Here is a 72,089-nt window from a genome sequence, read left to right as displayed (position 1 = left end):
TGTGCTCAGGGGGAGGATGGGCTGCTCTGACATTTCCAGTGCCCAGCGTGGATGGGGACAGACCCAGCATGGTGGCACTGATGAAGTCAAGCTCTGGTACCACTGCCTTCAAAATAAACATCCTGGGGAGTGAAGTCAGTCATGGCATGTGCCCTGTGAGGCAGAGGAGCCAGCTCAGCTGTCCCTGGGCTGGGAATGGGGGGATGGGAAGAGTTCTGTGCCCTGGGCAGGGTCTGTCCCCTGCCCTAGGGGTTTCTCTGGGCTGTGGGACTTGGAGACAGGCTTGTCATCACTCACTTCTTTCAGCAGGAAGCCCTCTGCACTCTGTGAAGTCTGCACAGCTTTCCTGAGCTGGAGATCTGGGGCTGCTGCCCCTTCCCTGGGCGCAGCCCTGGGGAGGTGCCTGGCATCTGGGGGATGCTGGAGCCAGGGTGGGTGCCCATGCAGATCCAGTGGGGGCAGCAGGAGAAGGAAGCAATGTTGGCAGCAAGCCTGTGACCACTGCATGACCTGGCTCTGCTGGGAGGAGTGGATTTATTGACCTTCATTTTAGAGAGGATTCCTCAAGAGAGGGGGAAGAATCTCAAGGTGACCGGAGCAAACAGTGAACTCTGGGTGGGGAGGGGAATGAAATACATCAGCTTTGATTTGTGCTTTCCTTCCAGGCATCTGGTGCAAACTACAGGGGGAAAACAAATGGGCAAAGACTGCATCTGCCTGTCTCCTTCCCTCCCAGCTGCACTGCTCTAGAGAGCTCTTGAGCAACTCCAAAAAGTGCATTAAAGGTGTGCTGTTTGCTGAGCTGGGGAATGCAACCAAGCTCAAAGCAAAGCCCCAGGTTAGCCCCCAGGTTTCCTGGGCTTGTTCTTGGTATTTGAGGAGATCATCTGCTCACCCTCACTACGAGAACATCAGCTTGAGCCAAAGAGATGACACAACTCAGAAATCAAAGTCTGGCTTAATATTGATGTTGTGCTCTTCTCCCTGGCAAAGCAAGCCAAGAAAAACTGGAGTGTGGCACTCACATTCTCTGAAAAAAATCCCTTTGCCCAGGATTCTTCTCCTGGAAAGCTGGGAAACCTCAGAGAAAAGAAGACAACTCTTATCTCATTTGCTTCTCCTGTGTTGTGCTCATGTGGAATGTGTTTGGAGATTGTTTATCCAACAGGTGATCATTCCATTGGATTCTGCTGGGAGTTGTTTTGACTCTTTGGCCAGTTGGGGCCAAGCTGTGTCAGGACTCTGGAAGGTGTCACTAGTTTTCATTATTATCTTTTTAACATTTAGTAAGTATCCTTTCTGTATTCTTTAGTATTGTATAGTATTCTTTAATATAATATGGTATTATAAAGTAATGAATTAACCTTCTGAAAACATGAAGTCAGATTCATCATTCCTTCCTTCCTTCCTTCATCTGAAGACAACACAAATACAATACTGGAGGACCCCCCTGAGTGGGGGGTCCAAATCCAAGCAGTGGTTTGACTGCTGCCCTTCACGTGTCAGGGGAAGCATTTTCAAGCAGGAAGATTTGAGATATTGAGCTGCTCCCTGATTCTGAGGTGATGGTCCAAGTTCACAAAACATATCTTGCATTAAAATGTATGTCTGGATTTGTAGGCATTAAAAAAACCAACCCTGGTCTTATTAAGAACAAACAAGAAAAAGCCATGGCCTCTGGCAGTAAGAAATATCTCAGTCTGAAATCCCACCAGGAAAAGTTGAACAGATTTATTCTTTTGCTTTGCATCTCATTTCAGTCTCATCCCTTCTGCATTTTTTGTGGACTGTTCCAGTTGCTTGGCTGTCCTGGGTGCTCTCTTTTCTTGCCTGCACACACACCTGGGAATCTTGCATGCCAAGAGCCTTTTTTCCCTAATTTGACCCCACAGCCACATAGGTCTGTGGAAATGAGCTGGTGCAGCTGTGCATAAATCATCACCCAGGTTTGCCTGTGATGTGCCAGTGGCTGATCTGACACTGTACCAGCACAGAGCTCCTTTGAGGGTGTTTCCTTCAAGGCCCTGCTGGGAGCAGCTGATGCTGGCACCAAACTGCTCTGGGAGGAACAGTTCCTCCTTGGGGCCATGGGGAGGGGTGGGGGGAATGGGGCTCCCCAGCCCTGCAGGGGCTCTGGCACAATCCCTCCCTTCTGGAGTGCTCCAAGGAGATCCATCCTCTACTGTGAGATCCATCCTGCACTGTGAGACCCATCCTCTCCTCCTGCACAGCAATAACCCAGCAACCTGGGGGAGCTTCTGCTGCCTCTTGATTCTGTATATGTCCAAAAGAGACACTCCAACTCCTCCAACAACCCCTCCTCCTCCTCTGGAATTGCTGAAGTGGCAGCATGGCATTGCATTTCCAGCCCTGGCTAACACCACCCACCTGCTGCTTTGGGTCTGACTGGGGATTTTGTTCCTTGGCTTTGTGGTGAAGTGGGCAAGCCCTTCTCTCTCAGCAGTGGGTGCTGAGGGCAGACTCTGGACCAGGCTGCAGAGTAGAGTTAGCTCCCAAAAGGGGGTGAACAACAGAGAAGAGGGAGGGGATTTGTGCTGCTGGCTTGTGCCTATGGGCTTGCCCTTGTGGAAGCAGAAAGCAGCTCACCATGTTGTCACCTTCATGGTGACAACAGGCACAGCCACTGTGGTGACAACAGCTCACCTTCATGGTGACAACAAGCACAGTCACTGTGGTGACAACAGCTCACCTTCATGGTGAAAACAGCTCACCTTCATGGTGACAAGAGTCACAGTCACCTCTGTGGTGACAACAGCTCACCTTCATGGTGACAAGTCACAGCCACCTTTGTGGTGACAAAAGGCACAGCCACCTTCATGGTGACAGCACCTCTTGTATTTACAGGGTTCCCAGACGAAGGAAGGAAATGATGAATCTGACTCCACGTTCTTCGAAGGCTAATTTATTATTTTATGATATTAGAATATATTAAAGAATACTAAACTATACTAAAGAATACAGAAAGGATACTTACAGAAGGCTAGAAAGATAATGATGAAAACTTGTGGCTCTTTCCAGAGCCTTGACACAGCTTGACCCTGATTGGTCATTAAGTTAAAACAATTCCCATGAAACCAATGAAACAACCACCTGTGGGTAAACAATCTCCAACCACATTCCAAAGCAGCAAAGCACAGGAGAAGCAGATGAGATAATCTTGTTTTCCTTTTCTCTGAGGCTTCTCAGCTTCCCAGGAGAAGAATCCTGGGCAGAGGGATTTTTCCAGAAGATATGACAGTGACAGCAGCTCACCTCCTTGGTGACAAGAGTCACAGTCACCTCCATGGTGGCAGCAGCTCCTCCTGTGCAGGGTGGGGCTGGTGCACAGTCCCTGCTGGATCCTGCATCGCTCATCCAAGGGAGAAGGCAGATGAAAACCTGCAGGGAGATAAATGGCCCCCAGTTTTGGCATGCAGGCTCCTGCTGGAGAGGCAGATAAGGTGATTTGGAAATCACCAGGCACGGGAGGGTTAGCAGGCAATGCTGATCAGCCACATTTGCTTTCCAGACACTGCTTTGCTCCTAATCCTGATGGTTTTTGGATGGCACTGGTGATGGGGAATCTTGTCTTAACTGGAACTTACATGGAATCTTACTTCTTGGAACAGGCTGAAAATCCCCAACCCCCAAATTACGCAAATTCAGTGCAAGATTTGCTTTTATTTTTACATTAAATCATCATTACTTGTAAATGACCTTCCCTGACTTTGGATTGTCATAAGGAGAAAATACATTTTCACCAGGCATGTGGATATGGAGTCAATTTCCACAACAGCAGGAAATCAGCCAGGGCTTGTTTAGCTGCTGGAAACTTGCTTCATCTGGAAACAGGAGAGTGAACATCAGGCCTGAAGTCAGGCACAAACCAGTTCTTGGAATGCTGTACAGCTGCATTTGCTCTGAGATCTGCACTCCCTCTTGCTCCTGGCTGATGAGATGATTTGGGATGATGAATTTCCCTGTGGGACAGCAGCTCTGCTCCTGTCCAGTCTGAGCCAAGAAGGTAATACATTTAGGAACTAATCCATTGAGGTTGCAAATGTGATTCCAGAGGATTTTTGCCAAGTGCTGTCCCATTCTATGATTTCTCTTATCTCCTCCCATTAAAGTTTATATATGGGTACAGTGAATATCTCCCATATATATATATTTGTAAAGTCATTCTAAATATATTCATTTATTTTCATTGCCTAAAGTCTGGTCAGCCAGAAGTACACCCCTCTGAAACAACCCTACTGAGCTGCAGATTAATATTTTAATAATCTGTTTAATGGTTGCAGGAGACTCCACTGGCTTGCCAGGTTTTAACTTGATCTGGTGAAGGATTCAACCAGAGGGAGCTGACCCCAAAAAATCAATGCGCACTGTGAATTTGGAGAAAGGTTAGTGAATTATTTCAGCTGGGGGGGAAAAGTAATCACTTTGTTATTTGGAAGCACTGACTCTTTTTTATTTGAAATGTTGACTTTTATTGAACAGTTTCCCTTTTTTAAACTTTGATCCAACAGCAAATGTTAGTAAATGGGTTTGAACAACCTTTCAAGTCAAACAATTTTGCAGGCTGACTCCAAGCAGAATGCTCTTGTTTGCTTGTCTCAGTGATGACTTGAAAACAAAACTTTCTTGTTTTATTTGTTGGACAAGAGCTGTTTTCCAAAGTTCACCCCCAAACCCTGAAAAAATCATTATTTATGAAGTTTTGGTCACTAGTTGAAAAACAACACCATGTACTTTGGCTAAAGCAAATTTATTGCAAGTGCGATTTAAGAATAGAAATATTCATTTTACAGTTAACCCTAGGTGGTTTATACATTTCAAACTAATATATAGAGATACTTGGTCATGACAAAGTACAATTTCCTTTAAGGTTACCTTGGAGCCTTGAAACTGAACCTATGTATTTTTTTTTCCCTCTATTTTAATATAGTTGATGAATTTGCCAACATCTTTCAATGACCTTTAGAACTTGGATCTTTCTAGAACTGACTTAATTAAAGATGAGATGGAACCAAAGCTAATGTTTTATTGTTCCCTATTAAAATTCTCCTGAATTATTCAGCTGTCAGAGATGGAATGGAATTTATCATTAAGTTATTCACTTAGATAATTAAAGGAACCTGCAGCTTCAGTAGAAATGAAAGGAGAAAAAGGCAGCAGGGTGCTGCATGTGACAAGTTCACTTCCTGGCAGAATTCTTGGGATTATTTAATTGTCCACCCATAGGTTGAGGAGGGTCCATTGAGTTTCTGCTTTTGATTTTTAAATCTGTAATAGAGAATGCAAATTGAAGAACTCCCAACAAAGCCCAGCTCAGCTCTTCATGTGCTGAGCCTGAAGGTTATTAAAAACAGAGGTTACAAGATCCAGTCCTTGGTGCTTCTGTTATTCCAAGTGCACCTGAAACAGCTTCCTGCCCTCAGCATGACACTGAAAATCAATGGCAGGGAAATAAAAGAACATCTGGAAGGAAGAACACTGCCTGATACCTGTGGGTGCCTGCCTTGCTGGGGCATTGTGGACCAGGCTGTTTAATTGCTGTTGCTGTGGCTCACAGCCACTGGGCTGGAAGAAGGTTTCTCCAGGCTGGGTACAATCTGCTCTGGCCATTGAGGGAGCCAAATTGGTTCCATGAAGCCATTTGCTATTCATAATTATTTTCACAACACCTGCTGGATTAATTAAAAAATAAATATCCTGAAATGTGAGGAAAGCCTAACTGTAGAAAATTCTGACTAATGGGGGAAGGAGAAGCTTGCAGTGCCCAGCCTGGACCGAGGGATGTTTTTTTTTGTCCATCAGTGATTTAGCAAATTCTGCAAGAAGAACAATGGAGATGGGGAAAAATTGGGTGTTGAAGGGGATGTGATGGTGAAAGTATTTGTTAAAACCCCAAACCTGCAGCCCTCAGCATTCCCTGCAGTCACTCTTAAACCTCCAGTGTTTTGGCTTTCACAGTTGGCTGCAAATTAGACACCATGTCATAAATCCTGATCTGTTTATCATAGAGCATTTCCAAACTATGTGATCTTCATTTTAATGAACAGCTCTTAGGAAAACAGAAACTTATAAATTCAGTGCTTTCTTTGGGTTCCAGTGAGTGAATGCAGCACTAATTTCAAACTTCAGTGGCTTTTCTATTGCACCTGCAACTCTTAGATATTTATTTTTCTGTCTGGCTGTCTTACTGTTCTGCCAGTGAGTGTTGGCTGTGCCAAGAGGGTATAAAAAGGATATAGAATGCAAAAAAAAGGGTCATGCCACTGGCTGTCACAGCTGCCTGGAAGGAGTCTGCAGTGAGGTGCAGGTCAGTCACAAGTGACAGGACAAGAAATGGCCTCAAGTTGTGACAAGGGACGTTTAGATTGGGTAGCAGGAAAAATTTCTTCACTGAAAGGGTTGTCAAGCTCTGGAACAGGTTGCCCAGGGCATTAAAGCAGTCACCATCCCTGGGGGGATTTAAAAGATGTCTGGATTTGGCTGGGACCACTCTGAAAGGTTTCACAGCCTTGCTGGAACATTTCCTATCTCTTCTTCCAAGACTGTTTTTTCCAAGTGTAAAACCTAGTCTCTGGATTTCTCCAAGGATTTCTGCTATCTCCTCCTAAAAAATGTCCTAGTTCTTAATGCTGTCAAGGTGCAAATAGATATTCTCTTGCATGGTGTTTGCAGTCACAGACTTCATTTCTAGGTGTCTACATGACTGCTTGGTAAAAAAAGATTGATGTAACATCAGAAAGCAAATTGTGTTTCTACCTCCTGTGCTCTCAGAAGAGAGAGAAAACTTATTCAAGGTGCTGAAGTGAATTCATTTCTTGCAGTCCAATGCCAGATTTTGTTGATATTCTCTTTGTTAAAGATTGGGCAAGCCCTGTGGGACAGCAGTGCATTCCTGAACGAGAGGCAGCAAAGCTTTGTGTTCTTCCCTGGAGATCTGAGCAGCAGAAAAATGCAAAGATTGAAACCCCCCCATTCTAGAGGTGACTTCCACCCTCCTGCTCCTCCCCTGGGAACAAAGCTGGGCTCTTGCTCCCTGGGCTCTTGGACAGCAGGGCTGCTGCAGGCTGGGGAGTGCATCACACCCCCCTGAAGGTGCCCTGGAACCCTCTGGCAGCCACCTGAGGCTTCCTCCATGGACAAGGATTTGCATTTCTCAGAGTGATGGACTTGTTTGCAAGAGAGTTTCATCTCAGAAGCATTCTTGGGTTTGCTTTTCAATTAGGCTTTATTTTTATTACAGGAAACTGAGGGTTTACTGGAAAACCATGTGATGGAGAAACTGATCTGCACACTTTAAACCCCCCAGGGAATTTAATCCGAGGCAGGCAGGAAATTTGCTTGCCTTCCTCAAAAATCCCAGCCTTTATCTAAGCTCATTTCATACCCACACATAGTGCATATGATTTTGAGGCTATCTTAATTAATTTTCCATAATTATTATTATTTTTTCTTAAATGTTTTATTTAAGGGTTTTACTGTGTACTAAGGAAACCAAGAGATTTGTGGGAAGAGGTTTGCTGTAGAGTAACATCTGAAATCAGAGTGGAATAAAGTTTTAATAAAGAACAACAAAGGAAATGAATTAATAAAGAGCATGAGTGTTTATGGAGAGCTCAAGGGACAAGGGAATGATGCTGATGGATTTTTTTCTTCCAGCTTGCTCTAGGAAACAGAAATATCTGTACCTGGAGTGCAAGTCATGGGCTGTGCTGGCTAAAGAAGGATTTTGTGTGGTTACTGCTCTAGTGCTCATTCTAAACTCTTCTTCTTGGAAAAGGTGTTTGTGTCTGTCCCTTTGTCCCCCACCTGCCCTCTGTCCCTTTGTCCCCCACCTGCCCTCTGTCCCCCATCTGAGGGTGCAGCAGGTCACAGCCTGGGCTGAAGATGCAGCATCTGCACATCCTGATTTTCCAGCAGCAAAAATATGGCAGGGTGATCTGCCCTTTGTCCTCTGCAGACAGAGAGGTTTACTGCACAGAACTATCCTGGCTATCACCCCTCTCAGCCAGAGCTGTTGTTGATCTCTGCTGTGGTCACCTGAACTCTCAGAGTGTTGATTTCTTCCTTGAGAGTGTTCTTGGATGACACTGCCAGCCTGACAGGTTCACATGAGCACCCGGGGGACAATGGAACAGCTCTGCTGGATAAAGAGAAACCATCTGAAAATCCTCCAGTCCTCTCTGTGTGCTCCAAAAAGGACCAAAATTTCTGGTAACACACAGCAAGAGATGAGTGTGCCTGGCAATTATTCAGATAAATATCTCTGCCCTTTGAAAGGGCAGCATCAGCTCCAGCAATCACTTAGGAAAATGATGTTTTTGATGACTGATAAGGTTTGTCCTCCCCCATTGTGTGTGCCAGAGTGACTTTTGGGTTTGTTTTAATAGGTGCAGACTGGGTTGTGTGACTGTTGAGGGAGTTCTCCAGGTTTGACAGAGAGGGAATTAAGTTAGGGGCTGTGATCCAGAGAGTGGGAATAGTTTGGTGGCAGTGTGATCTATCTGCTGTGCCTGCAAGCTGTGGCTTTGGACTTAAGAAATTTAAGGATATGGATTCAAGCTGTTATATTCTGCACAGTCACGTGGCTTGAGGGAACAGGCTGGAAGCTGGATTTTCTCTTTAATGGGTAGCTCACAGTTTGGCCAAAATGTGACAGTATCAAGCAGAATAAAATTCTGAAAACAAATTTCAAACTAGTGGAAACATTCTTATCAAATTGGCAGCTTTAATTGATTTTTAATGGTGGAAACCTTCGAAATTTCTGGATGAAAAATCTTCTGGAGAGAAAAACAAAAGTTCTCTGAGGGGTGAAAAGGAGTCCATGGTCGCTTTTTTTTTTTTCATGTTAATAAAGTGAATCTGCCATTAAATTCTATTTTTGAAGGTGAATTATGGAAGTTTACATATGGAACATAGGCCAGACCAATCCCTAAGCTTGTGCCACTCATTTACAATATTATAGAGGAAGACATTCATATTTTCCATAGGCTTGCAGTGGGAACTTCATTTTTTTTACTTGCTCCTGCCATGAGGAATAGAGCTTTTAATTAAAATGACAAAGTCAGACTAGTCAGACTCCCATTATCATATTTGAGGAGGGCTTTGGGGAGCTGTAAACATGACCAGGTGATTTAACAGAAAAGTGCCTGACTTGCTAAGCTGTTCCTTTAGGTGTTCCAACATGCCTCTTGGGGTATTTAATATCTCCTTTGCTGCAGGACCAAAGGATGTGCTTTGTTCTGATGTTTGTACAGCCCTTTGTGTCCTGATAATTTGTTCATTATCCTCTCTTAATTCCATCCTCCCTCACCCTCCTCCTTTCAATTTGTGCTCTTCTGTGCTCCCCAAACCTCAGCAAGCCCCAATCTTCCTTGAGCTAAAGTGTTTTTAGGAAGAAATAGGAGCAAGACAAGTTTTTAGAGTCCTGCAGTGAGGATTATGGTTGTTATGGTTACTGGATTAACCATATTGCTGCCACCTCTGAATTCACCCAGATCCTCACTGGAGGATGTGGAGTCCCACCCTGCAAGGTAAACCTTGGCAAACCAGTCCAACCATTTGTCACCATTCAGAAAGAAAAAAGCCCCCCAGTGACTCAGAAATGACTCTTCTCAGGGCATTTATTATTTCTTAATAAACCAAATCCACTTAATAAAGTGCAGAATAGAATCAAATATAAATATACAAATTCCACATAAGGATTCCCTTAGGAAAATTTTTTTTTGTTTTTTTTTTTTTTATAAAGAAACTTGGTGCACTTTTGATCTGCACTCTTGCCAGCATGGTTAAATATGAGGCTTAGAGACAAACATGTTTGAGCAAGAGTGATCCCCAGAGAAACATGCTTTTGGCAAAAGGATTCTTTTAAGTTTCAGCTGGGACTAAAACAAGTTGGCTGCACACGAGCTGCCTGTGAAAAGCTGTGTGGAGAACAGGAGACCTTGAACTGTAAATCTCAAAATGCTTGAAAACAGTGAGGAGTTTAGACAGAGAAATGCAAACATGACTTCTACTGCTGTCTCTTTTCTCTTACTTACCTGGCTTAGGAAAATCCTCCTGCTCTGTCTGTAGGGACTGATCTGGAGAAGGATCAGAGTGCTTTGAGCTCTGGAAAGCAAAACTTGTTAATACAGCCTTGATATGCAAGGCTGGATTGGATTTTTTTACCTGCATTCATGTTTTCTTATCTGGGGTATTTTATTTTCAGGATATTGTTTTCCCTTCTAGTGATTGCTTTGCCTGCAGAGATTTAACTCTGCCCCCTGACATGCATAATTTCAGTGGTTTCACTCTGCACTATCTTGATGTGATTCCACCACCTAAAAATCAGCCTTGCTGGTTCTTGTGAGCCTCTTTAGTACCTGCCTGCAGGTGTTCAATGAGGCCTTTACTGATTATACATGAAGTTATGATTATAAAATTACAAAAATTAGATATATATTTCATAATATTAAAGACATTTATAACTTTATTATTATTAATATTTTAATAGTTAAAATAAGTAAATATTCTAAAGTCTGAATATTTTTAAAATAGTTTATTATTCAGTGAATTTAATAATTTAATAATAATTTTTAAAACCCTATAAATGTATAAGAAACCATTATAAAATTATGATTATAATTATAAAATAATTGTTTTAATTAGTAAATTTATAGTTTTCTTCTTCTTCTTCGTCTTCTTCTTCTTCGTCTTCTTCTCTTCTCTTCTTCTTCGTCTTCTTCTTCGTCTTCTCTTCGTCTTCTTCATCTTCATCTCCTTCCTCTTCTTCCTCTTCTTCTTCTTCTTCTTTTTCGTCTTCCTCTTCTTCCCTCTTCTTCCTCTTCTTCCTCTTCTTCCTCTTCTTCCTCTTCTTCCTCTTCTTCTCTTCTTCCTTCTCTCCTCTTCTTCCTCTTCTCCTCTTCTTTCCTCCTTCTTCCTCTCTCTCTTCTTCTTCTCTTCTGCTCTCTTTCTTCTCTTCATCTTCTTCTTTGTCTTCGTCGTCTCCTTCTCCTTCTCCTTCTCCTTCTCCTTCTCCTTCTCCTTCTCCTTCTCCTTCTCCTTCTCCTTCTCCTTCTCCTTCTCCTTCTCCTTCTCCTCCTCCTCCTCCTTCTCCTTCTCCTCCTCCTCCTCCTCCTCCTCCTCCTCCTCCTCCTCCTCCTCCTCTCCTCCTCCTCCTCCTCCTCCTCCTCCTCCTCCTCCTTCTTTTATTATTATTATTATTTTCTTTTTTTTTTACATCACTGGTGAAGAGCTGTTTCCTGATTTGTTTGGATCAGCTCCTGTTTGCATTGTTGGCTGCACCCGCACCCCTGTGCTAGAAGTTGTTGGTAGGAATCACAGCTTGTGCCATTAGCTGAGGGAAATTTGGGGCTAAAACATTTTAAGAGGTGGCCTGAAGGATTAACTGCTTGTGTCCAGATAATCTTTTGCAGATCAGGTAGCAATCCAAGGTCAACACCTGGTCCTCTGCTTGTGTTGGAAGGGACCTTACAGATCACCTGGTTCCAGCCCTGCCATGGGCAGGGACACCCTGGGCAGGCTGCTCCTCCAGCCTGGCCTTCAGCACTCCCAGGGATGGGACCTCCACAGCCTCTCTGGGTGATGGTGAGGAGCCAGTGGTCCAGCTCTTCAGTTAAAAAACATCATCTTCATTCAAAAGCATCATCCTTCTCCTCTTCAGAGGCACAGGGGCTCTCTGGACATCATTAGAAACCACTGGGCTTTTCCCTGCTGCAGAAGTCATGTGGATGTATCCACTGGTAATTTGGGTTTTTTGTGATTTCCTTTGGGCAGCGGGATTAGGATGATAGAGAAATACCAAATTAGAGAAAAGGGGCATTGGAGAGGAGAGAGACTCTGCTTCTTCACTTCTTATTCTTTTCTCAGAATTGCCCTTCTTGCCCTTGCTCCAGTGCCAAACAGAATCTGAGGGAGGAAAGCACAACCAAGGAGCAAAAGGGTGGATGTTGCAAGGAATTAAATGGCCCTACAGTGGACTACAGAGAGGCAGGTGGGTGTCCAGCATCCTGCAAATCAGTCCCAAACATGCAGCCTCAGAAAGCTTGTTTGTGTTCCAAGAGGGGTGTAAAGAGCAGAAATGACTCTGCAGATGTTAATCAAATAATCTGGTGACATCCTTCTGCTATAAATAATGTTCAATGTCTCTGGGATGTTGTTGTTCTAGAACCACTGCCATTACAGGTGTTTATTTGTGATTGCTACAGTGACTAAAATGTTAAAGTTAGACATGTTTCAATGATTGTTAAGGTTTCTGCAATGTGAGGGTTTTAAATTGTGCAATAAAAGTTCATGTCTGGGGCATCTTTTAATGTATCAGATTAACTTAAAGGATCTGCTGAAGTCCTCGTGATTTCTCTCATTGATTTAATTTCTGAACTCCTGACAGCCTGGATTTTATAACAGATCAGCATGGTGCCTTTAAATTATCTGTGTAAATCTCCTTGGCTATACCCAGTGCTGTGGGAACTTGATTACCTGAGTTTCTGGGATTAACCTGAAAAACAAACAACCTCCAGCTCCTGCATCAGACAGGTGAAGACTCGCAAGTGGGATTTAAAAAATAGAAGAATGTGAATTACTCTGCTTCTTCAAATACAATTTTGAAAGGTTATTATTGAATTTTGGCTAATTTTAAAAATAGCTCCATCCCCAAAGTTGTAATTTACACTAGCAGCTAAGTTAGTGAGTAGAGCAATTAATTACAAAATAAAAGCTGCTAAAAGCTGGTGTCATCAGGGACAGGGCTTTGTGCACCCCAAGGTTGAGTCAGGGAGCCAGAGGAATGCACAATACACAGTTTGACCTCAGCATGGGATCCCTAAGGCTGGAAAATGCAGCATGATACATTTCCCAAGAAAACATGTCAAGCAAATGATTTGGAAACCATTGTACAAGGACTGTAAAGTCAAACTCTTGTAGGTGGTATTAGAAAAGAGGTTTGGTGAGTCAATCTACTTCCTCCACCATCAGAATCTGCCATGATGTGTTGGAAAGAGTTTCTTTCTGTATCAGGAGCTGCTATCTAGATCTATATTATCTATATCATATCTATCTATCTATCTATCTATCTATCTATCTATCTATATCTATATCTATATCCATCTATCTTTATATCTATCTATATCATCCATCTATACATATCTATATATCTAAATAATTTATCTATAGCTAGATCTATATCTGTATCTATCTGTATCTTATAATCATCTATATATATATCTACATCTATATCTATATAATTTCTTAGCCATATCAATCTACATCTACCTCAGTGTATTTCTATGTATTCTTCTCCCACCCTGGGTGGTTTCTAATGCTCCTCTGCAATGCCTGAGCTTGTGCTGCCTTTGTAAATGACCAAATGACCAATGTTAATGTTATTTCCATTCCAAAGGCTGGAATAGCCTGGCTGTGAAATATCCCTCAAGCTGCTGCAGGTGTCAGGTTAGAAATGTGTTCTCCTGTGCAGGGGAAGAATTCTGCCTGCATTAGGAATTAGGAATGATTAGAATTAGGAACTCCAGCATGAACTGAAGGGCAGAATTTCTCATTTTGTTTGGTTCACAGGCCTCTGGGCTGTGGCAGGAGTGACTCCATGGGTGAACATCAATAAATTTGGCTCTCAACCCCCACATGGTGCTGCACCATGCTCATAATTCACTGGGCCTGTGCTGTTTCTTCAATGCAAGGCAAACTCCTGGCACAGGGAAAGGCTAATCCCTTCCCTTCCCAACTGCAGGAGTAAATGTTTGGCTCAAATGTGTAGATTATAATTGATTTTGGAAAGAGTTATTTGCAGTCTTGGTGTTCTGTAGTTCTGTGTTCTGTAGAGTGTGTGCTGATCTGTTTGATGGTGTCAGAGGCTGCTCCCAGTTCAGGCAAACCTGAAGCTGATAAACTCCAACCTCCAGGAGTATTATTTTACAGATTTATGGCATTGACTGGCAGCTTCAATCATTCAGACTGACTGAGCCACCTGATCCACCAGGACAGTTTTAGCATCTCAGGCAGCAGACACAGATTAACAGTCTCAGTGTGCCATATCATATTAACAGTTCCCAGGTGTGCTGGTGAGACAACTGCTAAAAACAAGTGCACATAATGTGAAAATCTAAATTTTATTTGCTTTCTGCTTGTTAAGGTGCTAAAATGTGGTGATGTTTACCCAATCAAAGAGGCACAACCAATTACAGTTCTTGCTCTCAAAATCATGGTCATGCTCTCTTCCATCCCTGAGTTTTCTACCCTGTTTTATCACTTTGGTGTATTTTGTCATAAAGCCACAAGTGAGATCAGTACTGAGGAAAGTTCCCATGAAGAACATCTCTATAACACTTTAACTGTTGGTTTTTCTCCACTCAGCCATGGTTAGTTTGTGACAGTTTTAAATCATTTCAGCAGCACCTCTTTGGCATCTTCATCTCCTTGCAGGTGTCAATTCTCTCCCTTCTGCAAGGAAATGGGGTCTTCTGCTCCAGTGCTCCCTCACCTTCCAAACAAAGCCTCTCTGGGGAGACCCCTGCAATTTATGCACCCATTCTCAGAGGTTGGAACATGGACATTCAACACAGATTTGTGCCACTAGAGGCAACACACCCCTGAGCTTTCTGCAGTATTCAAAACCCAGCCATTCACATCTTAGTCAAAGCAATGACATGAATTTCCTCTTGATTGTTCTGAAAGATTCTTGGCCACAAGTCTCAGGGCTCCAAGGAGTCAAAAATCACACATTATTTATTCATGTGACTTCTCCTCAGATTCCAGGAATCCTTTCTGCCTTTGGCTTATTTTTGCCTCTGCTGTGGATACAGCAAAAAGAACTTATTTTTCATTCCCTAAATTCTGTTTTTTTTTTTTTTTTTCTGGAATCCCTACCAAGTGCCTGTGCTGCTGCACTTTTTTCCCCACAGCTATTTTCACTCTCTCAAGGAGGGATGAGATAACTTCCATAGACAAGAAGTTACAGAAAACAAGTTTTTCCATGAATCGCCCAAAGCTGCTCTCCCAGGCAGGTTTCACTGAGCTGCAGAATTCCTTTGTGCCCAGCTGCACATGGATTCACAGATCCAAGAGGTGTGTGCAGGCTCCTGGGTCACTCAGCAGCACATGCTAATTGTCACAGAGGGATCCTGCAGCTTGGATGGCTTTGCTCAGATATCTGGGTATCTGTCCATGTAATCCAAGTTCCACATTTAAATCCTACAGCACTACAATTAAAAGTGAATTAGCATGTCTTTTATACAAGGTTGCTCGTTAGAATAAGGGCTTGGTTTTCCCTCAAAGTGTCCAGCAGCTCTTCCCAAAGCAGGCTGGCTCCCAGAGCAGAGAGAGCCCTGAGGGGCACAGGGTCAAGAGGCAGCTCCTGCTCTGTTCTGCTGGGGCTCCCAGCAGCCCAATCTCCTGGGCCACAACTCCCCTGCAGCTCCCAAGACTTTTGGTTCCACTGTTTTAACCCAAAATCTACTTTGGTTCCCTTTTTTTTTTTTTTTTTTTTTTTTTATTTTATTTTTTATTCCTTTCATAGCTTTTCCTGGTTCTTCTGGTCTGGTTACAGCACCAGGATCACATTCCTTTAACTGCAGGTTTTTCCAGGTCTGGCTGCTGCTTTTTCTGATAGGAGACTGGAAGTGTAAAGAAGCCAAGGTTCCATTCCCACAAAGCACCAAAGTTACATTTTTTAAAAATTAAGCTATTTCGGTTCTCTCCTGAAATTACTGTTGAAAAGAAATCTACCACCTGCAGAAGATTTTGATGAGACATTATTTTACCTCAGTTGCAGGGAAAAGAGAACACATTTCCAGTTGGCTTTGGGCAGCAAGGCTAACAGAAAATCCTCAGACTCTTCTGAGGCCCAGAGATGATTTTTCTCAGGTATTTTCTTAGTAGCAGAAATAGTAACTTCATTTATTTTTAACTGATACTTTAAATGATGCTGTACTCCAAAGCTCTCATTTCTGTTCCTCTGTGAGTTAGACAACTCTTGGTCCCTTTCTTCTTTTCCCAGCAGCCACCCAGACAGTGAGGATCAGCTTTAAGACCACTTGAACTCAATGGAGAGATTTTGATCCATTTTCAAGGCCTTTGAGGCAGAGCCATAAAGACAACTGCTAGCATTTCAGGAAGACCACAGCTGAATTTGGCAGAATGTAATTAATTACTGAAATTCAATATTGTGTTACACAATACTTGGCTCTTCACAGAAGCAAGCAGGCACATTTCTAATATTTCTATACCCCAATGCAAGGCACATTTAAAAGTCATTGCCACGAACAAGAAGAATTTCTTTCATTATGCTTAAAATTGAGTGGGATTGGTTTCTATCCCCATCAGAGGATAATGAAAACAGCCAGAGCCTAATTATTATAATTCAGAAATATTCACTGTCATATTCCTCTTTCAATGTGCTCTGTCTTGTGGATGTGAGTTGTGTGGAGTGGAGAAGATCAAGAGCAATCTCCTGACTTTGGAGATGGAAAATCCTTGCCTCCACAAGCTGAACAGACCACAAGGCAGTCCCTTATTTGACATAGTGTTTAGCTCATCAAGGCACAAATATTTCCAGAGAAGGTTACCTGTTACCCAAAACTGAGCAGTCAGCAGATTGACAGGATATCTGTTTGGTAATCTTTCCAACAAGGGTGAAAAAGCTGCAACAGCTTCAAGTCCCTGACAAATTGTTGTGTGGTGGATTTAGCAACAGGCTTGGCTGAAGGACAGCACATGAGAGGAGCAGCAAATCTGGCTTGTGGTTTGCAAAATACAGAGCTGTAAAACACTTTGGAGAGCTGCCTCCTTCTGGTTTGCAAAATACAGAGCTGTAAAACACTTTGGAGAGCTGCCTCCCTCTCTGCTAAATCTCAGTGACTCAGTAAATCTTTAGTGACTCAGCCAGCAATGTTTTTGAGGCTTATGTAGAGTATAGCAGTCTTCTCCCAAAAGTTTTCTTTGCTTCCCTTTTACATTTGTATTCTTGCTGTTGTATGAATTTCATTTAAAAAAATGGCTTTACTGTTCCCCATCATGATGCTTGTCTGCTGAACCCAGGATAATAAAACCATTTGTAATTTCTGTTTTAATGAGACAGAAAAGGAGGAAAGGGAGGAAAACTGCTGTGATTTTATATCTCCCTAGACATCTACTTTTATCTTTTAATTTTTTACTTTAGAGCAGACCCAGAAAGATGCCTTTTATTTAATCTGTTGCCAAGTATTGAATGAATCATAGTTTCCCCTTATTGATCTGTTGTAATCTTGTAAAATAAATAGCCATCCTTCCTCCTCAGAGTGAAAAAATTAATAAGTATGAGAGAAGAAAGCAGAATATGAAATCTTATTGCTCGAGCAGCTTCCTGCCTGTCCTGTGGCCTTGCAGGTCCTGGTCCTGCCCAGCTCTAACACCTCAGTTTTCACCTTTGGGCTTGTTTACCTCGTGCCAATCCACAGTGAACCTGGGAGATGAGCTTTGTCAGGATCCAAAACAAATGGAAAGCATGTTGTCCCCAAAGGGTGGGTGACCTCAGGCTGGGAGCAGAGCCTGGCTGTGCCCAGTGTGGGGAAAAGCAATGTCAGTATCCTGAGTGTCTCTGTGCTGTTACCTGTTTGTATTTCTCCTCTGCATCAGACCAACTTCTAACACTCTAGAGGAAGCAAAGTGCTGGTTAGAGCATGGCTGCAGATGAGAAAATTTCTTCTTACCATGTGTCTGACACAGCACAGTAAGCAAGGTGTCTAATTAAAATCCTGCTTGAACTTTGATCTCCTGTTCTTGCTCTCTTACCAGATATGAATGTTGGAAAGGATGTTTTTACCAGTGCTTTGCAACGTAATTAATGTTTTCCTGACCTGCTTTTTATGTCTACCAGTACCACATCTCACCCTCAATCCAGCAGAGAATTGCTGTCTTTCCTAAGGATGCAGAAATCTGGATTCGTTCATTGTTTCACTGTAAAAATCACAAAGAATAATTTCACATTCCTCCTTAATGCAGTGTAATCTTTGCTCAGTCTGACCTTTTTATTATCTTACTCCTTCCTCAACCTGTTTACCAACATTTCAACCTCCTCACTGAAAGTGAAGAATTGTGCAACTGCTGGGGAAAGGCTATGAATATTGACAAGCACTTGAAACAACAGATCTGTTTCAAAGAGGAACTGGAACTGGTTTGCAGGCTCTGAGAATAGTGTGGGCTGGCAGAGCACATCCTACTCTCACTTTAGGCTATCATGTCAAATTCCCTGCTGGTGAAATCTCATCACAAGGTGGTGGCTTGGAAAACATGAGGCAAACTTTTCTCTCATCAAAGAGCAAGGGTTTTGTTTGCTTGATGTTCTTTCCTCCTGAGAGCTATGAAGAAATACAGTGTTAGACTATTGAAATGTGCATTTGTGAAAGAGCTTAAAAGGAATCATGGAGGAATACAGAAAAAGTAAAGGGTTAAGAAAATAACAGGGGTAATCAGCAAGTAAAACAAATCCAGGATGGAAGTGCAAGGATCTCCCTTTCTACTCACATTCCTCATAACAAACTTACTGGGCATTGCCCAGGAATGGGGTGAAATGAATCTGGAGAAATACCACACTCACAAAAATGCTACTGTGACATCAGGGCATGTTCAGCTCCTGCAGAAACAAACACCACTGTGTGCGTGCTCATTTGCTAATGAACAGGCAAAATTAACAAAGAGCACAAGGGTTAATACAAGGTGGAGAAATATAAATAGGAAAGCAGCATGGAAGAGAGAATAAGAGGCTTGGTTCCATGCTGGCTGTGAGTCAGGAGCTGCCCTAAACATGCTGAACTGGAAGCTGAGGAGTCTGAACAGGATACATGAAGATTTAGGTCTGTTTAAAAATTAAATCTAGCAAAAGTAATGTAAGGTCTGTGAGGTGGATGTGTTCTGTGGTGCTGTTACAAGTCACTTCAAATTTCAAGGAAAAATGATGCCAGAGCACATTAATGCACGGGAAAAAAAAAAAAAAGAGCAGGGAGCTCAGCACTTGAAAAGTGCCACTTGACAGGAGTGACATGGTGAACAGTTTAAAAGCCTCTGAGTGGTTCTTGGAACCAGGAGCCCCACGCAACAAAGACACAGAAATTCCGTAAATATTTTATTCCAGAACATCGTGTTCTTCTACTGACATTAATAAATATATGGAAAATACACTTATTAAAGGTTAGGTTATTCTGAGAAAGTGCTCTTTGCAAATGTCATCCAGCCCCGTTGCATTTCCAATTTGGGCAGAAGGTTTTTTACATCGTTTCGGCAACAGTGTAAAAATACAGATGATTCATGTAGAGAGTTATTTAAGAAAAATGCAGATGGCATTTTAGACAGGAAAAGGTATTTTGATTATTTGCAATTCTGGGGAAAACTGAGTTGAAAAATCAGGGTCCAAACAAAGGGGTTGGAGCCTACATTTAAGTTTTGTGGAAAAAAAAGATTTTATCTGATGACAATATGAAAAGCTCAGAACTTCCTAACAAAATTAAACTTTGAAGCAGTTGATTCATAGCCATTAATGAGAACCATTACAGTTTATTGCTTGACTTTTCTCTCCCTCCTTTTGTCTCTTGAATCATTTAAAGAAAACTTCTTTGAACATGGCGCATTGAGATCAATTGATTAAATCTGATTCTCCTTCTGCTCCATTGGTTGCCAGTGGAAACAAGGCACATCTAAAAAGAGCCTCCACTCACTCTTTGCAGTCTGTCTGACAAAGGCCAGCAGTGCTGATATATATTCAAAAGCAAAATTGGCCAGCTGTTGTCATTTTGCTGAGGAACAATTCCTCTGTTACACTTCTTTCTGCCATAATCTTGGAAAACACCAGGTTATTCCAGCCAGATTTGAAATTGCCTGGGGGATTTACTTTGTAATTGTCCCACAGATTAGAAACTCAGGTTGTGGGGTAGACCCAGGTGCTTTGCCAGTCATTTATGGAACTGGATTGCAGTTGAAACAATCAAGGATTTTCACAACTTTTCCTTTGTAATCTTGTCATAGCAGCCAAATATTGACAAGACAAATATTTTCCCAAATCCTCTGTATTCTTTACTTTGTTGTAAAATGATCAGAATAATTCTTTAGACCCTGAATTATTTGTCATTGCAGATGGGGTTCTGCATGAGACAGCCTTGATTCAGGTTGAATTCCTGTGTTCAGCTCCCAGAGTGGAAAATTAACAGTTTTGAGAACTGGAGGAGGAACAGGAGGAAAACCAGTAGCCTGCTCTGGCCTCCTGTGGTGTTCCTCTAATTCCACTGTTGCTTCCCCTTTTTAATTTGTGTAAGGCCTGGACACCCAGAGCCACCAAAGCACAGCCATTATTTCAGGTCTCATAGCTGAGCCTTCCCCCCTGCTGGAGGACAGGACCATGCTATCATTAAATTGTCACCAGGCTTAATCAATTGCAGGTTGGTGAGGCTCCTGTTGAAGCTGTTGAGTTTGAACCACAGCCTCTGGAAGAGGGGCATGGACAGAAATTGTACATGCTCTTAATATTTAGCTGAATCTATTTATTGAAGGGGGCTGGGGGAAGTACCTTAGATTCCTCTTTAAGTCCTAAATTTAAACTGGCAGGGAGTAGCCTGGAAGAATATTTCAGATTTGTGTGGCTTTCATCTTTTAGTCAGAATACAAATTTTTTATGCACTACAGATACTTTGTACTACAGTTTCTGTTTAGGTGAGAGCCAGATTTCTGGCATCATTGTTCTGAAAAATGTCAACAAGCACTTTTTACCTCTCTAGCAGTCTAAAGCCCTCCCCAAGGTCACTCCTTGCCACGTCAGTTGGACTTACTTGGAAGGGAATTTGATTTAGTCTCTTTTATGAAGTAAAACTATCAGTCAATGATTAGAGGACAGCTGGGCTTTTTGCTGCTTGTGTTTGCCACCTGGCATTGGGCACTGCAAAGCCCAAGGTAGCCCAGCTGCTGCTTTAGTGTGGTCTGGGCAGCATTGTCACCTTCTGAGAAGAGCAGCAGTCTGGACAGGATGAATCCATTCAATTTCAGAATTTACTGTGCTCCTTGATTGAAAATACCAATTTGTTTTTCAGGTGACTACATGGCACTATATGGCATTTCTTTCTTCTTACTTGGCATTGCCAGTGGGATTTTCTTGCTCCTTTCAAAGGCTTGCAGTGACCTGTTGGAGATGTGGGTTCATGTTGGGAGGGATCTGCTCACCAGTGAAACACCTGGCAGCTGTCTGAGGACACAGCCCTTGATCTGATGAACTGCAGGCACAGAACTGCAGGCAGGAGATCAAATCCTCAGCCCAGCTCTGCTGGCCTCAGCAGGGCTTTGGCTGTCACTGTAGGACACGAAAGAACACGAGCACAAACACTGCTGCTCTCAAGGTGAAGGAAAAAGGAACATTTATTTTCTGACTCCAACATTTATAGCTTTCCAAAGTGACAGTGCCACCTCTCCAATGACACTGGACAAACCAACAGTCCATCAAATTTCTCCTCCTCCATAAAAGAATGCAAAACAATGAGTTATTTACAGAAAGCATTGTTACAAGAATATAAACATCAGAAGGCTCAGAAAATCTGTAAAAATCAGGGTGACACTTTGTCAGCTGCCCCAGGCAGTGGCTGGCCTGGGGTTTGGTCACCAGGAGCATGGAGCAGTTGCTGCTCAGAGGAGCAGAGTCATTATCCCAGTGGCACCGTGGGTCTGCAGGCATGGCAGCCCCAGGGAATATTAAAGTTAATTCAGGAACATGAACTCAGAGATCAAACTCAGTGTCCCAGCTCCTGGATCAGCATGATTTACTCCTCATGGGCAATAGATCTATATATAGGGATGGGCACAGAGTGCACCTGATGGCCATCATCTTGAGAGGAGGCTGCCAGGAGGGTGAGGAGGTGGAGCTGTGAGGACGAAGGAGCCACTTCCCTGCATCACCCCTTTGCTGGTGTTACAGATGTCCTTTCTTTTATAACACTGAAAAAATGCAGGGAGGAATGGGAACAGGAGAGGATGCTCCACCCTAATCCTGTGCTCCATGAAACCATCTAGGAAAACACTGTTGGAAACCCCTGGCTGAGGGCTCAAATCCCACCAGGAGAACACTTGGGCTTTTATTTGGACTGCTGCATTGAGGAGATCCCAGTCATGACAAAATTTTAAAGGTGATCTTGTTCCACTCTGTGCCATGGGCAGGGACACCTTCCAGTATCCCAAGCTGTTCCAAGCCCTGTCCAGCCTGGTCTGGAACACTTCCAGGGATGAGGCATCCACAGCTTCCCTGGGAAACCTGTCCCAGTGCCTCACTACCCTCTGAGTACAGAATTTCCTCCCAACATCTGATCTAAATGTCTCCTCTTTTAGCTAAAAAATGCTCCCCCTTTTCCTGTGATTACCTGACCATGGGAAAATAATTTTCCTTCTTTTTTGTAACTTCTTCCTGTTTATGTTATTTCAGCTCTGAACAGTAGCATCTCCTACACATTTTACATCTTCCAAGTCTGTTTTGTGAGTAGCAGATTCACAAGACTGGAGGGTTTCTTGAGGTGTGGGGAGGAGAGAAATGACTTGTGAATTTCAATTGAATTTAGGAAACAGATTCTGCCAGAGGGGAAGAGAAGGAGGAGGAATGTTAAAAACCTGCCTTTCATCAGCATTTTGAAAAAGCTTCACTCCACAGTTGTCCACATAGTAATTTTCATGTTGCTGTGGTTTTTTCTCAAAAAGCAATCTTGGCTTTTCATACTGACATGTTATATTTTGATGTTGGATGAAAAGCTGGAGTAACCCCAGATGGGCAAAACACAGGCCAAAACGAAATTTTTGTAGATCCTTTTTTGTTTTACTCCAATCAACCCCCCCTTTTTTTTTTCTTTTTTTGTTTTTTTTCTTATGAAGTTCATCCTAGGCCAGGTTTTTAGGAGATTTTTTTATTTCCTGCCTCAAAACTGACTATGGATCCCTTTGGGAAGGTTCAGGTGCTGCGATTTGAGTAGGTACGTGATAGACAGAAAGCAAAAATTATTTTGTAATACTAATAAAAACACTGCACAAGTTTTATGTACAGAGCTTTTTTTTGGCTAACTGTGGATCCATTTAAGGCCTTCACACAGTTCTAACTCTCCTCTGGGATGGCATTCAAGAAATAAATTCAATGGGTAGGAAAAATCACGTGGTTTTTTTAACAACTGGTGCTGAAACAAAACAAAAACCAAACTGGAGTGCTAAACTGAACTTGACACATAATTTTCATTGCTGTTTCAGGTATGTTGCATTGTTTAAAAAATGGTACTGAAGTGTAGGTCAGATACACAATGTGCTGTCAGCAGCAGCATTTCCATGATCATCCCTCAGTGCGGGAGCAGATCCCTTGTTTAGCTCACGTGGAGCTGGAATTCTTGCCTTCCCTCACCTTAAAACAAAACCTGCATCATTCCTCTGCTGGGTGGCAATTTCTCTTTAGGCTGGGAAAATTACAGATGGAGCAGAAGCAGAGGCACATGGAGGAGAGACAGTCTGGTGGGAGAAGTGTGTCTTAATTCTGTGTACTGCTGCCTGATTTAAACAGCAGGAGGAGTGAGGCATGCCTTTAGCAAGTGCAATGAACACACTCAGTGCTCTTGGATTCCTTCTGTCTAGCTTTTAAACATGTTCCAATTGCAGCCTTTTGTTTAGGAAATGCTCACCTGTGGTTTAAATTAATCTCACTCCTGAGCCTTTGTTGTTCATGCCAATCTGAAATTCGTGTCCCTGTAACTCAGGGATGTAGCATGTGGCTCATGACCATCTCTACCCATGGCTTTAAATAGAAGTAAAATCTCTTTAGCAAGATGCACAATCAAATCCCAGGCAAGGAAGAAGGGCATGTGCATCAGACAGCAATGCAGGGTTTAACTCTTAATGCATGGATTTATCTTCCCCTCACTTCCACAGGAGTGCATTTTCCTTAGGAAAGGGGAACTTTCTCTGCATAATTGGATGCTGTGTATGGCACAAGCAGCCTCAGTCATAACTAAAAGCCTGTAAACCATTAGTGAGGAGCAGAATCTCTTCTAGGAAGCTAACCAGCCCTTAAATCTTATTTAGGAAGACTTTGAGCAACAAAAAACCCATCTTCTCAGAAAATTTCTCCAATGCCTAATAACTTTCATACCTGATTTTTTGCCTTTTATTTAGCTTCAATTTATCCAGCTCCAGCTTTGGCCATCAGCTCTCATTATGCCTTTTGCTGATTAATAGTCCCTCCATTACCAGATGTTCCCATCATGTCTGCATGAATTAGAGCATCCTCACCTTTTAACCTCCTCTTGCATGCACTCACATTGAGGTCCCTTGAGGCTTTCCTGATAACAGTGGATTCTAGGAAAAGCAGCTGCAGAGTATTTTGTTTTCTGGATATTTTTTGGAGGGTATGGAGAAACTGGGAGAGAGCCCCACAGATATCCAGCACCCAGCCATGCTGTAAATGTCAGGGGTGGGGCAGGCACAGCCAACAGCCTGCTGCAACAGGGTTTTCCTGGCTGTTTGAGGGAGATGGGTTCTCTGGGAAGGCTAGAGTGCCTTGGGAGCTGACTGTGCACCTCAAGAGATGGGATGGTTTAGGTCTGGGCAGTGGGGCCACACAGAGGTGTGGACAGAGCTGGAAAAACATTGGTGTCAAGAACTGCAGCTGATCCATCAACAAGACCCATGGGAGCTGTGACTAAACTGAGCTGTGGCTCTGCTGCTGCTGAGGCTGGATCATTTGCCCCCAAACATTCCTCTGCCTCAGCATGAGATTGCTCTGCTTGGGTCCCAGAGGCTCCTGTTGGACCTCTGGCAGCTGGGAGCCACCAGAGCCCTGTCTGGCTGCTCTTGCCTGCACACAGCCTTGCTTGGGGACAGAGACACAATTCTCTCTCTCTCAGCTTCCTCCAAGTGCTGCTTATTCATCCACAAAGTTAAAGCTGCTCCACAAGACAGTTTTGTGTTTGACAAGTGGTTATTTGGGGTCTGTGGCCATTTCTGCCCCCATGTCTGCCAAGGCTGTAGGAACCTGGCATGTGTGCAGGTTCCTACAGCCTTTTTTTGTCTCTCTGGGGTACAATTCATTGCTTCACTCTCTGCTGCTGCTCCTCTGTTGGTACAAACCTATCCCTTGGGACTCTTATAAAACAATATTTTATTTTATGAAACAGCTGAATAAACCTTTCCCCAGAGATGTTGTGATAGCCTCCTACTCTCTCAAGTATATGTCATCTACATCTGAGCACACTTCCTACAATACATTGCTTTTGTGTATATTCTGTTTTTTAAATCCAAGTGCCATATGTCAGTAAATTAAATGCTTATATTTCTTCATCAGCCACATATGCAACTCATGAAAAGCATCAAATGTATTTGTGTGTGAATGCTCATAACTGTAAATATTTCTGTTCAAGATGGGATGATTAGAAAAGCCAGACTCAAGGGCTTCTGCACAAAAGAGATATCATGTCTTAGAAAGAGTTAACATGCCTTCTTGGAAAATACTCCCAGGCCTTGTGATTGCATTGGATCCACATTTGCATAACAATCACCTTGTCTAACTACTTTCCAATAATTTGTGTAGATGAAAGGGTAATTTTCATTTCAGTGTTCTCCATTTGATTTAATTTCTATGGGCATCAATGGGATTATATTTTTTAAGTGCAAATGGTTTTCAGTGTAATTCACTTCCTCTTTTTATTTACTTTTCTATTTGTTATTTTTTTTTTTAATTTTTACTCAAGGACACTTTAAATCCTTAGTCATATTTTTGTGGAAATGAACATTCCTTTTATACCTGATTGTACCCATTAAAGCTGATTGCTACACAGGGCAGCCAGAGCTTAAAGAAATAGTGATGACAGGCTAATGTGTAAAGTATTAGAAAAATAAATCATCCAGTGCAATCATTGAACGTCAGATCAAACTGTTCAAAGGATTTCTATTGATTGTCCAAGGCTGCATATTGGTAAATCTGATTCCTCCCTTATGGGCCCAGACTTTTTCAATGGGACACTGCTGTGTGACCTTTGATGTCTGCTCTGTGCTGATTCTCTGCCAGCTGTGGGTTGCCCCATCAACCTTTGTGAAGACCCCTCTGTGTGATCAAAGGTGGGTGCAGTCTGGCTGGTGCAGAGCCCAGCATGGCTCAGTGTGACCATGGACAGTGGGAGGACAGAAATTCTGCAGGGCTGATTATTCCCTCTGCAATTACAACCAGTTCTTGCTGTCCTGCACAGCCTTGGGGTAGGCAATGCCTTGGGGAAAAAAGAAATATTTGTTGTCTGATCAAAGGGTCTGAAAAAGCTTCCTAGAAAATCCTCTTATTTCTGGGTGCTGATGAGCTGGGAGGAGGGGGGGAAGAAAGAAGAATTAGAAATTATTTTGTGCCATGCACACAAAAAAAAAGGTTTTCCTGTTTCTTCGTTGTCTCATTAACAGGCAGAACTTTACTCCCTGCAGACATAGTAGCTCTGTATTACCTCTATTTTTCAGACTGCTTCCTCTAGGAGGCTTATAAGATCATATTTATTTACCTATACTGTGATTTAGTCACATGGAACCAGATGAATATTGCTGTGGCCTCACTGAATCTCTGCTGAAAACAGCATCGAGCCTGTGCTGAATCCTTAACACAGACCTCATCTTCTTCCCCACTCCCATGTGTGGAGAGGGAAACAAGCAGAGTGTCAATAAGCTCAGCCAAGAGCCAGAATCACTCTGCTCACAGCTGGGAATTGTGCATTAAAGGCTCTTTCTCCATCCCCACTAATTGCCACATGTATGACTGAAGCAACCACTTACCAGAGGGATCAACAACGGGGCTGGTTGTTAGGAGACAGCTGGAATTTTGTACCCTTGGAGCTTTGTAGGAAGAGATCATTTCTGAGCATGAGTCATGTGGATCTGGCTGCCACTTGCTGAGAAATATGTGTGCATGTGGGATGCTGCAAAAATTAGCTGGACCCACTGGGTAGAGATAGAATATGTGCAGGGAGAAGATAAATCTGTGAACAATGAAATGTGGGCAGTGGGGGCAAATGATCTGGTTAAATCAGCTCTTCATGGGAGCCACTGAGCTGTTAATAGAATCTTCAGAATTTCAGTCTGGAGACCTCTCTCAGAACTGTGGGCACCCGGGGTTTTTGTGGTTTTGTAAACACCCACGTGTGTTCTGCCACTATCAAGGCACAAGGGATGGTGTCAGGGTCATGGTCTGCCCACCTCCAGCCCCTCTGGAGTGAGTCAGAGATGCTGTTTGGGAACAGCCTGTGAACCAGCCCTACTTGTTAATGATTTTGTTTTTCACACTGCTATTTTTCAATGAGGCCAGTTGCCCCACCAGCTCACTGGACAGCTGCCCAAACACTTCCAGCAGGTGATCTGAGGGGCAGGAATATTGCTGGAACTGGGAGCTACATCAGCTGGATCTGCTATTTAGGGGAATTCTGCATTTCCAAGGAAAGCAACTTCTGAGCTCTAATGGCAGCTGTGACATTACAACTGGTAGGATGGTTAGCTTAGCACAGGCTTTGGGAAATTTGGGTCTGGACATGACCATAATGTCAAAAGAAAAAAAATTTCCCCTGCTTCTGACAGAGCTGAGCACAGGACCAGAGCTGGGAGGCTTTGAAGGATGGGAATGTTTGACCCCAAGCTGGATGGGGCCCTGATCAGCCTGCTCAGGTGGAAGGTGTTCCTGGTTCCTCCCATGGAAGGGGGTTGGAATGAGGTGATCTTTAAGTCCCTTTCAACATAAACCATTATTCCACTGTTCCATCAAGCTGTACACTTGTCCTGCAGTCACCATGAGCTGGCAGGGGGATTGAAAGTGAAAAAGGAAGGTGATTTTCAAAGATTCAGAATTTAAGTGCTGAGTCAGTCAAATTCCTCTCCACTGACAGGTCTGGGAAGGTCAGAATGTGTGACCTTTAGCAAAGCACACATATTTGAAAGGTCAGATGCTTTTGGGTGGGTTTATGAGAGGATCTGGAGTGCTGGCTTCCCAAGCAAAGTCACTCCTGTACATCCTCAAATAGAGTACTAATAAATCCTTGTTCTTTTACTACTTCAGAAGAGAATATTCTGTGATTAATGGTTGCAGGGGCAAGTGCCTGAGGCACTCTGTATGTTTAAAAGACCTTGCAAGACAGCTTTCTCTCTTGAGGTTCAAGCTAAGGTATAATAAGGACAACACAGGAATTTCTGACTCCTAATGCTGCTCTCCTCAACTGGCCTCAATCTGATGTTTTAATAGACTGATATCACAAACAAATCCTCTCTAACAGAGATGTTGGAGAATGTACCTTTGTCTGGGGTTGTGAATTTTACTAACACATATTTTAAGGCAGTTATGTTCAGGCTTTTGCAGCATGATTATTATTCTGGAAACAGTTTGAGAAACTCATCGTTGCAGTATTAACTTTCCAGTCATCCAGTAAATAAAATAATCCTAATGCTGTTATGAATAGTTTTAAATTACAATTACTTTAATTCCAATAAATTGCCTAATTTGAAAGCAGTGGCTCTGCTGGGAAATGTGTGAATCTCATGTAGATAGCACTTGAACAACAAGGTCAATGGTGCAGTCTATTACTTGGAAAAGGAAGAAATGTTTTTAAACTTATTTTGTGTTTTCCCAGTAGTATTTATTGCTATTAACACTAACCAGGCTAACTAAATCAATATTGTTTCCAGATCATATGCCTGGAGTTCTCAAAAACATTTAGTTTCTTTTCATCTGAGATTTAGCATCTGATCTTTTTAAGATGAATAATAGATGCAAGATGCTCTTAATTACTGAACCATTACTTTATTATGACTTAATAAAGTTACTGGAGGAAAAATGATAAGTGATCACTTTATGAAGAAATGAACACTGCCATTGATTTTGGATGAGATTTCTGGCAATTTATTGCAGGGCTAACACTGGTGAGTAACTTTCCAGCTCAGCATGGTTTCACGGCTGCCTTCTACTGGTTTTTGCAGAGGGAGAGAAATCACAAGTCAAAAATGCTGAGCTTATTCACATCTTTCTGATCAGGTATTGTAACAATCAGGAGAAGCTCTGACTCTCTGGTTAATGTGTTTATTCTGGGGCATTCAGCTGCTTTGGAGAACTCTCTGCAGCAACCTGAGATAGAAAGTGTTAACAAGAAGTCATCTGGAAGGACCCCAGCAGCAGAGTGTGAGACTCTCCTACAGGAATTTATAGCAAGAATTTTCAAAGTGAAAATAGGCAAGATTTGTAGGTTAGCATGAGTGAACAAATGATCAAGGCTTCTGAGGGTCTCTTGAGTTCCTGGTTTTCTGTTTTTTTCTTAAGCATCAGAAGCTGCTTCAGGCAGAATGAATTAACTAATGAAGGCAGGAGAAAATTGCTGAGGAAGGGATGGAGAACAAAAACTAGATATCTGTATTTCATGTTATATCTACAAGATATATCATGTTATATCTACTATCTATCATTTTTTAACTACTAGGTATCTGTATGTCATATCTGTTATCTATATTTTTAAATCTGTTATCTGTATTTTTTCTAGTTCTGCAGAAATGCCTGGTATGTGGGTCTATACTCTCATGTTTAGAAGTTCAAGTTGCATCTTTAGCAGTACTCAAGAATAAATTGTTTTGGCTTTTTCTGTGGGTGAAAGAAGGCAGGAATTCAGACAGGAAACCTGCCCAAAAAGTGCCATGTTTTAATTGCATGGGCTTTGGTTTTAAGCCTGTTGCCTAGTGGGTCACTTTATGGGTCCAGTGTAGCAAACAAACTATGAGGTAGAACTTGAGGCAGCAGCAGAAACTAGGAAACAAACCATAAAATTATCAATCAGGTGGTCAGCTCAAAACCCAAAGCTGCAAAGTGACAACGTGGCAAGTTTTTGGTACTTTTGTTTTGAATATGGATGAATAAAAGCCAGAGAAATCTGTGGGAGAAAACCCCATGGAACAAATCTCTCTGGATTAAACCATTGCCTTAGAGGAATGTGGAATGTTGATCACTGGAAGGTTTTTCACCTGGAAGGCCTCAATATATCCTTCTTCTCTTCTCCTTTTCCTCCTCCCCAAAGTCACTACCAGAGATGGGCTGCTGGAGTAGATACATTAACCTAGTGCTGCAATTCTTCTATTACAAAATTAAAATTAATTTAATCACAAACTTAGTTTGTGACTCCAAAAATCACAACATTATTAAAGGGGAAAGAACAGGAAGATTTGGTCAGTGGTGGCTTGTCATTACCTTGCCACACCTCATTTGATAGTCACAATTTGCCTCTTCAACCTGCTGTTATGGGACTATTTCTCTCCTCCCATATTAAAATCTTTGAAGTCTCATTTATATACCTGAATCATATTCCTAATGTGACATGAGCTCAAATTATGAAAGTATTGAAATCATGTATGAGTCATGCTTTATATATGGCATATGAATAATAATTTATATAGTCCATTAACTGCATTATTCTTCATGATCCTTCTATAGACCTTTTTTGACTCACCACTGTGCCTCTTTGCCACCCAAAATTATCTATGTCACTTATTTTTTAGTTACTTGTACTTTTTCCTCTTTTCAAAGTGTGTGGATATTATAACTCTGTATGTGTAGTAACCACGTACACATAGATAATAGATAATAAATAGATAATAGATAATAGATAATATCTGTATAAAATAATGAAGCATCATAATTTTGGGCAGAAATACCAAGTTTTCAACACCAAACTTTTATTGACTTGTAAATTTTACCAGCTGTTTGTGTGTTGGAGTTGAAGGGAGTTCCTGTGACAGATTGTTTTACTTTGGGATTAGAAAACCTGGCAAACATCTGGTTAACAAATGAGCTCCACAGCAGAGTTTGTTATTCAGTGTCTTTTCATCTCCATCACTAATATTAACTTTACTGTGAGAGATTCCCAGTGCCAGTGAGTCCTCACCAGTTGGAGGTTTTAATGGGGAGCCAGAACAATGTGGTGAGAAGGTCATAAAGGACATGAGTTTTGTGACAGCTGCTGTGGTGTGAGAAATTGAAGAGATCTATCTCTCTATCTGTGTGACCAGGATTTGGTAATTCTGTTTTTTTATGGAACAACTTATTAGATGTCTGTGATAATGAGGACCCCAAGTTGTTTAAGTGACAGAAGACCACTAAAAAGGAAGACTCCAAACACCTCAACATGTGAGGGGACAGCACAGACCACACTGTGCCTGCCTGGTGTCAAAAATACCCTCCAAGCAGCTTGAGCCTCCCCTCAGGAGCCTTACAGCAGGATAACTCTTTCTTTGTCCTGTGCTTCCAGCTGAATAATTTTAGACTCCCCAGTTGGATAATTCCAGACATTCAGGCTCTGGGAGCCACTGAGCTGCAGCCCTGTGTGGCAGCTGTTTGAGGCTGTTTCCAGCTGTGCTCTCAGGGGTGATGGTGGCGATGAAGAGAAGGCTGTGGCCCTGTTAGGTGACTTGGAAGACTCTATCAGTCTGGTGTAGTGAAAATAAATGGAATCTACACCCCTTCTTCTGCCCCCTCCTTTGCACCGAACACACTCCTCTGCAGAGCCTTCTAGACCTCTCTTCTCTTTATGGACAAGGTGTTTGATAACCTGGTGCCTCCAAATCCCTCCCCCTGCTCAGATGTGCCTTCTCCCATGGCAAGGATGTGCAGCTGTCCCAGCCTTTGCATTTCTGGCTCTCAGAGCTTTGTTCCCCTCTCACATTTAACAAATGAGCAAATGCCTTGGAGTGTCTCCTGCAAGCCCCAATGACATGAAGCATGTTTTCCAGCTGGTCTCTGCTCCTGTCATCTCTTGCTAATTGTGCTTCTTCCTCACTGCTCCTGCAGCATTTTGGTAGCCTTTGAGCACTGTGCAATTTCTGTGCTGTGAAATAAGTCTGTGCACAGCTAGGCTGCTAGACTGGATAGAGGCAACTCATGCTGAATGTGGAAAAAGGAAAGAATAACTAAGTGCAAAAAGCATTTCAAGAGGGTCAAAAATGGCTTTATTATGAATTATAGACTATTTTTGCTGATAATGGGGCACTGTCTACTGTGATTCATCCTAGTCAAGCAGCATTAATTTCAGAGAGAAATGGGACAGAAGGGAAACTACTCCATTGGTAATGGGGTGTTTTGTGTGGGCAGGCACTGTGGCTGTACTAAATTATTGTACTCTGCTCATTCAGATCTGACCTTCTCGACCCTTTTGAGGCTGAAGTTTTATGGTGTGTTTTATAAAGTGTGTTAAAGAGTGTCTGAGTAATTGAATCAAGCGTGTTAATCAGAAAATAAAACCATGAAACTTATTACGTTTTAAAGAAATTACTTTTAACAGAATAAAAAAAACAAAACCAGAACTAACAAAAACCTATTTCATAAGGAACTGATAAATTTGGGTTCCAAACCCTTCAATGGATGAATTTTGCTGCTTTTTAACTACCTTCTCTCAATGTCATATTTGACAGACTCCAGGGAGATTTAGTTCACTGGAATAAATTCAGCCCTTGTGAACCTTTGCCACAATATCATAGTGTATTAGTGGACATCTATTTCAGCAGAAAACTCTTATTATGACTCATGAACACTGAGAGGCATTACAGATGATAATTTCTTTTTGGGTATGTGTGTGTGTTCAAGTTCAATCAGGTTGATATGCCACAATGCACAATTTAATTGAAATTTAATTAATCAATAACCACCTCATTTTAATATTGTCTTGGTAAAATCCTTGGCTGGTAGAGCACAAGAACAGGACTTGACATGGTGGTAAAATGACACCATGACATCAGCTCTCTTACAAAATTAATGCAGCAAAGTAAATTACTTCTATCCTCCTCTGTCATTCTTCTTGTTTTGAACTGCTGCCATTTGGACAAACATCCTCCATATTCTGTTTTATTTTATGGAGTAAAGGTGTTGCAGAGATTTATAGTGGGGGTTTGAGACCCCTCCCTAATTATTTCTGTAAGAAATGGTGAGAACTGTTTGTGTTTTGCAGTGCCCAGATCTAGAGTATTGTGGCTTTACTTGGGAATTTCATTTTGTTTCAAGGGAAAAGATGCTATTTTTTTTTGATGTGTCTGGGAATTTCAAAGACATGGCCAAGTCTCAAAGCTCTTTTTCCTCAAATGTGCATTTTTATTTTCAGTTAACTGGTTATTTATTGTGATGGATGATGAGGAAAGATTTGGGCTCATGGGGGGCAATCTAAGCTTGATGGAGCTGGAGTTCACCATTTTTTGGTAAATAAATAGACAGAACCTTGTGTAATGACCTGAACAAGTAAATTAAGAGAACTGGATGGGAACAAGGGATCTTGGGAAAACTGAATTCAGCTTCACTTATCCATAGGACTTCATTTCAAACATGGAGGGGTCTTGATTGACCAATTTAGACATCCCATGGCCTTTTATCTATGAGGTCTGTAGGGTCTATTATATTATCTTATAATTTCCATCCTGTCTCGGGACAAGTGCAGATCTCTATAGTGCTTGGAGAGCTAATAGTGTGAAAGATTTGTCTCCAGATTAACCAGAGCTGGTCCCACCCTAGAGACTGTTGTTTTATACATGTGAAACCAAGCCTGAAGAGTTTTTTCATTTTCACTTTTCAGTGTGCTTTAGTTATTTATGATTTTGTGCCTGAAATTTTGCTATACCTTTGCAAACCACCAAAGAAATATTTGAAAGGTTACTTTTCCCATTGAGTAAAAGCAGTCATAACTAAAAGGTTTATTTAGCTTTTTTGCATCTGGATTCTTTTTATCAGCCTTTTGTACAATTTTCATTTCATTCTGGCAGTGCTTGCTGTATAGTCTACAGATCCAAAGGGTTATAACTGGGCATTCTGTAAACAATACATTTCTTTTAATGGGAACATTTTTTTTTTTAAATATGCTTTTGGAGATAAAAGGAAAATTCTCTGAATGTAAATTTGGCTCTGCTGAATAGTAATTTAAAAAGAATGACTGGATAGTGACATGTGTACCCTTTTTAACTTGTATAACATTGAAAGCCTTAGAAATTTTACCATCATTCACTTTAACACATCAAAGTATTGCTGGTTGAACTCAAATCTCTCTGAAATGCTAATCCACACCCTTCACTGTAGTGAAATGAACATACAGATGGTTCTTCTAATTACTTGGGGAAAGAAAAGGGGATGATTTCCTTTAATGATTTCCCCTTCTTTCCTGACTGAAAGCAGTTCCAGCTCTTCCCTCCAGCTAATTTGACGATTAAAAGATGCCTTTGTCTTGCTTTCAGCTATTGAGGTTTCATTGTAATTTGTTAAAACTTTCTGCCATGAAGAGAGGTGTGAACCCAGGGCTGTGTAGGTTTGGTTCAGAGGTCATGTGAAGGGGAATTACAGCCTTGAATATTTAAAGCCAGGGTGCAGGGGGGGTATTATTGCACCTATGGCAAAGATGGTGTTTTCAGTTTAAAATAGGATCTTGAGTCTGAGATGCAGAAAGTTATTGGCTGAGGAATACACCCCAGGTATCCATACAGTGGCAGCTCCATTTTCCCAAGGATACAAATGAAGAGATTTGAAGCAAGTTCCTTTGAGCTGTTGACTTCACTAGAGTTTTGTGGGGTAACGTGCTTCAGGGGAAGAGGAGAAAAAATGGTTTAAGAATCATTTCAAAGCTCCTAATTTTCACTATAAATTAGAACAAAGATTGAGATTTTACAAGCTCTACACTGAAAAATGAGATCTTCACACTAGGAACAGCTGGTGTGAGCACATTGGTCCACTTTCTCTCTTGATTTCTTCTGGCTTGAGATCTGGCTGCAAGGAGTAGCCCTTTCACTCTGTTTCAAAAGTTGTGACCCATGGCCTTGCAAAAAGCCTCTATGTCAAAGGCAGTGTCATCTCCCAACTCCTCCAAGTGTTTCACTTCCTTCAACATGGAATCAAACTGCTGCTGTTCCTTTGGGATTCCAGAGAATGAAAAAGTTACCATTTGATGGCATATTTCCCTGAATATTCTAGAAGCTCTTGTGTATTTTTTCAATTAAAATACTCAGTGGAAACAACAAAAAAAGAAAGAAAAGCTTAAATAAATTCACGTAATTCAGTCCTTCTGAGCTTTTAACTAGACATCTTATATAATCACCCCCCATCAACAATGCTTTCTTCAGTGTTTTTGAGGTACACCACATCTCTCCAAGCTTTCAAAAGAAGAGGAATAATATTTCAGTGCTCTAAAAGAATAATTGAGAGGCAATAATTCAGTGGGGCTTTCTTCCTTCTTTATTTTCTATTAGACAAGATGTTGTATAATACTTTTGCTGAGTAAAACTCTAACCAGGCTTAAAAGCTCTTTTTTCCTACTAGAACAAAAATAGGAACCATTATTGATATAGAAAAGAGTTTTGGCCTTTTTGAAAGTACAATAATGTGGGCATCTTCAGAAGAGGCTTTGGAGTAGTTTGTTGCCTAGAGCTGTGTATTTTGATTTTGTCTGCTCAAATCTGGATTTAGGATGTTGGAAAAGTAACAGGAGAAAGGGACACTGGTTAAGCAGAAATTTTTATCTTCTTGTTTCTCTTGAGTTATGACACATCACATAGTAGTAGGGAAAGGTGGTTTGCCTAAATAAGATATCAGCAGATCTGGATTCCCTTGTCAGTTCTACCAGGAATTTCTATCCTGCTCCAGGGTAAAAATTACCCAGCCTCAGAGTCATCCTCCCTGGAGAGGAGGTGACAGTGATCTTTGCTTGGTGTCAGAAAGACCTGTTCATTATGGTGTTTAAAATGCTGTGAGCTTCTGGGCTTGTTCCATTTGCAGTGATTAAGTTGTCTTCTGTTTGGGCACGTCTTGCCTTGTCCTATTGCAAGTCCCTCTGCACACCTGGAGAGCTGCTTGAGCAATAGGGTTAAAATAATAAATGAGTCCTATATCACAAGTATCAGCTCACTTTTATGGAGCTTTTTTATATTATTCTAATTAGGATATGGCTCTCATAAGTCACTACTACTGGGAATGAAATATTTGGAACCACACTTATGTTTCTTAATAGGAAAGATTTATTTTGCTGCCCTGATGAAACAAAATATATGTAAAGTTATGTAAGGATTGTAAACTCCTGAGGCATGCTGGACCTCACAGATTTCAGCCAAGCTCTCATCCATTAGTTATTTTGACATTACAGTTCTTAACTGCAAGTTTTTGGCAAAATAATTTTCCAGGTTAGGTCTCCCAGCTGCTTTGCTTGATGAATATGATTTCACTATAATTCATCATCATCAGAGGTGGTCACATCCAGCCCTGCAGTGAGTGACCATGGATAACAAACACTTAGAAATCTTGCAAAGTAAAACAAATTTGTTCTTTGCCATAAAGATACCTGTGGAAAGATGGATACATTGTGGGATAGGTATTTATAGTAACAACTACATGTTGAAGACTTCTAATTGATGGGAGTTCAACCAGTGCATTCAGCTGAAACAAGAGTGTTCGTAAAAATTAGAGCTAAACCATGACTCTTAGTGCTGCTTATGTACTTGACAGAGCCCATGGTGAGAACAATTCTCCCATCACAAATGCTGTCACAAAATTAAAAACCCCCACAATTTTTTAAGAAAAACATTAGGGGAAAGCTACTATGAGATTAAACTCTTAATCTAAGAGCAATCAGGTAAAGAGAGAGCATCCATGGGGAATAACAGGACTTACAAAGATGAGCTGAGGAACTCTGCAGAAGGGGCTGGGTTCCTTCTTGGTAGGACTCTTTAAAGAGTGGAAGAGTATTCAAAGGAGAGGATGACAGAGGTGAGACAGAAAGAGTCACAGCAAAGGAAATCTGATGGTCTTTTTGGTTTCAAACTTATTGTGTTAGATAAAAACATGGGGAGGATGACGGAGAGAAACATTCTAAAGCAAATATGTAAAAGAAAAGGGCATGGGAGAAACTGAACAATGTTGAAATCTGCAGCAAAATTCACATTGATTTTCACAGGAAGAGAATCTTTTGTCAGAAATGTTGCCATTTTTAACCATCTACACATATCAGAATAGCAAGAAAGAATAAAGAGCAGAAGTGGTGTGTGGGGGCAAGTCGTGGAAGTAGGAGTCCTCATGGACTGATCATTGATCTTCTATGTTCCTCTAATTTCTTCCACATTTATCCTTTTTGACTTATTTTGCTCACCTGGCAGTAGATGCTTTTAATGGCTGTTGTGAGCAGAGAAAAATAAATAACTAAATTTTAGTGTGGGAGTGATATGCTGACAAAGAAAGAGAATAAACCCAAGTGTTTAGGTGTAGGTAGAAAGGATCAATGCACACACACACACACAGAGTGAGGGAATAGTCCCGAGAGCAAATATAGATCTCTACATTTTGAGGAGAGATGATTATAAACCAGCCTGGCTGTGAAGATGCTATAAAAAGTTTTATTTTATTGTTTAAAACATCCGTTCCTTATTATTAATGTAACCATACTGAAAACATGCATAAGGCTTCATTAGAAGTTCTGTTAAATTTTATTCTGATGATGTAGGTTATAAAAGTCCAATATCTCTTATCTTCATCTTTTTTTTTTTCTATAAACAGGAATTTGCATGAGAGAGCAGAACAACTCAATTCTAAATAGTGTTCTTATCTCTACATAATATTATTATGCAAACTATAATCAAACTAGATGACAGTCCTCCAGACAAACCTTTAGTATTAAGAGCTTTTAAAGCTCCCAGGCAGATTGTTGTTAGTGGGATAGTTAATTAAATGGAAGTTGGATTTTATTACTTTTTATAAACAACACAGGGCAGCTGGAATGATGCTGGTCCTCTGGGATTTTTCCTTTCTGTTTGACAAATATTAATTGAACTCATTGTTCCATGAAATCAGCAAGTTTGCTCATGGCAACATGGTTGCTAAAGAACATCAGGTAGCTGTTCATCTCTTCTGTCCTTTACCCATCACCAGGGTAAATGGAAATTTTGGGATGGTGCAGTGTGCTGGGTTTTGCTGAGATAGAGCTGATTTTCCTCACAGTACCTGATAAGGGCTATTGGATTTGAGCTGGAAACAGTGCTGATAAAATGAGAGGGTTTTGTTACTGCTGAACAACAGAGAGTCAAAACCTTTTCTGCTCCTCGCCCCACCCCACCAGTCATGGGGCTGGGGGTTCACTAGGAGTTGGGGGACACATCTGGAACATCTGACCCCAACTGTTTTCAGGGGTGTTCCCTATTATATGGTGTCATTCTCACCATGTAAAGCTGGGGAAAGAAGGAAGAAAGGAAGGGGGGATGTCTGAAGTGATAAAATTGATCCTCCCAGAAGGCCACTGAATGTGATGGAGCTCAGCTTTCCTGGAGATGACTGAACACCTGCCTGCCCATGGCAAGCAGTGAGGGAATTCCTTGTTCTGTTTTGTTTGCACACACGGCTTTAACTTCATTTATTAAACTGTCATTGTCCCAACCCATGGATTTTCTCACTTTTACTCTTCTGGTTCCCATCAGGTGGAAGAGAGGCAGTGGCTTTGTGGGGCTTAGCTGCTGTGGATAAACCACGGCATTCAGGAAGCAGGAAATGCTTTTTCCCTTCTTTAGTTCTTGGGGAGATATCCCCAATGGGGGCACAGCTCAATACAACTCCCGGTTCAACATTTTTTCATGGATTCCACATAGAGGATTTCCATAGAAAAATCCCACTTTGTAGCTGGTGGGAGAATCTCCAGGTACAGGGGTGGCTCTGAGAGTCCTGTCCTCACCTTTCAGGGGTGCTCTGGGCTGTCCTGCCTTGTCACATGGAGAGGGACATGGGCTCACCCTGTGTGGGGGTACCAGTCGTTGTTTTTCCTGGGTTTGGATTGAAGGCACCTGAGACAGTAATTTGTGTTTGGACTCAAGTGTTTATTATTTCTTACCAGTAAAACAGTCTCGCTACTGTGAGTTTGGCAACTTCTCATCAGAAGGCACAAAATGGCCAACAATTTCTTGTTCCAAGGTCTTTTAAGACTAAACTATCCAATTAAGAACTGACACCCGGAATATTTTCCTTTTAAACTCAGTAACTGATCCCAAAGAGCTCTCAATGGAGACTTTTCTACCCAATTACAAAATGCCACCAAACCCATGAAGAAGAAGGAAGAAGAAGCATGAACTTAGGATGGCACCCTGTGCCCTCCATCGTGCTTCCATCCACAGCACACTAAAAATCTCAAGACCTACATTTCTCACCAGGTGATACACCTACACTGCTCTCTAGAATCTATTTCACACTTTTGTGGATTCTAGCCTATCTTGAAGTCTGGGAAACTTTCTCCATGGATGAGGGTCGAAGTCACTGCTCCCCTGGGAGTCAGGGCACCCCAGAGCAGACAGAGAAATATTCCCAGTGCCCTGGGTTTGCACAACCCTGGGGTGAAGCTGCGGCTCTCGGGCGCTGTCCGTGGTGCTGCAAGTGTGGCTGTCCCTCGTGCTGCAGATGTCGCTGTCCCTGGTGCTGCAGGTGTCGCTGTCCCTGGTGCTGCAGATGTCGCTGTCCCTGGTGCTGCAGGTGTCGCTGTCCCTGGTGCTGCAGGTGTCGCTGTCCCTGGTGCTGCAGGTGTCGCTGTCCCTGGTGCTGCAGGCGCCGGGAAACCTCCTGGAGGTGTTCAAGCCGCTCTCCGCTGTCACCCCCTGCGCTGCAGAGGGGCACTGTGTCTCCGCGGTGCCGCAGAGCACTGTCGTGGGCAGGGCAGCGTTTTGTCCAGTCAAGCCTCTGTTATTGGGTTTTCCTGGCAGCCCTCTGCTGCCCCAGGCTAAACTGCTGCAGGACCCTGGGGTGTGCAGGGACCCTGACTCCCGGCTCTTCAGGGCTGCAGGGAACAGCTGGAACACGAAATTCCTCCAGGGTTCAGCATCCAATCTGCAGATGTTTGTGGCAGCCACTTCCCACGGTCTGCTCTGGCTCAGGGCACATGTTTGTATTGCTCTCTGCATCCCTTCAGGACCGGGAGCAGAGCAGAAATGCCAGTTTTTCTGGAGAGGTAGGAATTGCATCTGAGGGGCATGCAAATCTGTCTGCATACTTTTCCATTTTTATCCTTCCTTGTAACAACCTTTAGATCAGAGACATTCAGATTCCTTTTCCCAGGTGAGTTCTGACTGAGCTATGAAAACAAAAGCCCATTTTACCACAATGTGTCAGCAGTAATTGCCTAAAATTACACGAAGAAGAAAACTTCTAGCTCTGATCTTCCTAAAGATTTTGCCCCAGGGATTTGTCTGTTTGTTTGTTTCCTAGTCCTGTCCATGGGAATGCTGAAGACAGCAGCAGTCTCTTACTGTAACCTGATAAGGATCCATTTCAGTGTTGGGTTTACAGAAGAATCTGTAGTAAAAATCTGAAATTCTATTGCTGTCTGTCCAGTCAACTCAGAGATGGGCAGACTTGTTAGCCAGACCCTATTTTTCAGCAAAATTCTACTTTAACATGCTCAAGCAACATATTAAACACAATTGTCTCTTTAGTGATCCTAATGTTTAACTTATGTCTCCTGTGATTACTTAGAAATTAAAAAATACCAACCCTCCTCCTCCCCCAACAATAGCACAAACACACAGAGAAACAAAAAATCAGCTTTTCTTGGTCATTAATTCCTGAGTGGGCTTGGTTGAGAAAGAAAATATTAAGGGTTTGGGGACGTGGGGGAATCAGGGCTGCTTCTATCAAGTCTCTCAGCAGTAATTTTGTAGGAAGGCAGATTAGAGAAAGAAGAATCAGTGATTGCACTGGCTGAAGTGCCTTGTGGCTGAAATGATTTTAGAGTGACTGTGCTGACCCTGCCTTTCTCCCTGATTTGTAAATCAGCTGCTCTGAGCAGGTGCTGAGACCAGCAACAGGAAAAGTCTGTCTGGCAAATATTTAAGTGCTGTTCCAGTAGATCTTCACAGGCACTAGTACAACAATCTCCCCACTGAAAAATGACAAAGAATACTACAAACATAGTAAGACTGAATGTGAGCTGTGCCTATGCATGTGGATGTGCAGGAATATAAATTTTAATTTTATCCTTTGAATTCTATCTTCCTATTATCAGTGGGAGCACTGCTGAAAAAGGTGATAGTGGAGTTATTTTCAAGTAGGAGTGAGTACAGTCTGAAGCCTGTGTTGATGAAGGATGGAAAGGAACCTCCTGAAACCCATGACCCATGCAAGAAATCAGTCCACATGGATGATTTTATCCCCCATAATACACTGGTTGTTCAAAAGGCAAGGAATTACAAGGGGCAATTTGTTGCCCTCCAACCTAGAAGTGTTCTACTTTCCATCCTAAATTTGCCCAAAGTGAATTTGTTCTTTCATGACTATTATTCCTTTCTCTAAATATGTGTTTTCCTGCCCTGGAGTTTACCATCCTCCCCAGTGCTTTTAAAGAATACAGTGCAATTCTGCCCTGGTGAATAGACACTTATAGCAACACAATTGTCCAGAGGTTGTAGAAAGTAGAGGTGAATTCAGCCTGAGAACTCTCACAGAGCAGTAGATTTTCTTTTGTTTGCATTTCAAATGTACTGCCTGCTCCTTTCTAAAGACCCACAGTACAATTTGCTTGTCCTAAGCCACAGTGAAAATTATTATTATGGTGACCTTGATTTTGTCTTTTATGACAGGTTTTTATTCTGTTCTCCCTCAGGATTTCAAAGTTTCACTGTTTAATTGTGCAGTCATCTGTTATGTTGTCTCTGATTCCAAACTTGGTGTTTTTACCAAATTTACTTGGTGCAACCCTGCTTTTTGTGCTAACATGGTAAAATTAAAAGAGCTACCAAGGCTGATCAATCCTAAACAAGGTTCTTGAGCACCACAAATAGCTGCTGTCTTCTGGCTAATTTCTTCCTAGATGCTGCTGTTCTTTGCCTGCCTCACAGTTCTTAGGATATTTCCTCTGGTATAGATGATGGTTTCTCATAAGTTACACAAACCCAAACTGAAATCTGCTACATGTTCTGTGCTGAGAAAATAATTTTAACAACATAGATGGACAGTTAATTTCACAAAAATTTCCTTTGATGTCCTCCTCTGTTCTCTTGTGTGCTTTCTTCTGCCCTTAAATCCAGTCTAAAATCTCCTATAAATCTGCTATCAGACTACAGGACTTTAACTTTATGTACTCTTTTTCATCTATAGTGAATTATTTTAATCTAAATCCTGTGTTTATCAAACTTTGATGCCTTGAGATTCAGAAAAAGCAGCAGTAACAACCAAAAAACTCCTTGCCAACAAAAAAAAAAAAAAAATCCCCAAAACAACAAACAAACAAAAAACCCTCTTAGTCGTAAAAATGGTTCTTAGAGTTTAGGGACTGTGATGTCTCACAGGGACAGACAGGATGCATTTATATGCTTAAATGGGTGAAGGACAAGCTTCCCTGACTTGAAATTGTTATGTGAAATAAAATCTCATTCCCTGGCTGGCCAAAAGAAGAATTTGGTAAAGGAACCCCCAGCTGACATAATTCAAAATATGCAAATCATCTGTTTTTATTATAGGCTCTGCAAGAATTACCTGAGCTGTTCTGCACAGAACATTCCTGGAAGAATGTGAAAGAATTTTTAAAGTAGATCTGTGATGCATAAAAAGTTGTGGTTTATGAAAAAAAAAAAAAAGGCAAATAAACAGGAACATGGAAAACTAACAGCTGAAATGGTGAGACTTTAATGACAGAAGAAAATGTCTTGGTCTGTAAAGCCTTAAAGCAACTTTCAATGTTTATACTCACTTTCTGTGTGGAGCTGGACAGGTTAGCATGAGATTATGAAAGCTCAGCTGTGAAACATTTCTGTGAAATGTTGGTCTGGCTCTAAATATAACATAACATCAAGGACAAACAGGACTTCAACCAGACACTCATCACCATTCCTGTGTGTGACACCCTTAAACACTTGGAATGTCAAAACAGTTCTAGTATGTCAGTAATGCAGTTTCTGTGACCTTTTCTCTTTTAATGAGGAAATTCTGCATGTGAAAAAGATTTATAGTCTGTTCAGGAAGGACTCTGTCAGATAGCCTTGGAAATTCTAAACAAAATTAATATTTGCCATTTCAGAAGGAGAAAAGATTATTTCCTTGGGATAAATTGCTGGAATACTTTTTCTATTCAAGCCCTTAATTAATATTATCTTTCCAGACCTTGACTGTGGCATACAACAGAACTGAAGACATTTTCTGCCTGAAGCCAAAACAAACAGAAAATCACTAAGAGAAATAGGTGGGAGCCTTCAAACAAAAGGTGTATCAGTTACTGGTTTCAGAGGTGGAAAAATAAATTTAAAGACAAGGGAAAATGCAGGAACATTGCCTGGTACAGTTTAAAATAAAAAAATATATAAGGTTGATTTTGTGACCTGAGCATTAAGGTGACCTTGAAGGCTTCTTGAGATGATACAGTGTTCATTTTTCTCACATAGTGAAGAATTAACCTTTTTCTCATAGAAATACAATATTTACAGGATCTACTCTGCACTCTTGGGAATGAAACAAAAAATTCACTTAGTTAAAAATGAAATTTTCAATTATTTCATTTGCAATGATATTATGGTGAGGCTTCTTTCCTTGTACAAGCCTTGTCATTCCAGTAGGATGTGGGCAGTCTGAAGGGATGTGGGCAGTATGAAGGGATGAAGGCAGTATGAAAGCCTTTCACATGTGCCCCCCTTCATTTTTCTATGCTTTGTCTTCTACAAGGGGCCATATACAAAGCCTGCTACAATCCTACTTTAAACCAGGCCATGCTTTTCTCCCGCATTAAATGGAGAATTTGAATTGATGGGTTTTAGGAATTCTGCAGTATGCTGTTTGTCACCAAGCAGTGTGGTTGCACTGGGTGGTGACAGCAGCAGGAATTTCCTATTTCCTTGTCTCTTTGCAGCCTCTCCCCCGAGGTCTCTCTCCTATTCTGGATTTGGATATGTAGAGATAAACAGGTACTGGGTCCCATATGGCTCAGAGAGGCAAGACTGGACTCTGAAGTTGGCTATAACATCCCATTTTCAGTCTGGGTCATGGCTAGGTGACTACAGCCATGCAGTGAAGGATGACACTCCTGAGCAATGGGGTTACATGCTCGTTCTCCCCTCAGGCTGGAATTACAGCCCTATTCCAGTCCATGGCATCATCTAACTCTGGATGCAGCAGCACTGAGCCAGCACTTGCCATGCTTGAATTTCCCATCCTTCACAAGCAGAATGTCAGGGCTACACAAGATTAACTTCTGCTTTAGGATCAGAGGAAGGAGTAGGACAAAAATCAAGTCTATTTTAACTTCTGATTTATGTCAAATGACATCAAATTAAAAGGATATGGTTCTGCCCATATCCTCCTAGGAAATAATGGGTTAATATTTCCTTAGTCTAACAGACTGGGATACAAACTCTCATTTAAAATTGAGTCTAAATCCCCTGAGTGCCTTGCAGAATCTAACAATAGTCTCTGCTCTGAAGCATTCAGAAGTTAGGCTGCTCCATGGACTTGTTTTAGTTTCTCTGGCCGGTACAAATGGATGCAGTGGATTTTCACTGTTTTTCACCAGATGAGATCCTGGTCCTGGGTTGAAATGGAGAAGAATTAAGGGAGAATTAGAAAAATAGACAAAAGCTGGATGGGGATGTCTAATTAAATGTTCTGTAAGCACTTATACTGAGTTTTTTGCTTTCTAATATCTGAACCAAGCAAACCAACTATAGATTGTTTTACTGACCAGTTAGCACTTGTCTGGTATAGAAAAGGTTAACAAATCTAACACAGGAATGGAGAAACACCCCAAATATTTTTGGGTAGCTGAAATACTAGTAGAAGTTTGCTGTAGTTCTCTGCAGGTAAACCCTTACATCTCACCTATTTGGATGCTAATATTTCCTTAGAGATGCTCACACGTGTTTGTTTACTTTAAAAGATGTGTAAATCCTACTGAAAATAGCCATAGTGGGTGAGTAGATATTGTAGCACCAGTGGAAAATAAATTTAAGTAAAATAAGATCCTTTGTGCTACAAGGTAAATGCACATTTCTAATCCTAACTTCATTCACAGGTACATAGCTGAGACCCTCTAGTGGCATAAACATTTATTTGCCTTCAGCATGTGATTAAAATTCTATTTTACCGTCACATTATAGCAACAAAATTACAGGTTATATTTTTGTACACTCTGAGGGCTCTGGCAAAGCTAATCTAGGATTAGATACTGTGCAGGTTCATGTTAATGAAAGTAAATTGATTTTTAGATGTGAGGGGCAATTATAGATGCACTGGAAGGAGAGGGGAATTTTTGAAAGGATATTCTAGAACTAATTACTATCAGTAAAAAACCACAGAAAGACCAACGTAATACCCAGGGCAGCCAATGGGGATAAAAGCTTATACATAAATCTGTCATGACCTAGTAGTGAAGACTGTTTAAAAACAGTGATCTCCACTTAGCTTGTAAATGCACATCGCCCTCTTCCTCACTCATATATTCTCTCTCTCCCTCTCTCTCTCTGACACACACACACACATACACGCTCCTGGATTTGCAGAAGACAGACATCTAGGGCACTTCTTGGCATCCACAGGAAAATCATATGGGATTAAAAACCCCCAGCAGTAAGTACTCACTGCATTAAATGTTTATTAAGTGGCATGCTGTCAAAAGCTAGATTTAATAGTAAATACAGGAGGACTTTAATTGAAATTGGTTGTATTTGATTTTTCTTAGGATTTGCTGAAAGCTGTCTCTCGAGGGTTACAAGTTCACCTTTTGCATTTCCAGCTGCTTGTTTACTATCCATGTGGCAACCTCTGGACAACCAGTGATCCATTCATTATCCCCACTGATTGAGTGTAGGAGCAGCGCAGTGCTAACTACTCCACTCAGCTGACGGCAGACAACAGAAGGAGGAAAATGATGAATTCGGACAATTTAACCTCCCAAAGCTTCCTCTCTGCGATTCACAGCAACACCAGCAATTTATTCTCAGGGCTCCAGTTTGTTCAGTCCTTCAAGCCACTCATCATCCCCTGCTACTCGCTGGTGGTTTTTATTGGTGTCATCGGGAATTACCTTCTCATCTATGTCATCTGCAAGACGAAAAAAATGCACAACGTCACCAACTTTCTGGTAGGCAATCTGGCTTTCTCAGACATGCTTATGTGTGCCACCTGTGTGCCCCTGACCCTGGCCTATGCCTTTGAGCCCCGGGGCTGGGTTTACGGGCGCTTCATGTGCTACTTTGTTTTCCTGATGCAACCTGTCACGGTGTTTGTGTCTGTCTTCACCCTGACTGTCATAGCTGTGGACAGGTACTGTGCCACGGTGTACCCCTTCCGCAGGAGGCTCACCATCCCCATCTGTGCTTACATCCTGGCTGCTATTTGGCTGCTGAGTTGCACCTTGGCTGCCCCAGCTTTGGTGCACACCTACCACGCAGAGTTCCCAGAGCTGGACTTCTCCATCTGCGAGGAGTTTTGGTTCCACATGAAAAGAGATCGCTTGGCTTACGCCTACAGCACCCTCATCATCACCTATGTATTGCCTCTGGCTGTCATCTCCCTGTCCTACCTGAGGATCTCAGTCAAGCTGAAGAACCGTGTAGTCCCGGGCAATGTCACCCAGGGCCAAGCTGAGTGGGACCGTGCCAGGAGGAGAAAGACTTTTCGCTTGCTGGTCTTAGTGGTGGCAGCCTTTGGAATCTGTTGGCTGCCCCTGCACATCTTTAACATGATAAAGGACATCGACATCAGCTTGATTGACAAGCAGTACTTCAACTTCATCCAGCTGCTGTGCCACTGGTTTGCAATGATGTCTGCTTGTACCAATGCCTTCCTCTATGCCTGGCTCCATGACAGCTTCAGGGGAGAGCTGAAAAAAATGTTTGCCTGGAGGAAGAAGAAAATTGGACCCGCTACAAACTGCATCGTGGCCAGTGTGGTGCTGTAAATGAGAGCTGGTGGGAGTGCACCTCCTTTGTACATGAACATTGTAAGTCTTTTCTGCTTTTAATTAGTCCTCATTCCTGACATTTGCCCTTAGGGCTCAATTATAACAACACAAGTCCCATGTGCACCTCCACTTCTAATGGGGAATGACAGGCAGATGTCATGCCTCAAAAATATCTTTATTGCTTTGACTGGAGTTAGAAGCCAAGGAGATGTAAGCACAATAAGAGGCAGGGATCCTTCCTATCTGTGTTGGATAGTACTGTCAGTACAGACATGGGTTTTGGGGACAAAGAGAAGCAAGGATGAATAGAAAACCTAAATATCTCCAAGAGGGAGTGTTTTGGATTGGGTAAAAATGAAATCTGTGTCCCAGAGTCCATTCCTTAGCACAGGGTCTAGGGTAGAGGACTCACAGCATTCCTGCAGTCCTCTTTGGGTTAGGGCCATTTCCTCATGCAGCCCCAATTTGCTGACCCTACTGTAAGTCTGCTGCGTTGACCTCACAGCCTCGACAGGGCCAAGGTGAATTCCATCATTCCTTGAGGAGCTGATTTGGACATGTGGCAATGCTGCCCTCAGCTTTGATCTCCAGAGAGAGCCAGAGACTTTGGCAGTGCCCTTCTGGAGGTGCCTCAAGAGACAGAAGGCTGAAGGGGCTGTGGATATTGAGCCAAGCATGAGCATTGCAAGGCCAGTCAAAGAAAGAGCTGCCAAACACAGAGGAGGGGCAGGTGCTCTTCTTTGGAGGAGTCTTTTGGGAAGAAACAATTTCCTTTGATATTCACCTTTCAAAGGGAGTTAGAAGCCATAATCAGCCTAATGGTTTCTAGTTTCTTCCTCCCTGAAAATATCTGGTATAGCAGTTAAATGCACAGGACAAAGTTCTGAGAGGTTTCTTCCAGTCTGCTCAGCTGCAGTCTGGGATGGCATGAGAAACTTCCTGGCACTGAACCTCCATCAGCCAAAAAAACAGCACAACCCAGGGGCAGCTCTGGCCATGGTCAGCAAGGGCATCTCTGACCATACCTGACATGGCCAGAGATTTCTCTGGGGCCAGTGCAAATGGACACCAGGGGAGGAGGAAGAGAGAGAGGGATGGTTACTTTAGTTTCTAAATGTAATCCTACTGTGAATCTGGGAAAATAATTTTGCTCATTGTGTTTCAGTAAAATTAATCTGATAAAAAGTCCCCCAAATCTGTATGCACATCCTGTGGAAAGTGTTGGGAAAATATTTGAAATCCCATTTCATGAACTTGCTACAATTTCAAGTTGTTCTACTGCTGGTAATGAGGACATTAAAAGCTGATTACAGAGGCACTGAATGAAGAAAGTCCATTTAAATTGGGTATTGCTTGCATTCACTCTGTGATTATGTGTGCCTGCCTTTCTTACTTTTATTTTAAGATTTGAGTGACCTTCTAAACATTCTTCTAAAGAATGTTTTGCTTTTGCTGAATTGCAGGAAATAGTTTTTCCTTGAAGCTCAACATAGTAAATTACTGGAATAACTGGTCACTTTGAAAAGGCAAAAAGCCCACTTCCAAACAAACCCACCTAATTTTAAAAGCTTTTTAATCTCATTTCCAGGACTCTTTGAAAGAGTACAGAGAGCAGGACACCAAGAGAGCACTGAAACAACAATGCAAAAAGCAGCTTCAAATAACAAAAAAAAATCCTGACTTTTAGAGATTTTTCTTCTGTGAAATTAGGTAAATTCAAACTGCTAATTTTTCAGTTTGTAGAGGTCAATTAACATTGAGGTGCCTCATAATGTCTGCAACCTCCTGCACTAAATACAGACAGTGCTCTCCCCCAGAGGGATCCAAAGCCCAGTGGAGTTTTCCCAGAGTTCTAAACCACAGCAGTCCTGGGATGTTTTCCTCCTTACACATCATATTTTCTCTCATTTCTCATCACTGCAGTTTGACTTATTCATGTTCTCTTGAACAATAATGACTGGAGATGGTGACTGCCAAGAGCTGCATGAAGCAAACAAGGATTTCTCTCTCTTTTTGCTTTTCCTTGAGACAGAAATGAAGGGCTGCTCAGTGCACAGATTGTTCCCACAGTGACAAATGCAAGCTCACTTCAGGCTGCCTCTGGAGCTGCTCTTAGAGCTGTGCCAAGGTCTGGCAGCTCCTGGAGATGCCCAGCATAGCTAGCACCCTCATCTAAGTGCTGGTTTAACCTGTACATGCCCTGATTCTGTCAGGATGGGAATTTGCAGCAGAAAGATCAGAGCCTGTTCTCATTTCAGGCCCTCCTCACAAGCAGCACCTTGAAAAGATCTGCATTCTCCAGTTGTGGGCTCCTGAACCTCCTTCTCTGTCCTCCACCTCACCCTTGGTCCACCTCAGTGGTCCTGTAATGCCATTTTTTGCAGGCTTTCCCTGCACAAAGGAGTTGTGCAGGTTGTGGGGCTCCATAGGGCAGAGAGCAATGCACAGCCGCATTCACTGAGCCACAATTCTGTTAACTGAGCCCCAAGAATCTCTGCCCAATTTAATTATTGTTTTGTCTGATATCCAGAGTAATAAACAGTAATAAGATTTAAAGGCATGCTGATGCACTTCTGTAATCCAGTTATTCAAATAAATATATTGAAAGCTGTCATGTGAAACGTGTTTGCTAATCTCCACCCCTCTCCAGGGAACTGCTGCAGTTCTTGGAAGGATGAGGGCTCATCACTGAGGCATTTTTAATGGTATATTTTTTAATTACACTTTAAGAAATCAAGGCATGCTTTTATTTTGTAGAGTAGCTTGGTTCAAAACTTGATAAACCTTTTAACTACACTAGTGTTTGATCAAACATTAACTACTCCCTGTGGTCTAGAGGGGGGCTGGCATTAAAAGGCAATGTAATCATGAAACACATAGAAAAGCAAGCCACTGTCTGATCAGGAATTAGATTAGAAAGTGACCAAAGCTCACTAAAGTTGAGATCAGGCAGCCAAAGGAAAAAAAGAAAACCTCAGTTAGGGCCAGGTAGAGTTGGTCTTTCCTCCACCTCAGGGATATCTACTTAGAACAGACACCAAAAACCAACTTGTCTGTGCAATGCATTGCTTTAAATAAATTTTCCCTGTTCTTTGCTGAATAAAACTCAGAGTTATATTTGCTACAGGTTTGGGGAATGTCAGTTTATCTGGGGGGCAAAAGCAGCTCCTGCCGTGAGGGCATCACTCACAGGAGGACTGGGGACTGCTGGGGTTTTTCATGGACAAAAGGTGCTCTGTAGTTTTAACTGAGCAAATTTTCCTTGCTGAGGTGTCAGTGGTGAGTTAATTAGTTGTTTAAGGTGACTGAAGCTGAAAATGGTACACCTGCATCAAAGGATAAAAAATGTGAAAGAGAGAAATGTACAATTCCTCAATCAATCAATCTCCCCACCAGATGAGAAGGTAAAGACAAAACCAACATGCTGGTGGTAAAGCCACTTCCATCTGGGCCATTTCTGCATGAAGAAATGTAGTGCAAACTTTTACCTTCAGCCCTTCCCTCTCACCACTCCCAATCTTTTTCTTTTCTCAGGAAAAACTAATCACATTCCTCCTCCTTACCCTGGAGAAAAGGTTGCTCAAGGGTCAAAGCAAACATTTTTGCCTCATGGAAGGCATACAGAGAGGGAGAGCTTTCTAAAGGGAAAAGGGCTTCTTAAAATGAAGAATATCCTCTTCTCTCTTCTTTCTGCAAGACACACAGGCTCTGAACTGAACCACTGGCTGTGTGGATTTCCAGCTGGCCTGGCCTGACTCTTGGAGCTCAGGCTTTTGTGTTTACCTCAAGTAAATACTCTCCCCATGTTCAGTGACCTCATTTTGGGTCACAACCATCACTAACTGATCCTTTGCACCTGATTTCCCTCCACAGCAACAAGATGCTTCACTGAAAGACCCAGAGAGGAGCTGCAGATGCATCTGAGGTATCCATCCTATACTAATGGGACTTTTCCTTGGGAAATCCTTTCCACAATCCCTGTCTCAAGAGCAGGTTTGAAGTCTACCAATGTGTAGTGACAACCACATGGGACAGGCTTCCCCAGGCTGATTTCAATAAAATTTTCCATAATTTGTTTCTCTGCTCTCCTAACTCTCCCCCAGACTTTTGAAGCCATTGATCAGCTACTAAATGGAAGCAGGACCCTCAAGGTTGTTGCCACCTGAAATTAGGAATATTGGCATTTCCTCATTGCTCCCTGGGGGAGAAAAAGACATCTAAGGGCTCTCTCTTTTAGGAACCCACACAGGATTACCCAGGGATTGGATATTAGGATAAAATTCTTCTCCAAATGGCTGGTCAGGCATTGGAACAGGCTGCCCAGGGCAGTGGGGGACTCACCATCCTTGGAGAGATTCAAAAGATGTGGCACCTGGGGACATGGTTTAGTGATGGGCTTGGCAGTGCTGGGTTAACAGCTGGACTTGATGATCTTAGAGGTGTTTTCCCACCTAAATGATTCAGGACTAACTACTTGATGGGCAGGCTGCCTCCCCACAGGCCAAAAAGTGAGGGGTAAAGGGCATGAAGCTCAAATGTATCTCATTGGGAGTAATGTCCCTTTAGGATCTGTAAATTTACTCTCTTCACCAAGAATCAGATGGGATTGACTTTCTCTTTCTACAGCTTGCTCTGTCAAATTAAGTCATTGAAGTTAGTAATCTATAAAATGATAAAGCACACAGTCAAGAGCTCCCCTATTCATGTCTCCAGCCCATTGGAAATCAATTTGGGATCACTGCTACCTATTTGAAACTGACTGGGCTCTCCATCATTTGCATCTTGTTTATGTTAATTATCACATTGTAATTTCCCTGTGGTTTTTTTCCTTTGTTTTTGTTTGGGTTTTCTTTACTTGTTTGTTTTGTTTTGTTTGTTTTTGTTTTTCTTTTGTTTTTTTTTTTTTTTTATTTTTATTTCTACAGGGAATATCCAGAAGGAGATGATGCCAAAAATCTCTACACCTACATTTCCTACAATTCCTACATTTCCATGAGGCACTGGAGCCAAGCAGCAGCAGGAGGACTGCAAAGAGAAGTTTGCAGCTTTCAGCTTGGAGATGGGCTCTGCTTCTCCTGCTGAGCACAGCTCTGGGTCTCCAGAAAACATGCTGGAAAGGCAGCTGCTGGCTCCCAGCAGCAGGAGTGGTTTTAATGCTGTGCTTTGTGAGAAGCTGCTGCTGGCTGTGGGCTGGGCATCACTGAGTGCAGCAGCATCCCCACAAAGGTGACTGCTCAGCCTGGGGCAGCTGTGCTCTGGGGAGGCTGATCCAGGTGTTGTTTCTCTTTCTAGAGCTTCCCAGCCACAGGGAGATGTGTTTGTTTACTGTTTGTTTACTCCATCACACCCACAAGACAGGTGAAAATGAGAGAGCAAACAACAAGGGAGCCGTGGTGCACTGTCCCAGGCTGCCACCACCCACAGTTGAGTTTGTGACCTGCTGTGTTTGGGAGTGGGAAGGAGAAGTAACAGATTGTGCTGGGAACCAACCCCATCTTGGGCTCCTGGAGGCAGGGCAAGAAAGAAAGCAAAAAACCAAATTTCTGATCTTCAAACTGTCAAACTCCAACCAAAGGGTGAATCTGTAATCACCCAGAGGCTGCTCCTGTACCAACGTAGGAGCCACTCAGTCCTTCTGACAGCAGAGTTCCTCACCCATGGCATGTCAGCTCAGTGTATTTGCTTTGTGGTGTCCTTCTTCCCTCCCCTCAACCCCTCAGTGCAACAGGAGCAAGCCAGGCAAAGCAGGAACATTAGGGTGAGGCCCACATCCCATTTCTGTACAGTCCAGAGGCAGAGGAGTTGAGGGCAGATGCACTTGTGACAGGGTTTTTAAAATAAAAAGAGTTGAAAGTTTAGGGATGGAGGTCCAGATCAAGTGTTCGACCAACCCACTCCTCAGCAACTGGAAAAAAACACTGGAAGAAGTAAGATGACAAAAAATATCATATGCAAGAGGTAGCTATGAGCTAAATAACCAATATATAATGCATACAAATTACCACTCAGCTTTGGAATGATTTCCCCTCGATTATTGGATCATTCTAAAAAGCAACATCTGTTGTTAATATGCATAAATTAAAAAAAGATAGAAATAAATTTATCTCTGAAGCACTCAAGAGCACATGGCAGACCTGCTTAATCTTAACAAGTCAATATTATCATTGTGAATCACTTCTTCATTAAAACATGTATTAATGTCTGTTGCATAAAATAATGTCTATTTATAAAAGCCTTTTGTGCCACCCATGCAATTGTCACTTGTCACAGCTAATTCTAGATTGCTTTGATATTATTTTCTCTTGGAAAATTGTCACAGGCTGAGGACAGAGGAAATGCAAATCATCACCTGTCAAAATTCTGACAACAACACAGACAAAGTGAAGATTTTGAAGACCTGTGTTTTGCTGTAGTAACAAAAAATATGGGTTTCTTTGCTTTTAAGGCATTGTGGAAAGCACTGTTCCAAACAGTTCTTACCTCCAAAAAATCTTGTGTACAGTGTCTGACAAAACTTGCATTATTTCATGGTTCTTAACACTCTTTTCTTATTGCCAAATGAAGAAACTATTCACATGAACAGCTTAATTTACAGTGTTGAAAATAGAGATAATTAGGCAAGCACTTTCTCTTCCAGCTCTCACATGAAGTACTTAAAAACAGGGATGGAAGGTGGGTTTGGAGAGGGCTGAAATGATACAAGAATGGTGTTAAAATTTTTAACAGTTGTGAATGAAAACTAAATGAAGAGTGTCAGTGCAGTTTTCTAAATCTGAAGCTATTTACATTCAAATATTGAAATTCAATGAGATGGATAAAAGGTAATGTGAAGCTACACTGAGTTTCACAGTTCACCTATTTAAAAATAGTTGCAAAAATGGCAAACCTTACAGATTACTATAAGCTACATTAGCAGAGGGGAAATAGAATACCAGGTTTTAACCAACCTCTTTCCTGTTATACAGTATTCCCAAGTTCCCCTTTGGAAATTAGAAAATACTTGTTTTCTTCCCCCTCTAGATCAGAAGCCCTCAGGATGAAGCAGTTCCTCCCTCCATACATTTTGTACAGTTTCTAGGAGGAGGAAGAATCCCAGATCTGAGATATCTCCTCCTAACTCAGGGAGATTGGAGTCCATGTGGCACAACCATGAGGCCAAGCACAAGTACATGTAATTATCATCCTAATATACAGCCAAAACTAAACTCTGAATTGGAGCTAGTAGGTTTATCAAGCACCAGCTCTTCACAAGAAATTAATATCAGTTTTCCTTCAGCATCCAGCACTAAAACATTTGATGAAGTGGCTGGGTCTTTATTCACCAAAGTATTCTTGTAAATGATTCCTTGTTTCCCTGGAACCTGCTAGTCAGCTGTTTTCTCACTAATTCTTTCCTCATTAGAGAAACAAAACCTGTTTTCCCTACCCCCAGAAGTGCTTACATCCCATTTCCCAGCAGAACTCAGCCTCTGATGAACATGGTGCCCTTCCACCACCATCAGTTTTCCTCAGCCCAGCAGGCAGAGCCTTTAAACACACACAGGACACCCCTGCCAAAAACTGGCAGTGTGGCTGCAGGCAGGGGTGGATGGGAGTGCTTTAGAGAGGGTTCAGCTCATTAAACAACAAGTTCCCAAGGCTGTGTCATCAGGAGATGCAATTACATGAAGCCAGGCAGAGCCCACATATGCAAGACAGTGATTAAAATAAGTATCTGATACTAATAAAGCAGCCTATTACAACAGAGTAAAAATGTCTTTCCTAATCTCTTTGGAAAATAAATATAGAAAAGGAATTAATGAAAATTGATTAAAAAAATTTGTGGGTGCATAAAGAATTTGATATTTCCCTTATTCTAGACCTCCCATTTCTTTCAGAGTCCTAAAATGCTGCCCACAGTTGTTGTGTTCTTTCTAAAAAAGTTTCAGATTTCATTCCCATGGATTTATTTTCCCCTTTTTTGTTCCAAGTGGGTCTCTTGCTCCTATTGATATTACCTATTTCCTATTTCCTCTTGCCCTGGCCACCTGAAACAGATAGGTGAGGACCACAAAGGCTTCAGACCATGTCATGTGTCCCCTGCTTGCAAACCTGGGATCTGCCTGAGCAAGGAGACAAATCTGTACTAATCACTTTTCTCCCTTGTGAATGAGAAGGTAGCAAAGCTCATTCTGTGACTTTAGATGGTGTCCATTGTTTTCCCTCTGTCCAGGCCAAGGCCCATTCATAAGGAGAACTGAGCTTGTTCTGAGAGGATTTGCAGTTGAAAAATCCTTTTGACTCATTGCCTTGTTTTCTTTCATTGCTCACAAAGATTTGGTGCTTTCCAAGATTTTTTTGACAGTTGAAGGTAAGCTGACTGATAGACAAATCCCTGATTAATCTTTTCCTTCCATTCTTAGAAACTGAATATATTTGCTCCTCTCCAGTCTTCTGATGCTTATTTACACCCCATGACTTCCCTAAAATAACCCCAAGTGGTTCTGACGTTAATCCTGTCATATTTTTCTGCAGTATTTTGGGATGAAATGCATCAGGCTCAGGCAGTGTGAAACTTTCCAGTTCTCCAATATCTCCTTGTGCATTTCCATGGAAGCAGTTATCCTAGTTAAAAAGGGGGCTACATAAACATTAACAAATATCAATGCTAACCATTAACAAAAATAAACTTAAACCATGATGTTGGCACTATTCTGTTTAGTTTGCTTCACTCTGAGAATCCTGTATGCTTTTTAGTCAGTTGCATTGGATTTGATATGCAGATGTTTTACTCATTTGAGTAATTAAAATGATTAAAACTGCTTCAAAATCCAATTCTTTGCAATTACACACTCAGCTTTTCTCCTCCTGGCTTTCAAGTGAACAAATTTCCTTACACATTTCCAGGCTATTAACCATGGAGCCACAGATTCTGGCACTTGGGGCATCACAGATGGGGGTACCTTTTAAAACCCCCCAACTGCAGCTGTTTGCAGTGCTGTGCTGTACAGCAGTCCTTGATTCTGCCTTTGCTGAGCTCCCCGTGCTTGAGGAGTGATGGATGCTCTTCCACTGCCACCTCCTGGACACCACCAGGGGCACTTGAGAGATGTAGTAATAAAAACATTAAACTAACTTGAAAATATACTAAATTAAAACCAAAATATCTAATTTTGACCAGGAATTTTGACACTTTAAGTCTTTCACTCAACCCTTTGAGTCTGACTCCAAAGACAGCAGTGGGGGCTGCTGCAGAGACACCCTCAGCACCAAGAGATGACTGAACTCTTCTGAAGATTTTCCTATAAATTATAGATTTTAAACAGTGTTTAAATATTCAGCTTGACACTTCAGAAAGAACACTCACAACCCACCAGGAGTGGGGGGAAGGCTGAGGTGTGGGGGCTGCCTAAACTTGAACCACTCCCTTCACCACCCAGTGAGGTCACTGAAGACATCCCCCTCTGACTTGGCCACCTGGCCCTAATGATGACTTACTTTTAATTAAAACTGCTTTCAAAAGAAGATGCTTGATTAATGGCCTGGGAGACCTTGAAAATAGAGTCATTCCTGCAAGAGGAAGGTAATTAACTTTTTTAATCAGTAGGGGCTGACCTCAAGGTCTAGTGAAGGGAGTCATCAGCAAACTCACTCCCACAGACACATAGCAGAGCCCTTCTACATTAATGGAGACCCCAGGGAAAGGACTGGGAACTGGACTTGGTACACCCCAACCTGCAGAGCTGCCTCATCATCTCATCCCATCATCTCATCATCCCACTGCCTGGCTGGGAGCAGTCTGGGCTCTCCCCTGGGGCAGAGACTCCTTGTGCTTTCTCTTCCCCCACCTCTGACATGAGCAAAGCTCTGGCTCTTCTCATCTCACCCTGTCTCAAAAAAGATAAAAACACCCAACTTCCAATCAGACACAGCATCAGTCTCTGCAGATAAATCCTCAGCAACCCAGACTGCCCTCACTGTCTCACAGGGAAGACTCTGGCAAGCAAGCTCAACAACCAGGACTAAAGGCTTGCCCTTGGCAGATGCCAACAGTCCTGCAACACAAACCTCAGCTTCTGCTTTCTTGTTCCTCACCTGGCACAGGTGGGGATGCCTGGCAGGGACAGTTAATCAGCTCTTGTCTGAGATTACAGTGAACTCTTGCCTTTCACAGCCTGCATCCTCAGCCTGCTCTCTAATTCCCTAAAGGAGAGGGATTTATGCCTTCAGTTTTATCTCCAGTTAGTTAATGGTCCATTACTATCAAAAGGACAGCTAGAAGTAAAATCCTACAGGATTTATGTTAAGTAAAACCCAAAATCTGCAGAAGAGAATGTACCAGAGAGAGGCCACAGGGAGCACATAGAGATGTTGGGACATTTGTGACTGCACTGTGGCTTGGTGCCAGCTCTACAGCAAGGCTGCTTGGGCTGCAGCCAGGCAGCACAGAGCAGCTCTGGGTCTGCAGCCACCAGGACAGCTCAGAGTCCCTCCCCAGCATGGTCCACACCTGCAGAAGGAGGCCACATCAGGAAGGACAATTCAGGACAGGAAGGACAATTCAGGACAGCTCCTAATTCTAAACCCCTCACTGCCTCACCACCAAACCCTCCTGTCCTTGGACAGCCTGGGACAGAGAATGTGAACTTTAATGCTGCTGTGTGACTTTCCAGCCATGCTGCAATTCCCTCCCTGCCAGTTGTCCCCACTGAAATCTGCCTCACCCTCTGGATGCAATCACATGCCTTCAAGGAGCCCATTGCACACACCATGCAAATCCCTGCCAGCACTCAGAAATTTTACTGCCATTGCTTTAAAATATTTCATGGGCTGAGCTTCTAAGAGATCATAAGTTTTTATATTTTTCCCCACTCCCTCTTCCTGCACACCTGGGAGCACTCCTCCCCCAAGGAGATCCATGCTTGTCCAGCAGAGCCCTGCCTGCTAGCATAGACACAAAACAGAGCTGTGCAAATCAGGACAGCACAAACCCATAAAGGTCACTTTTATCCTACATATTTACCCTACCAGGAAAACAATGTGAAACTCCCAAAACTGAAGAATCATTAAAATAAAAACAAACAAACAAAAAAACCATAATCAAAACTCCCCCTACCAATGGGCTGCATCCATGAACAAAACAGGCCTTGTTTATTCACAGTGTGTTTTGTGCTTGTGCAGGACCAGCCTGCTCCACCCCTCAAGCCTCACCATGGGGAAGCAGGAGCACCACACTGGTTCCCACCAGTGGTGCTTTGGTGTTTCCCAGCAGCACATCCACTGCTCTCCAAAGCTGTTTTCTTCCTGTTCTCCTGACTCTTTTCATCAGCTTTTAGTACAAATTCCTTTGTACATCTCCAAGCAAAACCAATTAATGTAATATTTTAATGAGCAGGACACACAGAGACTTCAGGGCAGTCTTTTTTGTCCCTTCGCACTTGATGGATTCATATTTACTACATTTCCTTTGGATTTTTTTGGTGATTTATTTCTAATATATTTTCAGAAATGTAACCTTGCTCTGCCAGCACAGACAGGAACTGCATTAACATAGGCTGTGATTTGTGCCCTAGCATTTATTTACCATTTCTGTAATAAATCACAGGTTACATTATTTGGGATGGTTGGTGTTTTTGCTAAGCCTGTGTTCCTATGTAACTAGATAAGAGCAATGCTCTTAAAATTCACCAAAGTTAGCTAGTGAAGGCTGCCTCTCACAAGCTGTGGCAGAAAGTTCTGGGTTTTTTATGCCCATGCTAAAAGGTTTGTGAAAGTGCTGAATCAATGTTGCCCTGGCTTCACGTGCAGCTCAGAGAGAAGTTCAATCCTGCAAAGTTCTAGCAAAAGGAATTTTAGAATGTGTCAGGCCCTTCATTACTGATGGTCACCTAGTGATTTCAGCTTTTTGGGAAGTGAGTCAGTGCCATTACTGGAGGCAGATCCCTCTTTTATCACAGCCTCTTCCAGCAGGGCTGGCTCCCACAGAACATTTGCTTTAATTGCTCTCTGGGAGGACAGGACATTAGGCAATAGATCATCATGCTCTGTCTCAAAGGGGTGTTTGAGTGTTGTGCTCCATGAATGTCCCTCCATTAAAGGCACAAGTCATGGCTTCTGTTCAGAAAAGAGTATCCTGGATTGCAGGGAAATTGCTGCATTTTCATCAGTCCAGAATGTTTGTTCAGCCTTTTGGGCCTGTGCCATGCCAGAGTCTGATGCAGAGCCCACTTTTTTCCCTTTTGAATGAGAAGGTATCAAAGCTCATTCTGTGACTTTAGATGCTGTTTATTGTTTCCTTTCCATCCAGGGCCCATTCATAAAAAGAGATGAGTTTGCTGTGAGAGGATTTGCAGCTGAAAAATCCATTTTGACTTTCCTCATTGCCTTGCTCTCTTGCACTGCTCACAAAGATTTTGTGCTTTCCAGGATTTTCTGGCATTTGAAGGTAAGCTGACTGATAGACAAATCCCTGATTAATCTTTTCCTACCATTCTTAGAAACTGAATACATTTGCCCCTCTCCAGTTTTCTGATGCTTATTTACACCCCATGACTTCCCTAAGATAACCCCAAATGCTTTTGACATTAATTCTGTCATATTCTTCTGCAGCATCTCGGGATGAAATGCATCAGGCTCAGGCAGTGTGAAACTTTTCAGTTCTCTAAGTGTGCTGTTGCCTCACTGTGCATTTCCATGTGGATTTCCTCCTGCTCTTCTGCTGCTGCTTGAAGCCTTTGCACTTGGTCTTGCCCCTTAGAAACACACACAAAAAAAACCCCAAAAAAACCACAGAGAACTTTGGCTTTCCTAGGGTTTTTTAAATTTGTTGATGACCCCTCCTTTGAATTTGCTGATGAACCAATAAATTGTGTGATCTCTTTCCCTTTGTTTCTCAATGTATATTGAGAATTGCTTCTTGCTACTCCTAATATCACTTGTAAAATCCTTTTCTGTTTCTTCACTTTTTAAAATTTTGACTCTGCTCTCTCCTGCTGTCCCTGGAGATTTGTGACAGCAGATTCATTTAGTCACTGCATTCTGTAGGCAAATTCTCTGTTTTTAAATTGAAGAACTTGTGACTTTTTCCTCATATTTCAAAATCTCCTTCAGCACTTGTTTTTCAATTGTGATGTGCTGAGAAGAGAAGGAGTCAGTGTCCCTGTGCTGCTCAAAAAAAGAGCTGGAGTCTAACTAAGAGCTCTGCCCTGCTTCATACTGCTCACCCCTGAATTTTTTTTCCTTCTTTTCTACATCTACTTTTAAAAAGCAAAATTGAACCCAGGGTTTTGTAAGATTTTCACAACAATTTCCTCTGTTTTTCTTCCTTTTAAAGGGATTTTTTAGAAAGAAACTTCCATTTGAGCACTACTGTAAAGAAAATTAAAGCAAACCCAAATATCCCAGAAACATATGAAATAGGAGAATTTTTGGTGTTTCTTTATGAAAAAAACATCAACGTAATCCTGCTGTCTTTAGCAGAAAATAAGACACACTCAGTAGGGGACACATCAGAACCCTGGGCTGCATTTCTCTCTCTGGTCCTGCTTTTCCCTGAGCCAGGCACGGTTTGTTCCATCATTCAGGACCTGGCAAATATGCCCAAACTGTCCCAACCCTGACTCCCCCACTGTGAGCCCCAAGCCCCGTGCTTGTGGAGTGATGGATGCTCCTGCACTGCCACCTCCTGGATGCCACCAGGGAGACTTGAGCCACCAGGTAATAAAAGCTTTACATGAACTTGAAAAGATGTTAAGCCAAAAATTCAACCACCCTTCCATTCCTACAAGGGAGAAAAAACAAAAACAAAACCCACCCTCACCTGAGGTGGCCCCTGTTGGGCAGCACTCTAAATGTAATAATTTTTATAGAGACCCCTAATTTTTTTTCTAGTCTTGAGACTTCAGGGAAAATCTACTGCTGTGAGCTGGATGGTGTCAGACAACCCTGGAAAGGCATTTTTGGTTGCACACAATTCTTAGTGTTTGCAAAAGCACAAACAGTGATGTTAATCTGGAAGTGAAGGAAAGGTTCAGGTCTATCAGACTGGCTCTGTCCCCTGGCTTGGCAGAGCAAGAACACTTTACACAAACATGAACAACCTGCTGTAAAAATTATCATACATTTTCTAGTTTTCAAAGTTCTAGGACTGTGCCTATATTTTAGTGATTTGTTTGTGTGTTTTTTTAAGTTTTTTTAAACTGTCATTCCCTATATTGCTTCAGATGTTGAGCAGAAACCTGCTGAAATTTCTAACATGAAAAGAGTTAGATGGTCACCTACTTTCAATCCCCTGCCGTGGACAAGGACACCTTCCACTATCCCAGGGTGCTCCAAGCCCTGTCCAACCTGGCCTTGGACATTTCCAGGGATGGGGCACCACATTTCCCTTGGCAACCTGTGCCAGAACCTCACTTTTGTCACAGGGAAGAAATTCTTAGCAATGTCTGATCTAAACCCAGTCTCTGTCAGTTCAGAGCTATTCCCCCTTCTCCCATCACTGCAGGCCCTTGTACAAAATCCCTCTCTACCTGTTTGGGTACTGGAAGGAGCCCCCAGGTATCCCTGGAGTGTTCTCCAGGCTGAACACCCCCTGCTCTCCCAGCCTGTCCCCACAGCAGAGGTTCCAGCCCTCTGAAGGTCTCTGTGACCTCCTCTGGACTCACTCCAGCCCCTCCGTGTCCCTCTTGTGCCCGATGGCAGTGCCCAGCCCTCTCGGCTGGAATTGGAATAACATGAGTGACACAGGAATTCTCTCTGGAGACAGAACTCAAACTGATAGCGCCTGCCTCCAGCAGGTGTCAGTGGAAGCTACAGAATGCAGAAACTGCAGCAAAGCCAGGCTTTATTTACCTTTCATTCCTTCAAATGCTCCGGGGACAGAGGGAATGTTCCATTCTACGGAAAAATGCTATTGCCAGCCAAGTTACTTATTGATTTTTTTCCTTCATTGATGTATGGCTCAAAAATTTGCAAAGTGACTTCAGAAGGGACCGATGATTAAGCAAGTGGTAAATATTTATTGAAGGGACAGTAGATATGTTTGAAACATTTGAATTAGTGACCCAATTCACTCATATTGCTGCAGGGAGTTAAGGATCTCTGGCTTTACTCACTGGAGTAGTGCTTTACCCTAGAACAAACACAAAAGATTCTCTCAGCAGCTTAAATCCTGACATTTCCTAACATTTGAGTGCTTTAGATGTGACTGATGGCCCTGCAAAGTATCTTCCAGTAAGGATTTTTCTGGCAGTCCCCAGGCTCTTGGAGACAGGAATGTGACGACTTGGGTGGACTGTGAAGAAGGGCACGTAGGAGAAACTTTGCAAGGTTATGTGCAAGGTAATGGCAACTTTTTTCTGTTTCCCAGGGTATAAATATATTTTCATTTTAATGCTCTGTTGTTAATGAGTTCATACACTGTCCTGGTGCCCTGTGATGTTCTCTGAGGCCTCAGTTGCCTCTGTGCATGTTAACACAGTCACACAAAATTTCCAGTTGAGATCTCAAAAGAATTAGAGCCTTGCAGTGACAGAAAGCAGGGGTGATGAGTAAGGACAGACCTACAGTGATGAGCTGTTGAATGCTGCAGAGCTGGACTTCCAGAGCTTTGGTTTAGCAAAGCTAAAAACCTAAAAATCTAAAATCTATGGCTCAGTCTTGGCTTTACTGAAATATCCACCTCCTAGGCACTGAATTCCAGCAGGGGATGAGCTTCTGAATACTTTTTGGAAGATTGATGCCTGAATTCCATGATGCTGCAGGATGTATTCAGTGCAACACAGCCCTGCTGCCCTGCTCACTGGATCCAACAAGGACACGTTGCTACAAACATTGACTGAGAGTTGTAGGAAAAAATAGGTTCAGTGAATGTTTCTTAGAGGAAGTAAGAGATGAAGAAATATCAGCCATCTTGCAAAGGACAAAAAGAGGCCCATGCTGAGCATCTTCCACTGTGCTTTTAAAGCACTTGTTAAGAGATACCTCACTTGTGAAGGGCTACTCTCACCTGGGGAGAAATGTTTCAAATGGCAGCAGCATTTCAGTGGCACAACTGGAATAACATGTGTGACACAAGATAAACACTTTAAACACTGATGTGGTCTGTTTCCCCAGAAGGTTTTATCAAAAGAAGTTCCTACCCCATATCACTTGAAGATCATGATGTCTCAGTGCCACTTCACAGGCATATTTTAGCTTTGCTGAATATTAACAAGGGGTGAGCCTACCTATCTTGTGTGAATAAAGCATTTTGTGTTTTATTAACAGGTTCATCAACACACATTTGCAAAGCTTTTCATGATCCTCTCTCAATTAATCCATTTACCTATTCAGAAATGCAAATTTTTTAAAACATGCATCCATCATTGAATAATGACTCTAAAAGTCTTTAAAGACACTTGGACTAATACACATTGTAAATTTCTATTAACATCAAGTACTGCAAAATAAATGAAAAAAAAAAGACTTAATCTCAATATCCATTAACTTAATTTACAATTCTTTAGCAAGAGAATCTCATGCTCATTTACTCTGAGATTTATAATTAAAAACTCTGTCATGAATTCCCAGCATCTTCATTTCTATTGTATTTTATTCAAAAAGTTGCATCAGAATTCAGAGGAAGAATTTATAGATGATTCTTGATGCATTATGTAAACTTTTTTTCTTGAAATACAATCAATGACTGTTAGAGAATCTATCTTTAAGAAAGATTCAATAAAGTATATGAGGAAATAATTTGGAGTTGACTGTAAATAAGAACCATTCTTACTCTCACGCAGGAAATTGCTGTCACCAGTTTCCATAAAATTGAGGAGCTGCTCTGTTGGTGTTTTGCATCTAACATTTCTCTGTACATCCAGTGCCAGCCTTTACTTCTGAAACAAGGTTTGTTTGCTAAAAATGGCAATGTGCCACTTCTAAAGTACCAGAGGTTTCTCACAGACTCCTTTCCAGGGACAAAAGGGATGGGGTTTGGGTGACAAATGCAGGGAGAGCAGCTGTGGGTTTGGTGATCAAGTGTCAGTCGACAAAGGGCTACTCCTTTCTTCGGGAGGGTCTTTCACAGGAGGTGCTACACCTGCAAACACTGGATTGTGTTGCCAGGTCCCCTGAGCCCAAGCTAAGTTGCTTGGACACCTCCATGGTGCCAGCATTTTGGGAATCCTTAGAAACTGAAGGTTGACAGCATTTTTTATATAAGAGCTTCACAAACACCCCCAAATGGGGAAGGAATTCTTTAACTGTAGTCATGTGAATCACTAAAGAGAACACCATGAATTTGAGAAAAGCTTTCCCCACCACCAAACTTACAAATCTTCCTCAGCCTCAGTGGGATGGGGAAGAGTGACTCACACAGGAGGATTTTCAGGTGTGTTGTGTGTTGTTTCAGCTAAGGACACCAAAACAGCCAACTTTGAAGGAGTGTGTTATACAAGATACCAGAAGTGACCATCCCAGGGGAGCTGCTGCCCAAAATATCCATGGGGCCAAAGGCCACAAACCAGGTTCTTCAGGGGGAGAAAGGCATGGGAAACTCTGTTGGACATTTTGCAGGTGGGAGGGAGAAGGAGAACCTCGAGCTGCCGAGGCTGCAGTGTGGGTTGGGTTAGAGGGCAGTGGGGTCTGAGGTGTGACAGGACTCCAGCAGTTCCCACCCTGTGATCCCATGGGTTAGCTGCCAGTTGTGATGTTGGCCCTCTGACACAGCCCTGACCTGAGGAACTGCATCAGAACTGCTGCCAGCCAAGGGCTGCCAGCTGGCATCCCAGCAGCAAAGGGGGGAAAGAGACACAGGAAAAGTCCCAGCTACTGCAACCGTTTATTATGAGGTTGTACCACTTAGGTTGTGAATGTCACACCACAAAGTGATCTGCTGCCCTCATTTTCTAACAGTCAGTTGTGCTTTCATCCACCTTGGTGAGGAACCAAACCACGCTGTGAGAATAAAATCTAGCAAGGCACTGTGTGCATCCACATGTTTAGGGAAAACTATTTATTTTTTTAAAATTATTTTTATTTTAAACATGTGACACTGATTATCTGCAGATACTTGATGTGCTTATGATTTCAATCAGCATTCTGTTCATTCACTGCCTCTTGGGTTATTGATTTATAAGCCCTTTAGAATGGTATGATTAGTCCTAGCATTTTATTCTCAGTGGGGGTAAAACGGTATTTCATTATTAACGTGTTAGAAGCTATTTCACACTGACAGTTTGTTTTGAATCCGAGCAAGAGAAGTGACATTTATATTTGGAAGTGGGAGACTGACACAGAAATTATTCTGAAACATAATTACAGTAAAGGCAAATGCAGAAGAAGATAGAAATTCCAGCTAGAGTTTCTGGGGGCTGCTCTGCCATCAGTAACTAACTCCTGCTCTTTTCCCAGCTCAGCGTAATGAGACACAGCGGTGGTCCCTGTAGGCACTCACAGGAGATGCAGCATCAAGATTTTTACACATTTAAGCAACTCAGCACAGGGCTGTGAGTGAGGATAGAAGGCAAATGCTGTTCCACAGCCTGTTCTGGCTGTCCCAGAAAGCTGCAGTGCTGTAATGACACCCTGTGCTGGAAAAAGGAGGAGAGGGTTGGTGGCAGTGAGCAGACAAAGAACAACTGAGCAGAGTCCAGAGGAGAATGTAGGAACTGGAGCATCTCTTACAAGGAAAAGCTGAGGGAGCTGAAGCTGTTTATCCCAGAAAAGGCAGGACCATGTGGGCACAAACTGAAACAGGAATTTTCTTCTGAATATGAGGAAAAACTCCTTTACTGTGAGGGTGATTGAGCACCAGAACAGTCTGCCCAGAGAGGTTGTGCAGTCTCCTTCCCTGCAGATATTCACCAGCCACCTGAGGGCAATCCTGTGTCACCTGCTGTAGCTGAACCTGCTTTAGCAGGGGGGTTGGACCAGGTGATTTCCAGAGGTAGTTTCAAACTCCAACCATTCTGTCCTTCTTTATGCACTTTTGCAGTCAGGCTGGTTTAGTTCAGTGTTTTCCAGGGTGGGGATTTGTACCTCCTTGCTACCTAGCTGGTCCTGCATCACCTGCACCTGCTCCAGGCTCCTTGTGAGTGCCCAGAGATCTGTTGGGATTTTTTTCCAGAATTCAAGCTGACTTTGTGTGCACTCCAGGGCTCTTAATATATGCTCTTCCCATTTTTTCCCAAGTTAAATATCTATATTACATCACAAATGTGCCTTTTCTTGCCAGTGTCCATTCTCACATACTATAAGAGAACTCAAGAAGATTTTGGCTTTTAAAAATAGATTATAGCAGGATTTTTTTCTCCAAAGGATTTTGATTTTAGTGACTGACCTTCCATTACCAAGGTCTAAAGGAACTTTTCCATTGATGTGAGCAGGAGCAGACAGGCCAGGGCTGTGCTGGAGTGTCGGGAATTTCTATTTTGGCACTAGGGCTCATGCAATGGGGACACTGCAAGTTTCGTGCAGAAGTTATGGACAACCTATTAGTTATGGTGTAAGGAATATACAGATCCAGAGAGCAGCAATGAGTCAACATATTACACTAAACTAGGTGCCAAACATGATCTGATTTGTTGTTCTCCCCTTTGGAGCAGATTGAGTAAGAATACAAATTGGCCACTATTGCATTTTTTGTGTGTTGGGTGATTTTTGTGGTTATTTCTCAGAGATATATAGAATCTATTACAATGCAGTTTTTAATATTTAATATGTTGTAGAAAGATTAAATAAATAAAGTGCAGGGGCTCAAAATTCTTTTACTTAAATGCTTAGGCTTTTGTTTGTGTAGGACTGAAACCTTATTCTCTGCCAGCGAGCATGCATTTCTGCATGAACTTAGAACAGCAGTACTATTAAATTCTCAGGATGAAATCCTAGAATCCTTGCTGAAGTTAACAAGAGCACTGCCTCTCATTCCAGCAGGACTGAGATTTCAGCTTTCTACCTGGTCCACTCTTGTTTTACCCCTCCTGAGCTGCTCTGTTCTGGTGGCTGATCTCATTACATTGCACTGTTTCATGTTCCTTTCTAATGAATGAAGTCAAATGAGAATCCATTATCCTTCACAAAAATGGAAGGCAAAAAAACCCAAACATTACACGTAAATGTCCAGCTTTATCTGAATAACACAGAGAAGGTGACTCAATGACTATGGAAAAACATATATATTTGTTACTAGAATTATTCATCTCCAGATTAAGAAGAGTTAAGGAAGAGTTAAGGAAGCAGAATGCAATTAGACACAATCATGAAAGATACACAAGAAATTACAGCTGATCATAGGTATTTTTCCAACTAACCTTTGCCTTTCACTGGGGGAAAACTTAACTGAAAATAACCACCAGAATTATGCCATGTCAAGCAAAATGCTGATTCCTTCTTCATGGGAGAGGGAAACAACACAAAACCCCAACAACCCTAAAGTGGTTTTTAGGGATGAAAGATTCAAGGACTGAAAACTGTTTCTTATTTCACTGAGAAAAATCAAAATTTCCAGGAATAAATTCCTGGATGAAATAGTAGGACTTGTCCTTAGCCTAATGATGACATCTGTTTGCAATAACACTCCATGCCAGTAAACGATGTTATTTTAACTAATCTATTGGCGTGGCGATGAAAGTGACAGTAAAATGTTGATATGGAAGCTAATTTCTGTGTTTGGCCTTGGGATCCATCTTCACAGTCGAGGGGTGAGTGCAGAAACTATTTTTGGCAACATCATAGCCATCCAGATTTAATTCTGACACTTCTCTGCCTTCCTGAAATCCAAGGAAGACATCTGGCTGCATTTTCTGCATTTGTTTCTGAAGTGCCATTGAAATAATTTGCATCAGAAGTGAATTTGGGGATGAAAATGTGACGAGAAGGTGCATGTGAGGAGGAGGGGACCAAAACCCTGGGTTTAGGAAGGAAAAAAGAATGGCAGCTCTTCAACGCAGAACATGCTTACTGAAAGTTGGGAATAAGACGACATTCTGAATATGTTTCTGTGAACTTTTAACTTTATTTAGTGCTTCTAGGTTGCTCAGGCCCATGATTTATATGGAATTATGCATATGCATGGCATGTGAGAGATGAGGGGATAGCTCTGCCTCATTCCCAGGGGAGCATCTGCCAAAGGCATTTGCTGTCCCTGCCATGGGTGTGCTTCCTTCAGCTCTTCAGAAGAATAACTGACTGAAGTGTTTGTGAGTTATCAGTTAATTTGATACTATTTAGGGTGGCCACAGTCTCCTCATCATGCTTTTCAAGCTGGAAAAGTTTGTTTAGGAAAAATGTAGACTTTGTGTTTGCAGCCATTCCGCATAACCCACCACTGTCTTATTGTCTTCCACTGGGAGCAGAGCCTGGGAGTTACTGGCAGCATGCTCAAGTTGCAGACTTCCTAAAAAAGAGTGAAAAACCCCATAACAGCTCTCCTGATGTGCTGGGCTACCTGTGGGCTGCCTTGCTATGCCATGCTGGGTGTCTCTTGGGCAACCCCCATGTGCTTGGGTACAGCTGGAGCAGGATCCTCCTGCCAGGAACACTGGCCCTGGCCTCCCCACATGGCAGCCACGTGGGGGGGAAGGAGGGTGAGTGGCAGAGTGAACTGGCTTGTGGCTGCTTCATCTCGGAGACCACTTTTTCCAAGCGGCCTAAACACGGGCCTTAATCATCAGCACTTCTGAAGCACTCATCGTTCTTGTATGCAGGCAAGGAGCCTTGTTATTACCCCTGGAGAGACACCACATTCCCTCATTTCCTAGGGAAGGGGCTTGCCAGCAGCATCAGTACAGGCACAGCTTGCTTTGTTTCAGATTAAAAATGTCTCCAGGGAAGGCCTGAGTTCAGCAGGGTCTGGGGAATAAAGCCCTGATGTTGGCTACTTCCAGGAAATGAATAGGTGGTCGCCTTCACTGAATACTCTGCTTTGAAAATATTCTGGGCTTGGATTGGGAAACACTCTCTCTCAGGCTTCTTGTTGGTCAAATGGTGTCACAAGGTCCCTGGCTGCCCTTCACTGACTGTTCCAAACCATCTTGGTGTGGGGGTGCTGGGTTTTGGTGACTTCAGTCCTTGGGGTGGTGGCTTCCCCTGGGTTGGACAAGCCTGACTGGCTTGGCTCCAGCCAAATGCTAGAAGAAATTCTTGGAACCAAAGGAACCACAAAACACTGTCTGCAAGGCCTTCTGGAGCATGACTGCCCACACCCCGACCTGCTCTGAGCTCCCAGCCATGGAGAGAGCAGGAGGAGCTGAAAGAAAAAGCCGCATTTCCAGCAAAATTTAAATTTGCCTCCTGTATTTCAGAGAGTTATGAGATGCACATTCTGTAACTGCACACACTCCTTAAAGGGATCCATAAACACCACATGCCATGGCTGTCTGCACAAGGAAACCATGGGATGCTGCAGTCCAGGTCGTGTATGAAAAGGCCAACCATCGAGGGGGAAGAAAATACTGTGTAGATGTGATATCACAAGTTATATAATATCATGGCCAAATCTCCGCAGCTGGATATCATCAAATCAAAATTAGAAACTCATTGGAAGCAAAGGACAGTCTTTGCACAGATTGCCTATAAATCTGCAATAACTAGTTCTCCCTGGGCGTAACATCAAAAACATTTTTTAGTGTCTCATTAGTAAGAAAATTTATTGCTCAACTATTGAACTATGTCGATTTTTGAAAACATTGTGTGAATAATTCCAGAAAGCATGTGTTTGATTTGTATTCGTTTTGTGCCGCTGGATAGAAAAAGTGGCTTTTCCCCTATGATGAAATGACACTAATCATGAAATTATAAGGTGAAGCATGTCTACAGTTTCAGAACAAGGTAAATTTTTATAAATATGCTAATGCCCTCCCTTTCCCATAAGTCAAACTAAGATTAAGGAGTTCATACCCCAACTGAGCTTAAAAAAAAAAAAAAAAAGAGAAGACCCAATTACAGTTCTGTAGAGGGGAAAAGAACTTCTCCCAGCCTTTATTATTTTTTCTTTGTGCTGCAGTGTGTTTCCCAGCTGTGTCTGTTGGCCAGTTTTGTGGCTCAAATAGCCTGGAAAAAAAAAAAAAGTAAAGAAGATTGAGAAATGGGAGAAGTTTAAACCAAGCATCACTGTTCAAGCAGGATGGATTGAAGGAGTTACAAGTATTTGTGGGGTGGTGAGGATTTACTGAGGGGATGGTTGGATTGACACCCCTGTGTGCAGGCAGAGGTGCTGTCTTTTCTCATATTTTAGCTATAGAGAGAGCAAAACAAAGGGCTCCAGGGAGATTCACCAGCAAGCACCCATGTCTGCAAAATTCCTTGAACCATTTGGGTGCTGAGGCAGGTGGTTCTGTACCCAGACATCTCCCTCAGCTTCAGCAGGACTGCCCAGGTGAGTGTGGGTGAGAAAATTGCACCAAGACACCCTTACCCTTCACCAGCATTCCTTTGTTAGATCTTCCTCAGCAAGCAAATGCTTGCCAGCAGCCTGTAGGATGAAGAAAAACCTCTGAGCATGAGGATTTGTGATGTTGTGCTGTCCCTGCAGGTCCCTAGGGTCCAACTGCAGGGATGGCAGGGGCATGGCAAGGCTGCCATGAGGTTTGGAGCAGTTTTCAGGGCAAGCCCAGATCTGGACTATCCAGAGGCTCAGGTTAAGGTTTAGCAGGTGAGCAAGGGGCACAGACAAGTCATGCAATTAAACCCCCCTGTCTTCAGCCACACATCCAGCTGATTGCTTATATCACACTGTTGGCAGGCTTTCCTCAGTGCTTTTGCTTTGGTCCTGCCCTCTCCCCCATTGCATGACACACCTCACAAATGCAAACTAATAACCAGCTCTTCTATCAAGGACTTTATACTGCAGGAAAATAAAAGAGAAAAGAAGAAACCCAGTCAGAGGGGCCAAGTGGTCTGGTCAGGGTTACTCACACCTCAGTGGCAGAGTCAGAAATAAACTTAGGCTGGAGAATCACAGCCTGATGCCCTCCAGACTATGGAAAATACAGCTAAACTCTCAGCTATCTTTGCAAAGTGAGGTATTGGGGAATTTTTTCAGAATTGAAAAATACAAGAAGTAACTGAGTCTGGGTAGTATTTGTACTATGTAATTCCTTTTCATGAAGTAGTTTTGGCATCATCCAGTCAGGGAACTGTGGAAAGCACAGAATGATAGGCATTGCTGTGATAAATCCCCATTTAAATCTGTGAGCAGCTCCTTCCTCGTCCTGCCCTGTAAACTCCTGCACCAGGGTCACGGGTGCAGGTGAAGCAGATGACAATCAGGAAGGAGTGTGGGGGCAAGCTAAGACCTTCCCAAAAAGGTGTTGGAGACTGGCAGTGCAGCATCCCTGGTTGGCACTTGGCATCCTGCCTGGCAGAGGGTCTGGGGTACAGGTGGGCTCTCCCCCCCTTTGAGGTATTACCACCCTAAGCACAAGAAACCCCTTCACCACGGCCATTTCTCAGCCAGGGCTCCCCACTCTGAGCTGTGCTGTGATTGAGGGGTGCCCTCCCCAGAACTGGGGGTGCAGGGAAGGGGTCACACCTGGAGGAGCTGAGCTGCTGGGCCCAGCAAACCCCACCAGAGCACCCCTCTGGTTTGCCTACAAAGGCCTCCAAGCTGGGCTCCAGAAGACACCAGCAGTGCTCTCCTGCTTTCTTCCAGCTGTGCTGGCAAATCTCTTTCCTGAACAGTGATGGGAAATGAGAAAATACAGGCACAGCCCTGGCCTTCGCTGGAACGACAGCGAGCCCCTCTGTGACCCCTCTCCCCCACGCCAGGCCCCTCCGGCCCAGTTTTATGGGTGAGAAGGATCAAAGGGCTCCAACTGCTCCCATATGGGAAATGGCCCTATATGTTGTGTATAATTACACACAAGCATCCCCACACCCATGTTCTGTCTCTATTAAAGATGCCTGGGCTGCAGCCAGCGCTGTTTTCCCCCGGCAGGAACGTTCCAGACGTCATGGCGGTGGCGTCACGCGCTCGCACGCACGGCCTGCGGGCCGGGCCACACCTGCCCGAGGCACGGGATCCCCTCTGCTGCCTCCAGCAGGCTGACCCAGAACAGACACCAGACAGAGCTAGAGAGTAAAGCAGGGATTTATTAACAGGCCTCAGTGGATCCACCTTGGGCAGCAAAAGAGCCCAGCCAGGGCCGCGCCCCAGGTGAAGCAAAATGGCCCCAAAATGCACAGCCGGGCACAGGGCCTCTCACTTTTGTAAGTTCT

General features: G+C 42.6%; 1 protein-coding gene across 1 annotated transcript; it reads left to right on the top strand.

Moving 5' to 3' along the window:
- The first annotated feature begins 37,868 nt into the window (after window positions 1-37,868).
- PRLHR (prolactin releasing hormone receptor) lies at window positions 37,869-46,910 on the top strand. Its single transcript, XM_009087147.4, is given in 4 exon segments — window positions 37,869-37,928; window positions 45,690-45,731; window positions 45,733-45,825; window positions 45,828-46,910. Coding segments are annotated over 4 exon segments (1,278 nt in total).
- The last annotated feature ends 25,179 nt before the right edge of the window (window positions 46,911-72,089 follow it).

This window comes from Serinus canaria, chromosome 6 (genome assembly GCF_022539315.1).
Source record: "Serinus canaria isolate serCan28SL12 chromosome 6, serCan2020, whole genome shotgun sequence".
NCBI classification, from domain to species: Eukaryota; Metazoa; Chordata; class Aves; order Passeriformes; family Fringillidae; genus Serinus; species Serinus canaria.
This window is presented reverse-complemented; position numbering and strand designations above follow the sequence as displayed.